Below are 72089 nucleotides of genomic sequence, written 5' to 3' on the forward strand. Positions count from 1 at the left end.
AGGCCTTGGACACTTGAAAAGGGTTCATCTAATGCATACAAACATGCGTAGAGCTTGGCATTGAAGGCTTTGATCATTGGCATTAGGTTTGGACTAATATACATCAGTTTCATGACTGTTATAACTATCCACAGGCAGTGTTACATTAGCATTTGATGTTTATACTTGGTTGGCACTAGTTGTTGATGCCATTTGGTACCCAATTGATGCCCAAATGTCAGGGGAATGCTATGCATATGTTATGGGAATGATTTGGAGCTGATTTTGGCCTTGTTTTATCTAAGTTTAGTAGTGATTTTACTACTGTAATACACCAAGGTTGAAGCTTATTTGGTCACTTTATGCTTTTCTTGTTGGTCATAGATGCTTCTCGAGTGATTCATATGACTACACGAATGTATACGGAGGTTCGTACATGTCTTGTTTACTCCGGAATGCCTTTTGAGCTTCAATTGAGCTCAATCTTGGTTGGCATTTGATTGACATTGGTCTACAAGGGCATGCTTTGTGATAGTCATTATGCCTATGGTCTATGCTTGACCCTTCGGTACATGCTTTGAAGCATATGTCAGAAACGCATGCTCCTTACATTCTCTGTGTTTGATTGCCACTTGGAGCTTCAATTGGGCTTTCATTTGCATACTTTGGAGCTCTTGGACTTGGGTTGTCAAAGATTTCACATTGATTGTTACATGATGTATTGGATGTTATAGGTGATGCTTGACCAATCCCTTGCTCTAGATGCTCCATTGATATATGGTCTTGGCTCCATGATGTCTTATGTATTCACATGCTATCTTTGAGCTTGGTTGCTTCATTGACATCGATCTTTCTACCATGAGCTTTATGTTATCTATGGATATTGTAGAGCTTGTGGATTATGCAATCGAGGTTCTTGAGTATATGAGACTGGGATCTCTTACATGTCTATGCTCTTGATAGATACTTGTTTGCATTGGATGCTTTTGGACTGATTTGATCTATCTTCTCTTTGAGCATACACCGACCTTTGTCAGGTCCTGTCAATTAGGCTAGCTTAGCTTACTCTCTGAGTTCTTTATGTCAGGGGTTGTATCCTCCTACTGACATCGATTGCTCTGACACATTTGGGTGTTTGGCACATGTTTCTTTGGTACTACAGTATTTGTTACTTTGGATCACTGTGTGTTGTACACTAAGAAAGCTCCTGATACTGATTTTGGTACTCTATGTGGATGACATGCTTTTAGTAGGAAAAGCTCATGATGAGCTAGATGCTTTTAAGGCTTAGCTCAAGAAGAGCTTTGAGATAAAAGATCTAGGACATGCATCTCATATACTTGATATGTGCATTATGCGTGACAAGTCTCATGGACTACTCTATCTATCACAAAAGTAATATATCCATAAACTCCTTGAGCACTTTCGTATGCAGGATGTGAAGCCTATTGGCTGTCCATTGGCTTCTCGTGTGAAGGTACCACATGTCGATTGTCGGCAGACAGATAAGCAGAGGGTCGAGACGGCCAAGATTTCCTATGCATCCGTAGTAGGCAGTCTTATGTATGCCATGATAGCCACCCGTCCAAATATTGTATTTGCAATTAGTGTTGTGGCACATTATATGGCTATACCTGACAAGAGGCATTGGGATGACGTGAAGGATATCATGAGGTACTACATGAAGGGCACTACTGATACGTACATATGTTATGGCAACCAAGATATAGGAGTCGTGGGATACACTGACTCTGACTATACAGAACATGCAAATAGTAGGAAGTCCACTTCTGGCTATGCGTTCACTTTTGCTGGAGGTGCTCTTTCATGGAACTCTAGGGTATATAAATACACAGTTCTTTCCCCTAAAAAGACTGAGTATGTTACTACCACTAAGGCTTGCAAGGAGTCCATTTGTTTGGGTCGTTTGTGTCACAACTCTATAAGAGACATCTGATAAAATTGGAACGATACAGAGAAGATTAGCATGGCCCCTGCGCAAGGATGACACGCACAAATTGAGAAAATAAATGAAGTTTCTTATCGACTTGAGCTTCCTACTCATTGGAAAATACACAATGCTTTTCATGTAAGTTTGCTAAAACCTTACATAGGACCAAAACCAGAGGAACCCATTACTGAAGATCCCCCAGAAGTTGAAGAAACAGAGCAACTCTTGGAACCTGAAAAGATTTTGTTTCTCAAGGATCGAACCACGAGAAGTGGCCTTGTGACACGAAAATTCTTACTAAAATTCAAGAATCTACCCACAACAGATGCACAGTGGGTAGATGAAAAATTCATGAAGGATTACCCAAATATTCTACAGCAATATCAAGAAGCTTTTCAGCTGAGGACAGCTGAATAAAAGCCAGAGGGCTGTCACAACTCTATAGAAACAGAATTTGTATCCTTTTTCATTAATTTGTCTATATAATGATTTATTAAATTTATTTCCTTTGCACTAATTAGATATAAAGAAAAGTGCATTGGAGCTGGCCACTGATGAGTGGTCACAGGTTATGGTGGACCCACGCGGTGGGTTAGAGAAAAGATAGTTCACACTTCCACCTATATGACCCGATTGGGCGCCTGTGACTAGAACTCACGCATATCAGGGTTAGACTCGCACACAGAAAGGATTGATGCCTTGAAGTGTGGGCTAGATCCACCAGAACAGACAGTTACAACCAACAAGATGGCATGATCATGAAATGCTTGTATAATGTGCATGTGTGGGCTGAAAGCTTGAAATGCACATTTCTTTGCATAAGAAAGTCACATGAAGATTCGGATACCATTTTTGCGATGTACACGGAAAAAGCTTTCATATGACACCCATATTGGGGGGGTCCCTAAATTTTAGGAGATCCCTAAATTTTAGGAGGTTCCTAAAATTTAGGAGAATCGAATTAGCCTAAAAATGCTAGTCCTAAAAAATAGGGATATCATTCTAAAAATAGTAAGTTCTGTACTCTGACTGTGCTTACTAAATTTGGTTGTTTCTATTCTTGACAGTATTCAACCCAAAAAGGAAGGCCATAGAGAAGAGACAAGTGTCAAGACACTTGTCACACAAGTTTCCAAGTGTCCCACCACTTGTCACATCTCATGACATGTGGCTGGACACTTGTCTTGTGCTACTCCACTTTCCCCTTTTGTACTAGCTCTCCCCTCTCCTATAAATAAGAGCTCGTTTTTCTTCATTCATCATCATTTTTCTTTGCTGTAAACTCATGTACAGCACCCACAGATAGCCAGAAACTGGCCCCATCCATCCCCATCATTATCCCCCACTTCTCCATTATCAAATTCCTCCATATTCCCTCTTCTATCACTGTTTTTTTTTACAAGACAGCAAGCCTGTAAATTCATTACAGCACCTCCTTCTCGAGCTTTTTCTTCCATTTTAGCAACAAGAAGCAAGCCCTATCCATGTACTGCTGATCAACGATGGAGAAAGGCTGAATTCCCCTTTTTCTTCTCTCATACTGTAAAGAAATCAGTTTTTATCATTACATAATAGATAATGCATGTGTGTTTGTACATCTTTGCATGATCTTGTGAGAGTGAGAATTACTTCTCACTCTCAGGTTGATTGTAACTGAGCTCTTCCCTAAGGGACTTGGGTTGAGCAGAAATACATTCCTTCGGGGGGGGGGGGGGGGGGTTGCCCATCTTCAACCCTCAATCTTGTCTCCATTACTTTTACATTTTCATGGCTGTAATTTTGTGAGTAATTTTCATTTTCAGCTTTAAGTGTTCATTCTCTTTTATATTAAGTCTCGAAAACAAGCGAATATCATAATTGTTAAGCATACTACGTTGTTCGGGGCGTTTACAGTGGTATCAGAGCTTTGGCTTGGTCCTCACCCCCAACACTGGTAGTGCTTACAACTATAAGTTTGTTTGTTTTCAGCCCTTGCATTGAGTGCTTGAGCATATTTTTTTTCTTTAGTCTCAATGGATCAATCGAGTGCTATCTTTCAAGCCATTCAAAGTCTTAGAGAGGAGAATCAGCAAATTCGTGAGCAACTTCTCAAACTAGAAAAAGTTGAGAATCCCAAAGAATTCAAGGAAAGAAGCCCATCTACTTCAAGAAGACAAAGCCATACCAATGAAAAAGGATACAAATTCTGTTTCTATAGAGTTGTGACAGTTTGATTGATGACCTTGGTATTGCAGATGCTATCCCTACACTGCATTTGAATTCTATGAGTGCTATCTACTTAGCCAAGAATCCAATCTTCCATGCGAAGACGAAACACATTGCGATGAGGTATCACTTCATTCGTGAGGTCATTGAGGACACGACTATTGACCTTGTCAAGATCCCAACTGTCTAAAATCTTGTAGACTTGCTCACGAAAAGCCTCTCTATAGAGCATTTTGCCTTCCTTAGGAGATTGATAGGATAAGATGACATCTTTACTTATCTTGTTGTATCTATATATATATATGTTGTACTGTCTTTTCTTTTCTTTTATTTTTTTCTTTTCACTCCTCACTGCTGAGGTAAATTCACATTTAAGTGGGAGGCTGTTAAGGATAAAGGTGCATTTGCCTAGCTACCCTTATATTACTACATTGCAGACAACGAGTGTCCATCATTGTTACTTCATTCCTTATTCTTTTAGTGACATTTAAATAAAGAAAAAGCCATCACGCATTGTGACTGCTGGAGTTCCCGCACACACACACACACACACACACTCTCTCTCTCTCTCTCTCTCTCTCTCTCTCTCTCTCTCTCTCTCTCTCTCTCTCTCTCTCTCTCTCTCTCTCTCTCTCTCTCTCTCTCTCTCTCCACCATAGCTCTTACTCCCACTAGTGCTTACACTTCAAGGCTCACCTCCCTTCAAAAAGTGGCTTTTATAGCATGGGAGAAAAGAAACCAAAAAGCTTTCTAAAGCTTGTGGAGGTAGAAAAAGAAAGCAATGAAGAGTGTCAAGATGGTGGAAAAAGTAGGTGATGAAGATAGTGCCAATATGGACTATAAAGGCAATAATAACTAAAAGGATTGTAGAGGGAGGTGATTAAGGTGACAAAGAGGGGATCATGGAGCTATTGCAATGTCATGAAGGAGATGATTACAATGCAACTAGGAGGGGAGAAATGGAAGTGAAGTGGTTGTTGAAGGCCAAGATTGGAGTGTGTGTGTGTGCTTAAAGGTGGTGTCTTTGTGTTATTGGTGTCAAATGGTTTGAAGTTGTGAAGGCCATCTATTATTGGTGTTTGAAGGTTTGAAGCTATGAAGGCTATGTGTACTTGTGCCAAAGTCACTACAACTACTAGCATGCTCATGGAAGTGTGAAAGTAGAGCTTGTGAAGTTGAGTCCTTGCAAGTTGGAAGTGTCTCAAAGGTGAGACCTTCCCCAAGGTAATTTGAGGGTTTCCTATTGCCCACTTTGCTTGGAGTTGCATAATATTATGGTATTGATACTCTTGGTATGCAAGTCTTCAATAGAGAGCTTGATTTTTTTGGATGAAGGCTATAAGTATGAAGATGCTCTTATGTCAAATGTGAAGAGCTACTTTGTATTCATTATTCTCTATAAGAAGTCTTTGACAAAGAGTTTTTCTCTTGGAGTGGTAGAAATTAAATCTACTAAAGAACATGGGCATGCCCTCATATATCTTATTTCACTCATAGTTGTCATAAAAGTTGTGGTGTTGTATCTTGTTTGGGTGCTATAAGAGGCTATGGTTGTATCAATGATATTTCTATGTCCAAGCATTGTCCCTTATTTTTGTTCTTTTGTTTTGTGGTGTGTGGTGTTTTCAATGGCTCTAGAGTTTTTATTCGATGCTTGCGTGTTGGGTGGTGCTCCATACTATTTTCCTTTTCAAGATCACGTATTTTTTATGCCTCCAACCGAGGATCTTTCTAGCAAAAAGATGGCCATAGAGTTTAAGATGTCCTTGGAAGAGGATCTTGTGCAATATGTCCAAAACTTTGAAGCGGCATGTGTAATGGGTGGATTACATGAAGAGAAGTGGCTGAAGATATTTTGTGGCATGATTCACGAGTATCTAGAGAATGGTTAACTCTATATGGATGAACAATCTACTAGGTAACTACCAATGGAGGTGGACCATGAGGATGCTAAGATGGCTTTAATTCAAAGATTCACCAAGGCAAAAGATGCAAGTGTATTCTAGAGGGAGATATTGTTTATGTATTCAAGTTCACTCTTCAAAAGATAGGACATGAAGCATATGTGTGGTCTAGTTTATGAAGAGATGTCAACCCTTGGTGCAAATCACACTTACAATGTCAAAAGATGGGAAAAAGAGATTTAGAGTATGAGCTTAAGAGCTCTATCTTGCTCATGATGCTTTTGCGAAGGGGGATATATGTGTTGTTGAATCACAACTAGGAAGAAAATATACATACAACAATGGACTACCTCTCAAGATGGACAAAAGCTAGAGCAACTACCAGTATCATAAAGAAGTAATTAGGAAACTTCATCTACCAGGTTATATATTGTAAGTTTGGATTACTCCTAGAGATCTTATCATATGGACCTTGTTTTTTAGGAGACTCAATAGACTTTCTATGTAAGAGTATGAAGATAAGTTGCAAGTATAGCACTCCATGGCATCCTTAATGCAATGGTATGAATAATGGATTCAACGAGAAACTCATGACTATCTTAACGAAGATGACTATGGAAAAGAAGAAGCCTTGGGATTTGGAGCTACCAAGTGGTTTGTGGGATTCCCTGACAATGGTAAAGAGTAGTTCTTAAGTTTCCGCCATTCAAGATGGTCTTTAGAAAAATAAGCTTTTTTACCAATTGAAGTATAAATTCCTTGACTGAAGCTATTGATGAAGATGTATGATGGAACAAAGGAACTTATGAAGGAGATTGTGGCAGTTACACGAATATAGTTTAATAGAAATCTAGCCCTAGACTATTATGAAAATGTATAAGAAAAATACAATAAGAAGATGAACCACGAACATATGTAAAGGGATAAAAGAAAGAGCATTTTGGTGATGAGTGGTAACAAATTGAATCATGGCTTTAAAATAAGTTCCAAGTAAGGTGGAAAGGACCGTTCAAAGTTTTGTAGAAGCATACCAGTAGAACTTATTAGTCTACACACTTGGATAGGAAATTGCACAAGAGAGTAAACGAGTACAAGTTGAAGAAGTATGAATATTGAATTTCAACTTTGGTGAAACACAATTGAACAAAGAAAGAAGAAAATGCAAATGCATATTCTTCTGTTAAGGAGAATGCTTTTACTAGGATTTTAATGGATTGTGAGACCACACTAGTGAATTTATGATTGACACAGGTATGGCCCATCATAGATGAGAAAAGGAAACAGATTAGGAAGATCTCTTGGCATTCTTACCACACTAAAATATTGATCTTAGGGTTATGGTAGAGGGATGACTCCTCTATTATAGGAATTTGAAAAGTGGATTTCCCTAATATTTAGCAAAAATGACAGTCTCAAGTGACATTGTCTAGCTTGAGATCATCATTTCCTACTTTTGTATACTTTTGTAGCATTGTATATACTCACCTATGATAGTGTTGCACTAAGCATCGTCAATACTAGCGGTCAAGCTTGTGTTGATAGTGCTCCAACCTTAAAGAAGTCCATGAGTGTTCCTGGCCTCCTATCTTGCGCACCCATGGCCATAGTTGCAAATCTCCATAAGTTACAATCCCAAGTATCATTCACCAAGGAGTCATAACTTGATATACAAAACCACCTCTTAAAAATGTAATGATAAATAGTCTCATGTCTTAGTATTTGCATATTTAGTATTGCCCTATCCACATCTCTAAAATATATTATCCTCGTGTCTCTCCAAAGTATCTTTGTACTCAATTTAGAGCTTGGTTTAAGGAGATCCACACTTGACCTATGTCACAAAGATGAAGGTTGTAAAAGTTTATTTTTGTGATGTGATATTGTTAATGAGATGCATGTCTTCTCCTAGCCTATCTTGGACGTTTTTTATCCTAATGAGTTAAACCCTAAAGCTATATCTAAATATTGGGCCCCTAGTCAAATGCACTATGCCTCTAAGCCATCCTAGCTTTTGATTAATCTATGAGCCTCGCACATGCACCTCTACACCATTACTCTATGGCAAATCCCTAAGCTTATCAATAGACCACGTCGTGATCTTGCTCATGTTGCATCTCTCTTACTTTTTGCACCTCTTCAAAATCCATTGGATAAGATTAGACACTCCCTCTATTTGAGGTGAGCTATTTCTATCATCGTTTTTCCTTCCTTATGCTTAATGTCATGGATTCATTCACCCATGATCCAAACGAGGCTTAGTTAGTTATATCTATGACCTTCATGTGTGTGAACACTTACCAATGTGTGTTGGCCTATAAACACACCTCTGTGTGTGAACATCCTAAGGCTATATTATGATGATCCCCTATGCCTTGTACTTTCATACAAAAGACTAGTGCCTCAATCTTTATGCATTGGTGCATGTGCAAGAGCTCTCTCTCTCTCTCTCTCTCTCTCTCTCTCTCTCTCTCTCTCTCTCTCTCTCTCTCTCTCCGCCCATGGAGCTTCACCTACCTTAGCTATTCCTATCGCATTAGCCTATAGCTCACATCATGAGTAAGATGCATATAAATGCATCCAAACTTGTATTGAAATGTTGATAGTGCATACATCTAGAACTTACGGCTCCCTAACTATATACCATTTTATACAAACCACCATCATGTTCTCTACATATGCAAAGTCGATTCCTCTAGTATGAATGAATGTAACCACTTGGAAGAGGGCCTATACCACCATGGGAAAACAACTAGCTCCACTCCTATGAATTTATGTGGTGCTAATTTTATGTTGCACAACAATCATCATATCTAGTGGCCTCTTCAATCTCTACCAATTACTCTAGCAGTTAAAAATGTGTGTGTGTGTGTGTGTGTGTGTGTGAATTTTTGTTCAAAGCACCTTACAAGCAGTTGATTATTATTTCTTTGGTAAATATAACCTCAATCATCACATTGTTTCTCATGTACCATAATGATGCCGTGATGTGCACCAATGTAAATTAGAGAGGGATTTAACAACACTGGTTGTACACCATCGCGATAGGGCACCAAATTTTAATCAAGCATGGAAAGCCTTGACAACAAGGAACTTGACATTCCAAACACAACCCACGCTTTAGATCGGAAGCCCCTGCACTCATAGTTGTAGTCTTGCACATCAGATTGGCCAGCTAGACAAGGCCTAGGATACACATCAAGACCATTATTTGGGGCACCTGGGTGAAAGGACATACAGCCAGATTGTACAATTTAAGATACGTCTTTAAGTTTCAATATGCTTACCATTGAGGATGGCCAGATTCTAGTATCTGTGATCCTTTAGCAAGTGGTCCTAAACATGTTTCCATTTGAGAACACATGGACAGGTTTGGACTGCATCAGAGCATCCTGCTTAGTTAAGATAACATTAGCTCTTAATCTGAGTTTGGACTGGCTCTTAATCTGAATCCACTGAGACTTAAGCCTGGGACAGATTTCATCCTCTGAAAGACAAAGAAACCACATGTTAAAGGTTACTATATACAAGAAACAAACCGGCAGATTTGTACAATTTGAAAAGATAAACTTAAAAACAAAAGGAACTCCAGTTCTCACCTGATGTATTACAAAGATCAATAAACGAGTATTGCAGGTTTTGATGCTTGGGCATGTGAATGTATGTGCTCCGCATTGAATCAGCTTCACCGCCAGCCTAAAAGCTTGCATGCTCGATAAGAGTATTTTTAAAAAAGATTCCATAATTCACAGTGGCCCATTATTTCAATCATCAAAAGAACTATGGAGTGCAGGGCTGACGTCAAGAAACAACAGCACCATGTTTGATAATAAAATAGACCATATATGCTTGAAGGCACAGCATTAACGATACATAGGTCAACAGATTTCAATACAGCCAAAGTTGTTACTCTCGAATCAATATACATTTGTACAATTCATCCATCCTAAACCTCAACTTTGAAAATTATCTTGCCCCAGGCTCCCTTTGAACAGAAAATTTGGAGAAAGCCAAAGTACTTGAACCTGACTGTTTCATCCACTTCGTAGTTTTTGGTGAAATTTGCCAAATGTGGCACAGTAATCCTTTCAATGTTGGGATTCTTGTTCTAAGCCAAGCTTTGTGCCTTCATTTGCATCCGAATTGTAGAAAAGAGTATGGCTTTGATCAGCAATCAAGTTTGCATCAAATTGCCTCCCATTGTTCTGATTTAACAAAAGTGAAAAGTAAGGGCAGAGAAAAGCCCCTTAGATGGCACACATCAACCACAAACACAAGAAATAAAACTCCTCCCTACTCATCTTCCTTTGTCAAACACTAGCCCATTACCTTATTCTCAGGTCTCAAGACATTTACATTCCACAATTTTATCAAACATTGCATCCCACTGACCTGGAGACTCTCTTTGTAGAATTCATGCTTTACAGGTGCAATGAGAGCAGTAATACAAATGTTGAGCTAAAACACACTTTACAGCTGACTAGCATCTTTAAACAACCCCAAAACACGCTTAATTAATGAAAAAACGCAAAATTGGTGTGCAATTCAAGAGAGTTTCAATGGTCCCCTAAAACCCTAATTTTTGGAGCACCCTTCAACATCTATAAATAGACAAGCTGCCCACCATTCAGCCTAATCCCTTTTTGTGCAGGTTCTCATTCTTCTTGTGCAGATTTCAGCCAACAATTTTCATCCACGTGGTGGCCCTACCCTTGCAACGGCTGCCATACCTTCCTCAGCTCCTCCGGTGTGCGGCATCTTCATCTCACTACTGCCACCCACTGTCTAGCGCCCTCTCTATTGTTGCATTTTACTACAGCGTTCTACTGCTACCTTTTGCAGCCTTGCCCACATCATTAAGCATCATCGTCTACAATCACCTTAGTCTCCTCATACTCTAGTGATCAGTGTTTGGTGTTTCTCTCACTCCGCCACTGGACCAGTGGTCACAACACTTGGAATCCATCTCTGATGGATGTCACTCTCCAACACTCCATTGCTCAGCCCTTGGACATTCCATACACTTTTACATTCATTTGCATTCATTCACTTCAGAGTTTCTTGTCTCTGTATTTGAGTTTTGAGTTTTGAGTTTTGAGTTTCGCGGTGGCTTTTTATGTTTAGGGTTTGAGTTTTGCTTGTCACTATTTGAGTCTTGTGTTTCAGTCATGGTCGTACATGCTGTGTTTCCTCAATGCAAACCCTAGCATATCTTCACATGGTTTAAGAGCCGGCGCTCTAAAGAGTATCCTACGGTGATTGAGGAGACTAGTTTTTGTATGAGACTCACGCATGACTCGATTCCAACTCATAATGTCTCAAGCACCTTCTTTTGGGGATCCTATAATGCCCTATCAGTCTTCTCTATCATTGAAGGCTCTGAGAAGGTATTATGGTCTCGAGGAAGGGGTAGACCCACCTTCAACTTTACCATCTTCTTCACGTTTTGGTCACCTTACAAAGGAAGAGTTTAGAGAATACTTGCGCAACTCGTACAATTTGTTTTACACCCCTCCAACGAGTGCTACTACTCCGTTTGGACCGATTGGTGAGACTGGCCATCACTTCGGTCTAAGAGGGACCACGACATTCAGTACGTCTCACGATCCATCTCCTTCATCACAGCCAAGCCTTGTGTCAAGTTCGTATAACCCTTTTGAGTCATATAAGCCAAAACCCTCTTCTATTTTTTCTTTTGCTCGTTTTAACAGGTCAAATTTCACCACTTGGTCAAACTTCATGCAACAAGTGCTTGAATCTCAGGGACTTTGGGACCTTGTCGTTGAAACTGAGCCTATGTTGGCGGACCCTCGATTAGCTCACCTTGATCACATCCGTGACTCCATCAATGGAGAGCCCACAATGCCACAACCAATGTTGTGTTAATGCAAGGGTTGCTTCCTTAGTTCCACTCTCAATCACAACATTTTCCCCTCGCATCTAAGTGTTGGAGTCATCTCATTGACCACTATGCATCTCAAGATCGCACTCAACGTATCAATCTCGATTTTGAGCTTCAAGAGTTTTCCATTAAGGGGATGATCCGAAAGTCAAGTTGGCCGAGTATCACTATATTACAAGCCGAGTTTGCCACTACTGGCCCCCCAAAGTCAAATGGCAATCAGGTCATGTTCTTCTTGAATAAGTTGCTCAATAAATATTTCAATTTTATCCAACATATTATCTCACTACCTAGATTGCCAACCTTCTACGAGTTTGAATGTCAATTCTTGCATTACCCAAGGCTACATGATCAAGTCCAAAAGAAGTACTCCACACACATCCATTCAAAGGGAAAACCAGTAGTCGCAAGAACTCACAAGATGCAAAAGCAAGCCAAAACAAGGGTGACACCCCTTTCTCTAACGCAACCAAAGAAATATAACTCCTTTGGCAACAAATTCCTAAGAAAATTAGGTTTTACACACACTGCCAAAGATCAAGCCATGGCTATATGATCAAGTCCAAAAGAAGTACTCCACACACATCCATTCAGAGGGAAAACCATTAGTCGCAAGAACTCACAAGATGCAAAAACAAGGGTGACACCCCTTTCTCTGACACAACCGAAGAAATATAACTCCTTTGGCAACAAATTCCTAAGAAAATTAGGTTTTGCACACACTGCCAAATGTCAAGCCATGTGGACGAGCAATGTCGTATCAAGGCCCAAGGTCTTCCTCCTAGAAAACCATCGCAGACTGTTGTGATTGCCTCCACTGCGACTGGCCAGTCCAATGGGGCTATGCCTCTCACTGTTGCACCATCTACTCATCTCTCCCAACAGCTACTAGATATGTGGCATGCGGACTGTCTCATCAACCTATCTCCTTTACTACTGAAGGATTGACTGATTAGTCTGCTAGTGGCTCACCTATTGCACTTTACGCATCCATTCCTAGAATATCTACTATACCTTCTAGCACCACTTCCCAACCTCATTGTATGCGATGATAGCCACACACTTAGCCTTTCCCGTTTTAGACTTTTGCTGCGTACTTACATAATCATTGCATTGCACTTAGCTTTGCTTTCTTTTATTTTATTTTTAGTTTTTTTTTTTTTAGCATCTCACTACTCGCATCTATGCTTGCAGATTTTGATCTCTTTTGCAAGGTTTTGTATTTTGGTGTAAGGCTAATATGCAAGCTTACACTAGTTATTCCTAAGCTGAAGACAAGAGATGTGCACCGTTCCTTTCATGGTTCCATCTACTTAGAGTTTTGCTCTTCTACCAACATGGAGGCTTCCCCTCCTGCGGCGGATCATGCAACATCACTCTTATTGCTATCATGGCGGTGTCTTGTATCCTTGCTCTTTCAATAGGGATGCTTTATTCTCTTCATCCACATGGTTCTCGGCACCATACAAAGACCGACATCTTCAGGCTCCTCTTCCTTCTTCGACATCGACATCCAGGTTGAGAGGGGGTTCCTACCCTTCTTGGTATTCTACAAGTTTTGGCACTTGTCTACGACATGGGCCTTCCTTCGTGTTGTACCTTCCCCTATGTATTGCATGATTTCATTATCTTTATACTAGGGCGCTTGGGCAAGTGAACATTATCCCATGAGGGACACTATCCAAGAGGCACTTGCTGCATGAGCATTCTTCAACATGTAGCATACTATGCATCCCATCGTGCAGAGCACCACTAGACGGATCCTAAGTTGTTTCCATTAACAGATTATACCACCATCCTTCTTCACATGATACTTCTTCACCTTTCCCTCGTCATCAACATCCTTGAGTGGTTGGACAAGCTTGTACTGTCTTGTAATGTGTTGGGTGTACCATCCCTACTCCCGTCTTCTAGATCACTGTTACTTACTTGGTCACCACCTTGAAATTATCTTTCCGTAACCCAAAAAAAAAAAAAAGTTCAATGTGGTTCCATCCACCTTAGTAGAGCTTGGGAGGCCACTGGACAGCTGATGAGTACCCTTTGTTCGATGCCTTGTCCTCTCTAGGGTGACTACTTGGACTCCCTTACCATCGCCTCTATAATCTTGGTAGGCCATTGGGCAACCGACACACTGTCAGAGTGCAGAGATGCGGAAGCGTGGGACCAAGACTGAGAGAGAGTGAACGCAGAGAGAAGAGAGAGAGAGAGAAAAAGACAGTGGAAGATGAAGATCTGCTGTATAAAGTGTGTTGTATACAAAGATATGCAGATATGTACACGGACGCAGTGCGTGGGACTGCGTGTCTCCACCTCGACGATGCAACCTGCTGTCCACCTCGAAGTACGATGCAGTCTGCACGAATCTCCAGCCTGTAATCTGCAAACAGAACTGTGGAAGACTGTGCAGAATATCGGCTATAAATAGCCAGAAATAATGCGCCCAAAAAAACAGGTCGGCTGCATTAAATGCAGCCGACTGATCAGTCCGACTGGCAGTCCGACTGGACTGCCACGTGTCAGTCCGACCAGACCAGACTCTGATAATCGCTAACACCCCCTCTCAGAGCTTGGGCGGGGCAAAAGCCTGAGGGATCTGGCATGTCTCCGAAGTAGAGCATGGGGAAGCGCCTTCGTAAACAAATCTGCAAGATTGTCCTCCGTCTTGCAGTACTCCATAGCTATGGTCTCATCCAGAAGCTTCTCCCTGATGAAGTGGTACTGGATCTCGATGTGCTTCGTCCGGGCATGGAAAACAGGATTCCGTGCCCAGGCAATGCAACTCTCATTGTCGCATTGCAACAAAGTAGGACGAGTCTGGGGGCAGCCAAGCTCCTCCAACAATCTCCGAAGCCACACAGCCTCACATGTGGTGGAAGACACGGCCTGATACTCTGCCTCAGTAGACGAAAGGGCTACCGTGGGCTACCTCTTGCTACTCCATGAGATAACAGCTGCGCCCAAGGTAAAACAGTAGCATGTAGTAGACTGCCTGTGGTCCACATCACCAGCCCAATCCGAGTCGCTCCAACCTGCAAGTACAAGATCTGAACCACCTGTGTCTGCTGGATAATGAATCCCTAAGTCATATGTCCCCCTCAAATACCCAAGTATCCTCTGGGCAGCCTGCCAATGCACCGTCTGAGGTTCACTCATGAACCCCGCCAAGAGACCAACAGCAAAACAAAGATCAACACGAGTGTTGAGGAGCCAAAACAATGATCCAATCAACTGACGGTAGCGGGAAGCATCCGCCAAGGGAGAATCGGAATGTGAAGTGGCCTTCTAGTGCGGATCCATAGGAGTAGAAAGGGTCCGACAATCCTCCATCGCAAAAGAAACCAAGAGCTCCTGTACATATCTCTGCTGAGAGATAAAAATCCCCCTCTAAGACTGATAAATCTCATGGCCCAAGAAGAAGTGGAGTAGACCCAAGTCCGTCATCTTGAACGCTTGATGTAAAGCTGCCTTCGTCTCTTTGACCTTCTGTGCATGATCACATATGACAATCAAATCGTCAACATACAACACAAAAAGCACACAACCTGCCTCGGAAGTGTGTACATAAAGCTGCGGATCGACCTGGGAGCGCCGATATCCCAACTGTGACTGAAGGAACGAGTCAATCTTCTCGTTCCATGCATGCGGAGCCTGCTTGAGGCCATACAAGGCCTTCTTCAACCTGTAGACTTGCCCGTCTGAAGATCCAAAGCCAGGAGGCTGCTCGACATAGATCTCCTCCTTCAAATCACTATTGAGGAAGGCGGACTTCACATCCAACTGGTAGACAGGCCATCTCCTATGGCCAGCCAAGGCAAGAACAGCTCGAATAGTCGCCATACGAGCAGTGGGGGCAAAAGTATCATGGCAATCAATCCCGGGGCGTTATGCAAAACCTTTAGCAACAAGGCGAGCCTTGTGCTTGTCCAAAGAACCATCGCTAAGGTACTTGGTCTTGAAGACCCATTTGACGCCAATCACCTTCTTATTTGAGGGGCGAGGCACGAGATACCAAGTGTCATTCCCTCCATCTCGGCTTCCATAGCTTTCTTCCATGGTGCGGACTGTAAAGCCTCCTTCACGGAGGTGGGCTCTCGATCCTGCGTAACACGGGTCATCAAACAATAATTAGAGCAAACAAGCTCCATAGAATGTGCTTGGTGCCTTCGTGACCGCCGCGGACCATCCTGCGGTCCCCACTCCTCAGGGACCCCCTCGATCCCTGAATCTCGGAGTGTGTCACGGGCCCAACGAGCAGGAGGCCGGGACCTCTCCTCGTCACTCTCCATCAGCTGAAGACTCTGGGATATCCACCGGTGGTAACTCCTCGGGGGTAACCGGTGGAAAAGTAGACTCGGTATCGAAAACAGAATCAGAATCAAAAGGCGCTGGCTCCAAAGGAACTGTCTCAGGAGCCCAACTCTCCCCTGGATCTCCAAGAACGGGATACTCCTCACCCGCTGCTATGGCCGGAACCTCCACGAACCACACATCTCGACTGGTGTACACATCCCGCTTGACGGGATCATACAAACGATAGCCTTGGGACTGAGAGCTGTAGCCAACAAACACCTGTCTTCGGGAAGCCGCTTCAAATTTATCACGACGAGTCTTGAAAATGTGAACATAGGCATCACACCCAAAAACCCTGAAATAAGAAACATCGGGCTTAGTCCCAAAGTAAGCCTCAAAAGGTGTCATCCCATCAACGGCCGAAGTGGGGGATCGGTTGAGGATGTGGATTGCAGTAGCCACAGCCTCGGCCCACAGAAACTGAGGTGTCTGTCGGTGCTCCATCATGGTGCGTGCCATCTCGATCAGACTTCGGTTCTTCCGTTCAAGAATGTCATTTTCTTGAGGAGTGTTGGTATTAGCAAACTCCTGGTGAATGCCTTTATCTGCACAAAAACGAGCAAACTCATTAGAAACAAATTCACCACCCTTGTCAGATCGCAAGGTCTTCAATCGCCGATCCGATCGGTTCTCCTCAAAGAGAAGCCAATCCTTGAAGTAGAAGAAAGCCTCCGACTTCAACACCAAGAAATAGGCCCAAGTCATCCTGCTGTAGTCATCTACGATCAACATGAAGTACGAGCTCCCTTTCAAGGACTCGTTCCTCATAGGGCTACAAAGATCCGTAGATACAAGCTCCATCGGTGAAGTAGACCGCCGCAAAGCTTTGTTGAGAATCGCATCCCTATGCTGCTTCCCACGAATGCAGGAGACGCATGGCTTCTGGCTCACCACTATATCCGGCAACCCTCGAACAAGCTGTCCACATGACACCCTCCGAAGATAATCATAGTTGAGGTGACCAAACCGAGCATGCCATAGCTCTGACTGTGTCTGAGAGATAAGAAGAAGAGTAGGGAGAGAGGTAGAAGACGTCAATTTGTAGATGCTGTTCTCCTCATATCCTGATGAGAAAACCTTCCTTGACCCACGATCAAGGACTCGCACCGAATCACTGTCAAACTCCACCAAAAGTCCAAGTGAACAAATCTTATGAACCGAAAGTAGATGATACTCTAAACCTGGCGCATGCAACACCTTTGAGGTATGGGTACCACCACGTCCATCTGGAATAAGCTGCATTTCACCCCGTCCTGCTATAGACACCGAAGAGCTATCTCCGATGAGAATCTGCCCACACGAAGGTCGCAACTGGGCAACACCAATTGAGGAAGGAGTCATGTGCCGAGAGGCACCATTGTCAACGATCCACTCTCGAGCCTGGGAAGCTGTCATCGCAGCATCAGAAGCCTTCGGTGTAGAGTCCTCAATGACTACTAGATGAAGAAACGCAGCTGATGAGGGTTCAGCCACCGCTCCAGAATCCTTCGTGTCCTTCTTGTTGGTGTCCTTCTTGTCTTTATTGGAGCAATCCTTTTTCCAATAGCCGATCTTACCACAAATATGACATGTGGATTCTTTTTCCTTGTCCTTCTTTGACTTGTTGTCCTCCTTCTTCTTCTTTTGGTCCTTCCCCTTCTTCTGAGAGGCTTGACCTGTCAAAGCTTCCGACTTGGAAGCATGTTGTCCCTTCAGTTGTTCCTCTTGGTCCAAGACCATAGGAACCAACTCTTCCCACCGAAGAGTAGACTCACGCCCCGAAGTAATAAGGGCGGAGTAAAAAGCACCGAATCGTGGCGGCAAAACTGGGACAAGAGTGTGATCGCCATGTCTTCGGAGGAAATCAGCTTCCCCGCATTCTGAACCTACATCTGAAGCTGTCTAAGCTTATTGATGTGCTCCCGCAACGAAGAAGACTTGTTCACGGACAAGGTCCGCATCTACACCTCCAAAGAAACCTGCTCCATAAGGATCATCCAATTATACATCTCGTCAAGCTCCAGCCATATCTCCCGAGCCACCGTCAAGTGCTCGATGTGGGCTATCACGGCTATAGTACTAGACAGAAAAAAAAAAGAACGAATCCGGGCATTCAGTTTGTCCCAATGAGACTGAGCCTTGGCCAACTCCGCACAAGCATCAGAAGAGAGTTTGGACCCATCTCTCATCGAAGGCTGGTCGATCTCCTCCTATACAAGCTCCACCAAATCGTAAGACTCAAGGATGGCCAACATCATCACGTGCCAGATGCAGTAATTATCGCCATCGAGCTTTTGATCTGCGAGAAGAGCCGGTAAGACAGGCACCTTCCGATCCATGATCGTCTGGAACTCCAAGTCAATCTCTGTAGGCATCTTCACCTGTAATGCCTTCACAAACGCAAAAGCAGCCCCCTCTGACTGCTAAAACCCAGCCTGCTAGGGCTCTTTCTTCCGCGTCCCGAACCTTCTTCACCCGCCGGAGGCGATGAAAAACTGCACTTGAAAGCTGAAAACTCAGCCTTCTTCCTCTTCAAACAACAGCAAACAGCAGCAAATTCACCAACTAGACTCCTTTCCCGCGCGCCCACACTCGCTTCAGCCTTGTTCCAATGCGCAGCCCTCTCGCTCGCCCTCGAACACTGGAAACGCAGCCTTATGTCGTGATGGAATCTCCTCTTCAGGTAGGTTCTTCACTCAGTCAGCCCTTCTTCACTGCTCTGATACCATGTCAGAGTGCAGCGATGCGGAAGCGTGGGACCAAGACTGAGAGAGAGAGTGAACATAGAGAGAAGAGAGAGAGAAAGAGACAGTGGAAGATGAAGATATGCTGTATAAAGTGTGCTGTATACAAAGATATGCAGATATGTACACGAACGCAGTGCGCGGGACTGCGTGTCTCCACCTCGGCGATGCAACCTGCTGTCCACCTCGAAGTACGCTGCAGTCTGCACGAATCTCCAGCCTGTAATCTGCAAACAGAACTGTGGAAGACTGTGCAGAATATCGGCTATAAATAGTCAGAAATAATGCGCCCAAAAAAACAAGTCGGCTGCATTAACATTAAATGCAGCCGACTGATCAGTCCGACTGGCTTGCCACGTGTCAGTCCGACCAGACCAACTCTGATAATCGCTAACACATACACCCTTTGTCTGATATCCTAGCTGCTTTGGGATAGGACACCTTGGGATAAACATTGCAAGCCCTCCCTTTTAGGCTTAGTTTTGGGCTTGAGAGGGGGTGTTGAGCTAAAACATACTTTACAACTAATTAGCATTTTTAAACAACCCAAAAACACGCTTAATTAATAAAAGACACAAATTTGATATGCGATTCAAGAGAGTTTCAATTGTCCCTGAAACCAACCTTCCTTCTCGGATAGGGTGGTTTAACCTGATTAAGCACTTAATTACAGCAATTAGCAAATGAACATAAACTGAAATGCTCACTTTACCTTCATAAGCTTGGACAGTGGACACCCTGTTGGCCCCAAAACTGGCGCCCCTTTCGGTATTCCTTTAATTTCAATTGCTGATGGATAAATTACAAGCCGAGATTTCACAATCTCCTTGGCTACTGTTCCAATAATCAGCAAAGCATTCGGGCAAATTGACCCTTGATTTTCACCCAGGACTTGCTCTAATGGAACCCCAACTGGTCAAATGCTGCCCCAAATTCACAATAGATGGGCTGGCATCTGAAATCCTCACAATTCCATGAATTTCCGGTGCTGATTTCAGTGTACAATGCCTTTGACTGATGGCACGGGTCCCAAGGTGGCTGCTAAACCCTAATTATTGTTGTAATTTAGGATCTACAGCAGTAAACTCTCTGCTGTCCACCAAATTTGGTTGTACTCTGCTACCCATGGCTGAGAATCGCTAAGAATACTTGAGCATAGACTGGAGGAGATGAGAGAATGCTGTAGAAAGAGAGAAAATCAGCTGAAATGTATCTTTTGATTCGTAGCTCTGATGACAAATCTAATGGCACCAACAGCTTCAAAAGGGGGGTAAAATACCAGCTTAGCTATCAAGCCCTCCTCTCCTACCGCCGCCTCTCTTGAGGCAGAAGAGAAAAGCTGCCCCCTGTCCTGTCGCGGCACGCGATCAGTCATTGTCGCCTCTCAAAGCCAAATCTAATCACCTTCTCTCCCTCCACCAAGCTTCGAATGGCTGCCATTCAACTTCCACCACCCTCCAACAGCCTTCTCCCTAGTTGCATGGGAAAGTTTTGCCAAGTGGCAACCTTCCTAATACATTTTCAGCCATTAAACTAATTTTTCAAAATTAATTAGTTTTGAAAATTAATTTCAGGCCTTTTGACCTTGCCCAAAATTAAACATGCCCATCTGGAATGAAATTGGCTAGGCCATTTGCAACTTGGAGTGGCTCCCAACCTCTGTTGACCCTTAGACTAGCATTAATTAATTAATTAATGCTAGTCCCTAGTGTCACCACTAACACTTAATGGCCAAACAATTGTCCTAGGGTCCAACCTGGCACCAACTAACCACCAAAACCCAGTTGGCATAACTTAACACAACTTTTGCCTTTAACACCCACTGCATCCTCGGGGTCCTTGGCCCGTTCCCATGAAATAACTGCCATGTGCATCACATGTGCTAAACTGTGAGAGTGCGCAACGGAAGAAGAACACGAACACGGAGGAGAGGAGAGAGAAAGCAGAGAATGAAGGAAGAAAGTCTGCACTGACTGAGATGAATGCTGAATACACTGAAATGGACAGAGCAGTCCCTGCACGCAGCCCGGAGCGTCAGTGAGGGCACCAGGACAAACTGAAAGCAATGGCAGCACCAATGCCGGAGACGGAGACGACGGAGGCAGAGCTGAACCTGCAGAGCACAATGCTGGAATGACTGGGGGGGCTGCTATATATAGCCCCCAGGCCAGAAAACTGGCCGACCTGCCTGGCCAGATTTGGCCGACCAGCCAGATCTGGCCGACTTTGGCCAGATCTGGCCGACCTGCCCAGAAAATGGGCCGACTGCAGAAAAACAGCCCAGTTTGGGCTGTATGACACCCGGTGGCTGCTGACTGACAAAGATAGCCACGAAATGAACTGACAGAGCTCCTCTGTCTCCTGTCAGACTCTAACAGGAGCTCACAACCAGGAGATGACAGACTGAGAATGATAAATAGCAGGCTAACAAACAACCTTGCACATTTGATTAGTAACTTAATCAAATGTTACTAGCAAGATTAAAGCATCTCAAAATTTCACGTCCCCGTGACAGTCCCTCAAAACCCTAAATTTTTTGGGCACCCTTCAATATCTATAAATAGATGGGCTGTCCACCATTCAACCATTCAATGGTCCCTCAAAACCCTAATTTTTTTGGGCATCCTTCAACATCTATAAATAGACGGGTTGTCCACCATTCAACCTCATCCTTTGGTGCAGGTTTCTCATTCTATTGTGCAGATTTCAGCCATCAGCCACCTACCATCTACTGTCCAACCATCATTGACTGCAGCCCATCACTATCCAACCCTATGCAGCCTGTTTTCAGCCATTGCCCTATTATTTGGAGGTCTCCATCTGTTGCATCACCATAGCACCTAATTAGCTTGAGTTTTCAACATCTGGTGCCACGCAACAAGCTATTGCCATCTCTCTCCCAATGGGCGACTACTGCAATATTTGTATTTTTGCTGTCCAATAGACCGTCTACATCAGCAAACACCTCTCTTGTTGCCACCTTAGTTCCCTGGCACTCTAGTGATCAGCATTTGGTGTTTCCTGCACTTCAACACTCTAACTAGTGGTCATAGCACTTGGACTTTGTCTTGGGTGGACGTCACTCTCCGATACTGCATTGCTCTGCCCTCAAGCATTCTATACACTCTTACATTTATTTATAGCATACATTCACTTCAAAGTTCCTTCTCTTTGTGTTTGAGTTTTGAGCTTTTGCATTTTGCATTTTGCGTTTAGGGTTTGAGTTTTGCTTGTCTCTATCTAAGTCTTTGTGTTTCAATCTTGGTCGTACATGTGTTTCCTTAGTGCAAACCCTAGCATATATTCACAATCCATGGTCCTACTCTAATGGTCCTTGTTGTAAGGACTATGATGAGTCTTTATCATTGTATTGTATCAAATAACCCATGATCTAAGAGAGAGAGCATATCAGTCAACTTTGATGGTCCTTGTTGTATGGACTATGATGAGTCTTTATCATTGTATCGTATTAGATCACCCATGATCTAAGAGAGGATGTTACCATATTAGTCAGCTCATGAGTGAGTCTGTGTTTGTATTGTGGGTTGGACACATATTATTGCGTTTTTTTTGTGTGTGCCTTTTTATGAGCTTTTTAGTTAGCCAACCTATTACTTTATTATTATTTTATTTGCTCATCAACTTGATCCAAATATTGGCATATTTTGTGCCTATCTATTCAACGGCTCCCTCCTCCTCAATCATTCATCACTTGCAAACTTCCAAAGTAGGTCTTGTTGGAGAGAGCGCCAATGCCAATGTCCACACAGTTAGTGATTCATTGTTATACGCGAGTGACAATTTCATGTCTTGGTATATGGATTTCATTTTCCATGCATATCTCTGAGTTCTCTCTTTGCAGTGTTCTTTTGTTTCTCTTTTCATGCACTTTCGTTTCTCGCGTTGTACAATCTATTACAGCAGGTTTCTATGCTTCTATCGTTACACCCACTTCTTACACAGTGTATCCTTAAGATGGATAGCAGTGGAAATTTCAGCATTTGAGAAGTTAAAAGAAAAGTTGATTTCACATCTAGTGCTTGTATTGTCAGATCTCAAGGAGTTAATATAGGGGTGGTTTTGATATAGGATGGACATGTCATTGCCTACAAGAGTCATGTTCTCCGTAGTATAGAAAAAAATATGCAAGTCTATGAGAAAGAGTTGCTTGTTGTAATTCATGTATTATCTACATAGAAACGCTACCTTTTAGTGGAAAGATTTTTCCATAGAAACAAATCATCACACGCTATGATATTTTATTATGTTGACTAAGTTATCTAAGAAGTGTATGATATAGGCAAACCTCCTTTTTGTTTCACTTTCAGAATGCGAACACAAATGGTAAGGAAAATGTGATGGTTGATGCACTATCAAGAAAGCCCTAGCTTATCACATTGAGTTGGATGTCATGAAAGAGTAGTATATTGCTGATTCCGAATTTGGCAATGTTGATGATCAGCTTTGCAATGGCCAAAGACATGAGCATTAAGTGCTTTGTGATGGCTTTCTTATGATGCATGGGTGATCATGTGTCACAAAGCAGTTGAAGCCGAAAGTGATGATTGAAAGGCGTGCTCCTCCATATGCAGGGCATAGTAAAATTAATGCAATAATCAAAGCAGTGAAATTTTTCTTTTATTGGCCAGCTTTGAGACATAATACAAAGGAGTTTGTGCACAAATACACTATATGCCAAAAGGTAAGGGATGGTAGGCAAAGGTTCCAAGGTTGTTGCACTATTTGCCTATTCTTGACACGCCTTGGTAGAGCATTACAACATATTTCATATTTGATCTTCGGAGAGTACCTACCAAAATGATGGGATATGGATTATCATATGTAGGTTCAACAAGCAAGCTCACTTTATACGTGTTCGCAAGAAGATCAAGGCTGATCATATGTTTTATGCAGCATATATTTAAGTATCACAAAATGCCAAAGTTGATCATTAGTAATCAAGATCACCATATGACTAGTTTGTTTTGGAAGGGACTGTTTAAAAACATGGTACCCCTCTCCAATTTTAATCATCCTTCCATCCACAAACTCAAAGGAAGCAAACTCTACAATGTTGGAACTTTTGAGTTACTATGTTTCAAAGCACAAAACACAATGGAAATAGTTCTTGTTCTTGTTAGAGTTTGCCTATAATAATATAGATTTGTTGGTAAGGCTCGATAGAAAGAAAAATTTCACCTATCTTGCACACAAGGGATAAGATCTTTGAGGCCAATAAGTATGTTGAGAGCATGGATGTGGCTTATCAAAAGGTCAAACACGCACTTCAAGATCTCAAGAGAAGTAAAAGAGGACAGTTGATCACCATAAACATGCCTTAGATTTCCAAAGGGTGATTGGGCATTGTTGCATTTTGGAAAGGCAAGGCTAAAAAATATGAAAGGCAAAGAGCATTTGTATTCCAAGCTGAATATATGTTACTATGAGCCCTTCCAAGTGTTGGAAAAGTTAAATGATGTTGCATATAAGCCCAAATTTCCTCCACATTGAAAGACACTTAATATCTTTCATATAAGCTTATTAAGACCTTTTAATGGGGATGAGCCAAAGGATGCATCTGCTGAAATTCAACCAAAGGATTGAGAAGCTAGATGAGATTTTGATACCTAAGCAAATCATGGCACATAAGGAAATAGGGCAAGTGACAGCAAATCACACACATGGTAGGACAAGTGCAGCAGGTTTTCTTCTTCATCTCAATGAGAGGCGGCAATAGAAGAGGAGGGCTCACTAGATACACTAGGGTTTTGAAACCCTTTTAAAGTTGTTGGCGCCATCAAAGTTACTACTCAAAAGATTCTCTCTCCTACTAATTCTCTCTCTCCTTCCAGCAGATCTGAAACAATCCAGCACTGTTTTGCTGCAATTAAACCTGATTACTGATGTAATTAGGGCTTCTCAACCACCTCATGAAGTACACCCATAGATTGAAGCCTAGTGATCGGAGAAGCTACTGTAATTTCAGAAATTCACAGCAGATCTGAAAGGGATTGCTCATCTACAATTTGACTGGTCTGCATGCAAGTGTTCTCAGCCCAACTTGTCCCCAAATGTACCCAAAATCAAGGAGCAATTTGAGTCTTAATTCTGTTGGTCATTTGTGAATCCCATAGTACAAAAATTTGTAGAGAGATTAGTCAGAATCTCCATGTACTACAGATTTGGTGAAATACAAGTTATAGAAATACCGCAAGGGACGCCAATTTTGGGGCAAATCGAGTGTTGGCTGTCTCCAATCTAAGTGCTAGAGTATTTATTTTAATGTTATCAATTTATTGCTTGCTGTAATTGCTGGATAATCAGGTTAATCACCACCCTATCCAAGAAAGAAGGCTAGTTTCAAAGGGTCCAACCTGTCACCGGCATACAAATGCACTATTACAATTTGGGTGTATGAGATGGTGCATGGGTAGTGTTAGATAAAGGCCAAGCCAATGAAATGGATTGGCCATAGAAATGATTATTTTCCTTTAAGTTAATCAAAGGTGAAGTGTACACCTTTAAATGCACATTTAACCATTTATGTTTCCAAGGGCTTATAGATTTCAAACACACATGGAAACATTTGATGTTTCAAAGGGGTTGGACATTTTAAATGCCACATTGAATATTGGGCCCCATTTAATGTTAGTTTAGTGTAGGAAGAGCCAAAAGCCTATTCAGTTTGAATTTTCATGCAGAGGCCCTAGTGAAAATGGAAATTTGCCAAGTTTCAAGTTTGGGTCAGTTCTCGGCTGCATGCAAGTGTATTTACCATTTTGGGCTCTTTCTCACCATTCTTGTGTGTTTTGAGAGTTTTAGCAGCAAGACGAGATGCATCCTTGTTGGTTTTTGCGGTGAACAACAAGATGAGACTGATCCTACAATCGTGCAAGCTTGAGTGTATTCTAGATACATTTGATCTCTCGGACTTCATCACTTTCCCTACTTGCCCTCCCTTAGTGGATCCAATGATTGGATCTATATTGGATTCAGCAACCTTATGGAACCAACTCAATTCCTAAGCCTAGTTGTTCCATTTCGTGAGCTCCCACAATTTTGTAATCATCCATGTCTGTCGCAGCCATTATGCCTCCTCACTTTCCTTACTTCTCCCTCAATGGATCCAATTATTGAATCTACATTGGATTCAGTAACCCTTATGGGACAAGCTCAATTCCTAAGCCCAGTCATTCCTTTTCATGGGCTACCATGATTTTGTACTCGTTCATGTTTACCACATCCATTATGCCTCAAAGGTCTCAACCCAATTGTGTTCCCTTTACCACATCAAGACATTCATCCACAAGATCACTCTCGAGAGGAAGTTACAACACATTTTTGTCACAGATTCACTAATCATGAAGCGTCACATCATCAAGATGGAGATCTGAGATACGCTTGCATCCCTAGGTAAATATGACACATCGGAAGACCTAGTTGTGACTCTATTGTCACATCTCCCATTATTGAAATATGATTGTTTTATACCAATCTTCTCGAAAAACAGGTGGAACAAAAAGGATTGCAAGAGTTCGAGACACCATATAATGGAGGAGTTAGTCCCCATGGTTCTTCAACAAGATGCGTGTCATTGAGACGGACGTGAACAAAAGAGCAAGATCCAAGCTATGCCTTTGCAACAGGAACATCATTAGGGAAACGTCAAAAGAAGAAAAAGAAGAAGAAGAAAGGAAAGAAGGCTAAACTTGAGTCATTTTTGTTAGCCCAAATGTACGACAAACCATAGAATAATAATGATAGAACTCACAAGTGAAGAGTAACTCAAAAGACAATGAACATGAAAAAAGAATGAGTACAATTCTCAATACAATAAATATACTATGCAGAGTAAATATAAAACCTTGAACTCCCATGTCTTTGAAGGATCTATGACACGAGTGCACAACGGAAGAGAAACATGTGTGGTGTTTGATGAGCAGTGGAGGTTCAATGCTAGGCAATGGCAGGTACAGAGAGAGAGTAAGAGAATAAGAGAGTGAGCAGCAATAGTAGAGAGTGATACACGATGTGTGGGTACGAAAAGATGTACCACTCTTTAGGTTTTTTATAGTTATACGTAAATGACTAAAGCACAAGTGCAAGGGTGTGTTCACACCTAAGCACATATGAAAGGCACAGTGGCCCTTTATTCCCAACAACCTCCCACCTAAAGGTGGCGTATGTAATGAGGACATGTATTTTGAAACCTCACTTAACATAAGGATTAATTTTTAAGCACATGGTTAAGTAAATGTTGCACATGTAAGGTGTATCTGGGGATAGAGTAAATTTACAAGCCCAAGACCCGAGGAAATCACGGGATGTCTAAGGCAAAAGTTACTATAAGTTATGTTGCATAGGTACTTGGTGGTGTTTGGTGCTAGTTGACATAGCAGCTAGAAACGTCAGAAACTTTTAGAAACGAAACGTTAAAAACGTGTTTCGTAAGTTTCTTTCAAGAGGGGGTAAAATAAGAAACGCGGGTTTTTTTATATAGGGATTTTTAATAGTTTTGACTAGGGAAAGAGGTTCTAAACCTCTATAGAACTCTCTCTTAAACAAAGAATGGCCAATTGAGCTTGAGTGATATAGAGTCAATTGAGAATAATATGTTACATATCCATGATCCATTATTAACTTGTCACTTATATCAAAGTTAGTCTTTGGACAAGCTATACTATAGTTTAGAACTCAAACATTATGATTCATACATATCATACAAAGAAATTTAAAATTAACATGTAAATAACCTATCTACAACATGGACCGAGTCAAGTTGCAACATCATGATTCTCATTTCAACACAATTTGACAAAATGTCAAATTTGAGAATGAATCATAATATATCATAAATAATCATAAATGAGACTAAAGTCCTATAATATTCAACTCTCAAGATAAGAATAGATACTAGATTAACAAAGTCCAATAACTAAACAAAATTTAAAAAAAAAACATTCTCTCGTCCAAAATCTTCAACCCTCACGAGTCATTACATATCATTATCATCATGTTTAACATTACCCAATAGTTTTTGTCAAAAAAACAATGTTTTGGGTTTTAACTCACCCCCCAAAAAAGGAGAAAAAAAAGCACCCGCGTTTTTTGCTCTCAAAAACGTTTCATAAGTTTCAAATTCAAAGAAACGCATTTCTTAGCTGCTATGCTAGTTGTTGGTCTAGGTCATTCATTTGGCCATAAGTATCAATTGGGGACACTAGAAAAGTGACATTTAATGGTACCTAACACCAACTTGATGGTCAAAGATGACACAGACACTTGGGAATGGAAGTTGCCTACTAACCAATTTAGATATTGGCCAGTCATTATTTTTCTGGGCATCAAAATAATTATTAGATTAATTTTTAGTATTTAAAGATTGAAAATTAATCTTTAATTATGGATAATATTGAAAAAACCATATGCGAAGGCTGCCACTTGTCAAAAATGCCCATGCAAAACTGAAAAACGTCTTTAGAGGCTAAAGAGAGACATATTGGTACATTCATCCTGCAAGAGAGAGGAGGAGATGATGCCGGTCTGATCTGCAGCCATTGGAGGACCTTCTAAGGTATCCAAGGTTAGGAGAAGACCAATCAATAGTAGGCGACAGCATCTACATGCTGTTGAGACAGAGCAACAACAGTAAATGACTAGTTTTCTTAAGTTCTTCGCGAAGAAAGTGAAGGGGAGAGTATGCAATGGAGTGCAAGATCAAGACGTGAGCTGCAGAGCAGAGCTAAGAGTTAGAGGGAGTGAACGCAGAGATAGGTGTATCAGTTCGTGATGGTACACAAAGAATAAAAGAATGTATTTATATGTTAGGATACAAGGTACAATAAGGGTGTATTCACACCCGTAAGACTATTTACACAAAGACGAAGGGACTTTACACCCAACAACCTCCCACTTAAAGGCCTAATGTGGTACCTTTGAGCTAACCAACTCCCACTAAACGAATGCAATGCTCATGCTGAGCCTTTGCAAGACACTTATTGAGAACATCTGCAGGGTTATCTTAGGTTTTGACCTTAGTCAGTGTGACAAGACCATCATCCAAGACCTGTCGTATAAAGTGGTACCGAACATCTATGTGTTTGGTACGTGCATGAAACATGGCATTCTTAGCCAGACATACGCACTCTCGCTATCATAACCAAGCATTGGAGTACGTGAAGAAAGACCAAAATCCTTGACCAAACGGCCAAGCCAAATAGCTTTCTTAGAAGCTTCTGTGGCTGAAATATATTCAACCTCTGTAATACTCGGTGCCACAATTTTCTGCAATCTCGAACACCAAGAGATAGCTCCACCAACCATAGTAAAAACCATATCCACTGGTAGATTTTCTAGTGTCAAGATCTCCTACCATGTCTGAATCACAAAATCCCTGCAACTCTAGTGTACTCTTTCCATAGCATATATACTTTTCTTGTGTACCTTTCAAGTATCTGAAGATATATTTCACTGCTTCCCAATGTGGCTTGCAAGGGTTAGACATAAATCTACTGACAACTCCCACTACATGAGCAATGTCAGGGCAAGTTGCAACCATGGCATACATCAAAGATCCACAAGCTGATGCATAAGGTATACCTTTCACGGTACTAGCAACTGCATCATCCTTAGGGCAATCAGTTTTGCTAAGCTTTGTATGTGGTGGTAAAGGCACACCACGAGGCTTAGCATCAGCCATATTAAACATGTCAAGTACTTTGCTGATGTACTTGTCCTATGAGAAAAACAACAAATGATGCCCTCTATCTCTTTTAATGCGCATGCCCAAAATGTATTCAGCTGGCCCCAAATCTTTCATGGAGAAGGCTGAACTTAGCTACCTTTTAAGAGCATTCAAAGTATTATTATGCTGTCCTGCAATCATCATGTCATTCACATATAAAACTAACACAATAAGGCTTCCATCATCAACCTTTTTAGCGTATAAGCAGTGATCTGCATGGCTGCGTTTAAATCCATGGCTGAGCATAAAGATATCAAATTTTTTGTACCATTGTCTAGGGGCTTGTTTCAGCCCATATAAGCTGCATTTCAACTTACAAACCAAATGCTCTTTTCCTAGAATAACAAATCCTTCTAGCTACTTCATGTACAGCTCTTCATCCAAGTCACCATGAAGAAAAGCAATCTTCACATCCATCTGATCCAACTCTAAATCCAAGGATGCAATGAGAGCAAACAAAACACAGAGCGTAGTCATCTTCACCACTGGTGAAAAGACTTCTTGGAAGTCTATGCCTTCCTTCTGTGTATAGCCCTTAGCAATGAGCCGTGCCTTGTACTTGGGATTCCCATCAATACATTTCACTTTGTAAACCCATTTATTAGGAATAGCTTTCCTATCCTTGAACAAAGATATAAGCTCCCATGTGTTATTTGCATATAGAGACTTCATCTCTTCCTACATAGCAAGCTCCCACTTTCTCTTGTTTTCACATGACTATGCCTCTTTAAATGTCAGAGGCTCACCCTCATCAGTCAATAGAATGTAATCCAAAGATGGCTGAAACCTCTATGGCTGCCTTCTGACACATGTAGACCTTCTTACCCAATGATCTGTATTATCAGGCAATGGGCCTACATCCTGAGGAATGTGCACGCCATCACCAAGTGGCTGATTTTCAGCATTTTCTTGCTGCTGTAATCTGTTTTCAGCATGTTCTTCTTGCTGTCCTATTTCATCTTGTGCATCTATTTGCTGTCCATGATCTTCTAGATATAGCACAATAGGTTGTTGCTCATTTTCAACATCAAAAGGGACAAAATTTTCAGCTAATGGCTGCTAAATGGCTGGCTGCTCATGTTGAAATTTGACCTCCTTTTTGTCAAGATCACCATGTGTAGCATTTTTCGGTAACTTTGCTTCATTATATACTACGTCTCGGCTGCATACTATCTTCCTGCCCTAAGAAAGTCAAACTCTATAACCCATCTCTCCCTCATCTCCATATCCCATGAAGATGCCTTTGATGGATTTCATGTTTAGTTTGGCCCTTTGTTCTACAGGTACATGCACAAAGACATCACAACCAAAGACACCTAAATAGTCATATGAAGCAGGTTTGCCAGATCAAACCTCTTCAGGAATGCAATTTTCCAATGCACGATTGGGAGAGCGATTGCATACGTGAACTGCAGTTTTAAGAGCCTCTCCCCAAAACTGCTGTAAGAGATTAGCTATGGACAGCATGCATTTGACCCTCTCACAAAGTGTGCGATTAAATCTTTTAGCCACGCCATTTGATGCAGGATTATAAGGGGCTATCAACTCCCTCTTAATGCCATGCATCTCACAAAACTTGTTAAATTCATTTGAGACATACTCACCCCCATTATTTGTTATTATAGTTTTCAACTTAAGCCATTTTTGTGTGGTAACAAAAGCATGAAACTTTTTAAAAGCATCCAACACTTCCTTTTTGCACTTAAGTACATACACCCACGACTTTCTATTGAAATCATCAATGAAAATAACAAAGGAGTGTGCACCCCCATATGAATTAACAGGCATAGTGCACAAATCAGAGTGTACTAAGTCAAGAGCATTAGACTTCTTAATGACACTAGAGTAATAAGGAGACTTCACTTGTTTTCCATATAAAAAATCATTACAAAATTCGAGACCAAAGCCTTTTACATCAAATCTCCCTAAAGAGGAGAGAACCTTAAGGCCTTTCTGGCTCATATGACCAAGTCTTTTGTACCAAAGCTCCATCTGTGAATGGACTTCAGCCACAGCCAAGAACTTGCCAAGTAATGCTTTACAATGCAAGTAATATAAAGTCCCCCTTTTGCTACCTTTAACAATCAGCATAGAGCCCTTATGGACCTTCCAAGATCCACCACCAAAGGTAGTAAAATACCCTTTCGCATCAAGCTACCCAACTGATAGTAGACTTTTCTTTATGCCAGGTACAAATCTGACATCTTGCAAAATCAGCTCTTGGCCATTTTCAAGAGCCCAAGTGAATGGTGCCAACACCCTCTATCTCACATGCATAGTTATTACCCAAGTAAACCTTGTCTAGGCAACCTACAATATATTCAAAAAATGACTCCAAAGAGGAGGTAGCATGAAAAGAGGCACCGTTGTCCACTATCCATGATTGTGACAGCCCATCATGAGCTGAAAATAAAGCATCAATCACCTCCTTTTTGGTGATGTGCATATCACCTGCTACTGCCATAATGTCTGTATCATTACATAAGGCTACAACAAGTATCTCTTCAATGTCAGAAAGCTCTCCAATCACCACACTAGATGCAACATTTTCCTTTGCAACTTCTTTTGAGGAAGAGCTATCATCATCTTTCTTATCATTCTTCTTTTTCTTACCCTATTGTTTCTTTCTTTCTTACTCTTTCTTGAAGTACCAGCAATCGAGCTTTTTATGCCCACACTAATAGCAGATGACATCCAGCTGTTTGCCCTTGCTTTTGCTTCTGCTTTTCCCTTTACTGGCTACATTACCCCTCTTTTCAAACCTGCCTCTCACATGGTAAGCTGAGCCACTGCTTTTACCACTAGACTTTCTTCTAATTTCTTCATTAAGGAGTGAACCTCTCACACCATCAAAAATCAAAGCAAGATTGTTGCTAAGTGACACAACCAAAGATTCCCAACTGTCAGGCAAAGTCATCCGTAAGAAAATAGCTTTCAATTTATCATCGAAAGCCACCAAACCAAAGTCTTGCAACTTACTCAAAACCCCACTAAAAGCACTCAAATTCTCAAATGCTAGCTTAGACTCATCCAACTCCATATTCACAAGTTTATGCATAAGATGCACTTGATTCACAGGAGTTGTATTTTCATAAGTGTCCTTAAGCTTTTTCCATATAGCATAACCTATATCAAGATGCTTGATGTTTGTAAGTACATCATCAAACACTGCCATCTTAATATATGCAATGGCCTTCTTATTAAGTCTAGCCCAATCCACATCTGTCATAGCTGCAGGCTTAGTCTCCAAGAGAGTATCTTCACAGTCCTTGAGAAACAAAATGCCTTGCATCCTATCCTTCCACAAGTCAAAGCCACTGCCATCAAACCTCTTGATTTCAAAGAGGCATTTAGTGTCACTATTGCTAGAAGCATTTGCGGCCATTTTTCAGCAATAAACCAAAAATTCAATGCTGCAATTTATGACAGCAAAAATGAGCTGAATATTCAGCTGTTTTCAGCCCAATTTTCAAGCAAATAATAGCAAGATTCAGTCCAAGTACATGTACATCAGTAGAACGAATGACTTTCAGCAGTATGACTGCAATTTCAGCATACATTAAATGGATACATCAATGCCAGGTAACTCCCACTTCAGCAATATCACCAAAAATACATCTGCACCAAACCCAGATCTGCAAATGATCACTAAGACTGCTGCAACATGAATAATCAGCAATACATCAACTCAATGGGAGATATCCAACATGTGTACTGCATACGTGTGTGCTCGTATCATCTTCTGATACCCAAAACACCAAGAAATCTCTGCAATTTCTCCAAAATCGCACAAGCAGGAGATAAGAATGCTCAAATCACTTTGCTTATAACCACAAGATTGCTTCAGCAATATTCCCAAAGTGCATTTCACGCATTAACTTTGCCAAAATCCACAGATTTCAGCAAAAGCCCCAAAATTTCATTGACCAATCGACCCTGATTGCATTAATACATCTTCCCAAAAGCATAAAACGGGCAAAATTAGTAAAATTTCACAAAATTTTGCAAAAGCCCCAAATTTCTCAGGTCCAATTGTGCACCAATGTTAGCCAATCTGACACAGCTGAACAAAATTTCACCAATACAACAAAAGCCCCAAATTTTATGAGTCCAATGTTGAGAAATTTCACTCAAATCAGTAAAATTTCAGTAAATTTGGCAAAATCCCCAATTCAAATGTGCACAATGTCTGCAATTTCTAACTCAGATGCCTCCCAAATTTCTGGGCATAAATATGCACAAATCTGAATTTTGTACTTACGCACGCAAGCCCCCATCAAGCCAAGGGAAAATTCAAGGAGAATTTTGAAGTGAAAAAAAAAATTTGTGGTCTTTAAAAAAAATTACGTGACGCAAGTCCGTCGACCTACCAGTCACATCCTGTCCTTCAGCCTGTCAGTTCACACCTTGCGCCCGTCTATAGTCACGCAGGCTGCGCCCCGTCGGCAATCGTGCATCGCATGCTACCGTCTAGTCGTCTATCGACTATCGCAAAGCTAGTCATGCAGGTTACAGGTTGCGCCCGTCAACAATCACGTGTCGCCTGCTACTGTCCAATCGTCTGTCCTTCGCCCGCGCTGGTCGTCAGCTGCTCACTCGACTTGGAGCACCACAGTGCCTGTCTCCCTGATCTTCGTCGCATGCAATTCCTATGCACTGGTCGATTACAAAAGCGCGCGTCAGTCAGCAGTCCCATCGATTGCCCCACGTCTGCCCTTGACCTCGGGAACTGTGCACTCTATCCTCTGATACCAATTTGAAGGGGAGAGTGCACAATGGAGTGCGAGATCAAGGCTTGAGCTGCAGAGCTAAGCTGAGAATTAGAGGGAACGAACACAGAGATAGGTGTACTAGTTCGTGATGATACACAAAGAATAAAAGTATGTATTTATATGTTAGGGTACAAGGTACAATAAGGGTGTGTTCACACCCGTAAGACTATTTACATGGAGACGAAGGGGCTTTACATCCAACAAAAAGTTTGAAATTTCTCTCTCCTCAGCATTCTCTCTCATCTCCCAACCTTGCTCTAAAGATTACAACATTGAGATAACCAAAGGCTGAGAAATTTCAAATTTCTCTGCTGTAAACCCTAATCTACAACAAGAATTAGGATTTAGGAGCATCCTCGAGAAGCGTGTCAAAAATTGAAAGCTCCAAGACTTGGATTCAACAGGGTTGAAGCTTTTTTCAAACAAATTCAAGTAGAGGGACCAGCAAATCAATGAATTTGGGGCATTTTCCATCTCCATCAAAGCAAGTGAAGACCAGTTGACTACCCGAATCAAAGGGCAAATCAAATTGAAGACTTTCTGGTCATTTTGGACTATAAGGGAAACTAGAATACCAAAGGGGATTGGAAGAATCCCATTGCACATTAACTTTTCTTCAATTAAGTTAAAGAAATACCAAAAGGGGTGCCAATTTTGGGACCAATAGAATGTCCATTGACAAAGATTGTAAGTTAATTTGCATTTTCTCAGTTTTGTAATAAATGTTGCTGTTGTAACTAGGTTGTAATCAAGAAATTACCACACATCCAAGAAAGGAAGGTTGGTTTCAGCATACCTAAAGGTTGAGAAAAAAATTAGCTAAGTCTAAGTATGTACAAAGCTAAAATACATCCACGAAAGGAAGGTTGATTTCAGTATACCTAAAGGTTGAGAAAAGAATTAGCTAAGTCTAAGTATGTACAAAGCTAAAATACATATACTATCCAACTCCCATCATTTGTCGCAGCAATGAGCAAACCGCTCTGCTAGAAGTCCCTTCATGAGCAAATCTACAGGATTATCTTCTGTATGTACTTTGACAAGCTCATGCCATCATTTGTTGCAGCAATGAGCAAACCGCTCTGCTAGAAGTCCCTTCGTGAGCAGATCTGCACGATTATCATCTATATGTACTTTGATAAGCTCATGCTTTTGTTGTGCAGTATATCCCTGATAAAGTGATACTTTACCTGTATGTGCTTCATCTTTGCATAAAAGACGAGATTTTGCGCTAGCATGATAGCACTCTAACTATCACAGTGGAGGACAGGAGTCTCAATAATGCTAAGCTCTCCCACCACGTGTGAAAGCCATAAAGCCTCCTTGTATGCCTCGGTGGCAGCCACATACTCTGCCTCTATTGGAGACAATGCAACATACTTCTGTAGCCTAAAGATCCGAGAAATTGCTCCCCCTGTGAAACTGAATACATACCCTAAGGTAGACTTCTTGCAATCAACATAACCAACATAGTCTATATCCATAACGCCAACAACAAATACTTTCTGCTTTCCAAAGCAAATGCACACATCCTTTGTGCCCTTAAGATATCTCATGATACCATACCTTTCATTGCTAACCACTCCCACCGCAAATGCTATATCAAGACGTATAGCAACCATAGCATACATCAAGCTACCCACAACTGAATAATATGGAATCCTAGCCATTTCAACCTTTTCATCATCAGATGTAGGGCTGTCCTTTGCACTAAGTTTCACATATGAAGGTAATGGTACACCAATTGCTTTCCCCCTCTCCATATTAAAACGTTGCAAAATCTTGGATACATACTCTTGATGTAACAGATAAAAAAGGCCTTTCAATTTGTCTTTGAGTATACGCATGCTAAGAATATGATTGGCTTCACCAAGATCCTTCATATCAAAGCTGCTATGTAGGTCCTGCTTCAATGTGTCTAACACATGAGCATCCCTACCACCAATCAGCATGTCATCCACATACAAAATCAATATAATAAGCCTGCCATATGTTGCCTTCTTGGTATACAAGCAATGATCCACTTGACTTCTTTGAAAACCTTGAGATTACATGAATGTATGAAACTTATGATATCATTCAACGGTGCCTGTTTCAGCCCATACAAGCTTTTGTTGAGTTTACATGTCATCTTTTCTTGCCCCTTAGCCACAAAACCTTCTGGTTGTTACATACATACATACATACATACATGCATGTATGTATGTATGTATGTATGTATGTAACAACTAGAAGGTATATGTATGTATGTATGTAACAACCAGAAGGTTTTGTGGCTAAGGGGCAAGAAAAGATGATATGTAATATATATATATATATATATATCCTCATCACCATGTAAGAAAGCAATCTTTACATCCATCTATATGAGCTCCATATCCTCACATGCAACCAAACCCAATATAGTTCATAAAGTAGTCATTTTGACTATAGAAGAAAAGATCTCATCAAAGTCAATCCCGTGTTTTTGCTTGTACCCTTTGGCAACCAACCGTGCTTTATACTTTTGCGAGAAACTAGAGGCAACCTTCATTTTGTAAACCCATTTGCATGGTAGGATTTTCTGCCCCTTAGGCAAATGCACCAAATCCCAAGTACCATTTTTCTTTAGAGATTCCATCTCTGATAGCATAGCTTTATGCCATTTCTTGCTGTCCTTTCTATCCATTGCTTCCTTGAAGCATGACAGTTTACCACAATCTGTCAACATGACATAATCAGCAACATAATTCGCACCAGAAACAAGCCTATCTTGCTGTTTGGTATTTTTGGTCAATCACAAATCCAATGATCAGTGTTTCTTGGCTATTCAACCTGCAAATTTACATCAACAGCTTGCTATTCCAAAGGTTCAGTATGGTATAATACTTGTTCCGACTGTTCCAAAGACATATTTTCTTGTTGAAACTTTGGTATATCATGGCCAATTTCTTGCTAATCAATTTCAACATCATTCCCTGCATTTATAGAGTCATTTACAACAGGTATTTGCTGCTGTACGGTGGGCCCTCTTTGCTATCCTACTACAAGTATTTCTTCCCAAAACACAACCCTTTTCACTTTTGTCTTTTCGAACTATTTATGCATGCGATCCCCCCGAAAGATTACATCATTGCTGCATACAATTTTCCTTTTTTCGGAATCCCATAACTTATACCCCATTTCTCCCTTGTCACCATATCCTAGGAAAATGCATTTACAGGACTCTGGCTCCAATTTGTTGCGTTGTTCTTTGCGTATATGCATAAATGCCTCGCAACCAAACACTCTCGAGTGTATATACAAAGGTGGCTTGCCCGACCACACTTCTTGAGGAACTCTCCCCTCCAAAGACCTGTTTGGTGACCGATTTACCAAGTGTGCAACTGTCATAACAACTTCTACCCAAAATCCATGAGGTAATGCAGTATGAGACAGCATGGTACGGACCTTCTCCTGAATAGTCCTATTCATATACTTTGCAACACATTTTGGGTCGGATTATAAGGAGCAATAAGCTCCCTTTTTATCCCTTTGCTGTCACAAAAAGCCTAAAAGGCTTTAGAGACATATTCCCCACCATTGTCAGAGCGAAGATACTTTCCATCTTGCTGCTTATATTTTCAGCAAGTGCCAAGAATTTTTTAAACTTATCCAAGGCCTCGTCTTTACGACCAATCTAATAAACCCATACTTTGCGTGTGGCATCAACAAAGGTGATAAAATATTTCTTTCCCCCTAAAGACAACCCTGGCATCTGACATACATCTAAATGTACCAACTCTAAGGTTGAAGATTTTAGTGAAAGAGACTTTTTATATGATGCTTGAGCATGCTTGCCATAAATACAATGATCACGATGGTCAAAATCAACATACCTCAAAAACGACAAATAACCCAAATGAGAAAGCGCTTTCATTCCATGTTTACTCGTATCTCCCAACCAACTATGCCACAAAGACACACTTGGCTGCTCGATTATGGCAACAACATGATTTCGCACACTAGATACATACAATGGATACAGACTATCACTTTTAGAGCCTTTAGCAACAATTCTAGAGTCCTTATATATTTTCCATTTGTTGTTTCCAAAAGTGGTATGATAGCCTTCATCATCTAAATGCCATGTGCTTATTAAGCTCTTCTTGAGCTAGGGTACATGCCTCACATTATGCAAAGTGAACACTGAACCATGCTGAATGCCAACTGCGCACTACCAATCTCTACAATGTCACATGCATAATTGTCCCCCAAGTAGATAACACCATGTCTACCACCAATGTAGTTAGAGAGCCACTCGTGGTGTAGTGTTACATGGAATGATGCACCTGAATCAAGAATCCAGATATACATATCATCATCAAAATCTGCAATCAATGACTATGCACTAAAAGAAGAAGCAAAGAGTACATCACTGCCGCTATCTCTCTTGTGACTAACTACATTGACTTCCTCTATCTTCACATTGCTCTCATTTGTATGTTGATTGTCCTTTTTGTTATCATCAGTGTTGTTTTTGCCTTTGCTCTTTTCTTTCTTCCACTTAAAGCAATCCCACTTGAAATGCCATTTTTTGCCCCAATGATGGCACTCCACATTTTTTCCACGAGACTTGTTGCATACTTTGTTGTTAGAGTTCCCCTTCTACTGGAATCTACCTCTAGTATGCAGTGCATTGGAAGACTTATTTGCTGAAATATTTTGCCTATTGAGCTCTTCCATGAGTAAAGAGCTCTCCACATCTGAATATAACAGCATAGCATTCGAGTTACTCATCGTTGTCCTAAAAGTGTCCCAACTTTCAGGCAAGGTACATAGCAAATTGTTGCCTTGAACTCCTCATTAATGTGAAATTCCAAGGCAATCAACTAGCTAAAGATAGAGTTAAACTCATTCAAATGTGCAGACATGGCTGTACCTTCATATGAAGGTCCATCAATTTTTTCAACCAATAAACCTTGTTGGTTGTATTTTTTTGAGCATACGACTCCTCAAGTCTTTGCCACATCATAGGTAGATTTCAATTTCTTGATGTTGAAAAGCAAAGTGTCTAACATTGCAAGCTCTATGGTAGAGCGTGCAAGCTCATCTAAATCATCCCACTCCTCTTGATCCATGGTTGCTAGTTTTACTCCTTTTGTTTTGATGGGTTTCACCTATTTCTTCTACAGCAAGACATTATAGCACTGCTTCTGCCGTATAGCAAAGTTGTGTGCACCCTCAAGCTTTTTAATGTGCAAAAGATTGCTGCTATCACTACTACCAGCCATGATTTACAGCTCAAAGGTGACACAAAGGTCAAAAATGTAAGCCTGAATGTCACACAAATGACCACAATACAAAGAAGTACCAACCAGCAATGAAAATTTAAGTAATTGCAGAAATTTCAGATCCGCAAATTAATTTTCAAAGGTACAAAATGTTGTGCTACAGCACACCACAAGAAATTGCAGCCGTATCACGGGCTAATATATCAGTTACATGAGAAAGCCCCAAATTTTAGCTGCAATTCCTGCTCCAAAATGCATCCACGGACACCAATTTGACTCTCACGGTCAAAAGCTTGCAAAAGAAGAAGAGAATAATCTGCCCCAGCCAAACAGTGGCTAATAAATAGCCAAAATATGCCAAAACTGGCCGACAAGCAACTAGCTAACTGCTGCCAGCTGGCCAACTGCATTTAATGCAGTTGGCTGCCATCTGGGCAGTAAGGATGATGGCATTGCGGCTGCTGGGCAGAATCGCTGCAATCTGAAGCTGATCAATGTCAAACAGGGCTGATCCAGGGGATGAACTGCACACAAAACTGAATGACAAACACAGTCAGCTCCTCTCTCTCCATCAAATTCTGACGGAACTCACAACCAAGAGCTAACAGATTGACAGAATAAAATAGCAAGCTAACAACCCCTCTCAAATCATGGAAGTGAGTGTTTGAAGACCCAACAACCTGGTGTGATGAAGCATAGAAGCGTTGGTGCGCGGTTCGAGAGAATTCAGTGGTCCCCCAAAACCCTAATTTTTTGGGACACCCTTCAACATCTATAAATAGACAGGCTGCCCACCATTCTACCTTATCCTTTTCTGCAGGTTTCTCACTCTACCATGCAGATTTCAACCATCGGCCACCTACCATCTGCTGTCCTGCCATCACTGACTACAGCCCATGACTATCCAGCCCTAGCCGGCCTGTTTTCAGCCATCGCCATGCTGTTTGGAGGTCTCCATCTGCTGCATCATCATGGCACCTGATCAACCTGTGTTTTCAGCATCTAATGCCAGGCAACAAGCTACAGCCATGTCTCCTACCAGGCAACTACTGTAGTACCTACGTTTTTGTTGTCCAGTAGACCGTCTGCATCAGCAAACGCCTCTCCTATTGTCACCTACGTTCCCTAACACTTTGGTGATCAGCATTTGGTGTTTCCCGCACTCCAACACTCCAACTAGTGGTCACAGCACTTCGGATCCATCTCCGATGGATGTCTCTCTCCGATACTGCATTACTCTACCCTTAGGCATTCTGTACACTCTTACGTTCGTCTATAGCATTCGTTCACTTCAAAGTTTTTTCTCTCTATGTTTATCTTTGTGTTTGAGTTTTGAGTTTTTGCGTTTTGTGTTTAGGATTTGAGTTTTGCTTGTCTCTGTCTAAGTCTTCGTGTTTCAATCTTGATCGTACATGTTGTTTTTCCTCAATGCAAACCCTAGCATATCTTCACATGGTATTAGAGCCAATGCTCTTCTAAAAAGTATCTTGCAGTGATTGCGGAGGCTAGCCTTTGTGTAAGACTCGCACTTGACTCGATTTTGACTCATAATGTCTCAAGCAACTTCTTCGAATTCTATGAAGCTCTATCAAACTTCTCCATCATTAGAGGCTTTGAGAAGGCATTATGGTTTCGAGGAGGAGGTAGACACACCTTCACCTTTACCATCTTCTTCTTCTCTTTTTGGTTATATTATAGATGAAGAGTTTGATTACTTGCGCATCACGTATAGTTCGGTTTACACTCCTCCAACGAGTGCTACTACTTCATCTGGACCGATTGGTGAGACTGGCCATCTCTAATATTGGAGGGACCATGACATTCGATGCGTCTTGCGATCCATCTCCTTTATCTCAACCAGGCCTTATGTCATGTTCATATAACCCTTTTGAGTCATATGAGCCAAAACCCTCTCTTGTTTCTCCTTTTGGCGTACAGGAACTGGATGGTTTTCAGTATGTTAACTTTAATAGAGGCTCTTGAAGCAGATACCCTTCATCAGGTATGTCTCTACCATTTTTTCATTTAAGCAAGTAAACCACACTTCTCAACTCCCTTCCATCCCTCCACTATCTTCTCACATTCTGATCTACTCACATCTTCATTCCAAAATCTTGGATTACATTCCACTTCTGCTCAAAGCACACTAAGGGTTGGATCTTCCATCTCCGCTCCTAACACCTTCTCATTCTCCCTTCCACCATCTACCTACCCTCCAGTCACTCCACCTCTTCGTGCATCATTAGAGGGAACACCACTCTTTAACATTATACCTCCCACATACCCCCACTTCACCACATCCTTCCACTCTGGGACAAGTGTAATGGGCATCCCTCTCACTACCCTCGGACACTCACAAACCCCCGACACAACCTTTCAAATGCAAGCATATCCATCCTCTATATATGGATTGTCGTCCCACATCCCTTGGGCCTCTCCTACGTAAGGATTTCCATCCTTTGCTTCCCACACCCCTATCTCTCCACCATGGGCTTCTCAGGTGGTTACCATGCCCCCATGGGCTTCTCAAGTGGTTACCATGCCCCCCCCCCCCAGTTCACCCATTCCCACATTTGGATCCGCTATGCACACTTATCGTATACATGGTGGGCACTCTAGCATTCCTTCCCAAGTGTACTCCACTCCTCCACCTTATCCCCCCTATTCACCCTACCCCCACATCTCCTAGAACTACCACTCCTGTTGCAACGGCCAAGAATGCCTTCACGGATAAGACTCGTTTTAACATGTCGAATTTCACAACTTGGCCAAACTTCATGCAACAAGTACTTGAATCTCACGGACTTTGGAACCTCGTCATTGATACCAATGGGCCCTCCATTAGCTCATCCTAATCACATTCGTTGGAGAGCCTACAATGCCACAGCCAATGTTGAGTTAATGCAAGGGTTGCTTCTTGAGTTCCACTCTAAATTACAGCATTTTCCCCTCACATCTGAGTGTTGGATATGCGGCATGAGGTCGCACTCAATGTATCAATCTCAATTTTGAGCTTCAAGAGTTTTCCATTAAGGAAGGGAATGATCTAAAAGTCAAGTTGGCCAAAGTTAGATGACAACCAAGTCACGTTCTTCTTGAAAAAGTTACCTAACAAATACATGATCAAGTCCACAATAAGTCCTCCACACCCATCCATTCAGAGGGGCTAGGGTTGGTTGTCTCTTCTTCAGGAGGGAAAACCACCAATGGCAAAAACTCGCAAGATGCAAAGGCAAGCCAAAACAAGAGTGACACCACTTCCTCCAATAAAACCAAAGAAGCATGACCTTTAGCAAAACCAATTTCTAAGAAAAATAGGTTTTGCATATACTACCAAAGGTCGGGCCATGTGGACGAGGAGTATTGTACCAAGGCCCAAGGTCTTCCTCCTAGAAAACCACCACAAATTGTTGCAACTGCCTCCACTCCAGCTGGCCAATCCAATGGGGCTACACCTCCCGCTGCTGCATCATATGCTCCATCTACCCTAGTGGCTACTAGATATGTGACACACAGACAGTCTCAGCAACCTATCTCCTTTACTACTCTTAACAGATTGGTTGATTGGTTTGCTAGTGACTCACCTATTGCACTTTACGCATCCATTTCTAGGGCATCCACTATACCTTCTAGGACCACTTCCTCACCTTGCCATATGCGATGGTGACCAAACACTTAACCTTTCTCTTTTAAGACTTCTGCTACATACTTCCATACTCATTGCATGGCACTTAGCTTTGTTTTCTTTTATTTTATTTTCAATTTTATTTTTTGGAGCATCTTACTATTCACATCGGTACTTACAAATTTTTAAATCTCTTTTGTAGGGTCTTGTATTTCAATGTAAAGCTAACATGCAGGCTTGCACCAGTCCTTCCTCGGCTAGAGACAGGAGATGCGTGTCGTTCCTTTCATGGTTCCATCTACTTGGAGTTTCGCTCTTCTACCAGCATGGAGGCTTACCCTCTCGAGGCTGATCATGCAGCATCTCTTTGGATGCTATCATGGCGGTGACTTCTATCCTTGCTCTTCCAGTAGGAATGCTTCATCATCTTCATCCACATAGTTCTTGGCACCACATGAAGACCGACATTCTCCGGCTCCTCTTCCTTCTTCAACATCAACATCCAGGTTGAGAGGGGGTTTCTACCCTTCTTGGTATTCTACAAGTTTCAACACTTATCTTCAACATCAGCCTTCCCCTCCTATTGTACCTTCCCCTATGCATTGCATGATTTCATCATCTTTGTACTAGGGCACGGGCAAGTGAACAATTTCCCCAGGAGGAACATTATCCAAGTGGCACCTACTACATGAGCATTCTTCAACATGTAGCATACTATGCATCTCATTGTGCAAAGCACCACTAGACGGATCCTAAGTTGTTTCCATCGATGGCTTACACCACCATCTTTCTTCGCATGATACTTCTTCACCTTTTCCTTGTCATTGACATCCTCAAGTGATTGGGTAAGCTTGTACTGTTTTGTGATATGTTGGGTGTACCATCCCTACTCTCGTCTTCTAGGTCACTGTTACTTAATCGACCACCACCCCGAAAATTGACTTTTCACCCAAAAAAAACAAAAAAGTTTAATGTGATTCCATCCGCCTTTGTAGGGCTTGGTAGGCCACTAGGCAGCCAACAAGCACCCATTGTCTACTACTCTATTCTCTCTGGGGTGACTACTCGGACTCCCTTGGTAAAATAACCATCGCTTCGATAGTCTTGGTAGGCCACTGGGCAGCAGATGTGCACCCTTTGTCCGATGCCCTGGCTGCTTTGGGGTGGGATACCTTGGGGTAAACATCGTCGGCCTTTCCTAATAGGCTCAGTTCTGGGCCTAAGAGGGGGAATTGAGCTAAAACACGCTTTACAACTTATTAGCATTTTTAAACAATCTCGAAGTATGCTTAATTAATGAAAAACCCAAATTTGGTGCGCAGTTCGAGAGAGTTTCAATGGTCCCCCAAAACCCCAAGTTTTTGAGGCACCCTTCAACATCTATAAATAGACCGGCTGCCCACCATTCAATCTCATCCTTTTGTGCAGGTTTCTCACTCTATCGTACAGATTTCAACTATCAACCACCTACCATTTGTTGTCCAACCATCATTGACTGCAGCCCATAACTATCTAACCCTAGGTAACCTGTTTTCAACTATCGTGTACTGTTTGGAAGTCTCCATCTATTGCATCATCATACGACATGATCAACCTGCGTTTTCAGTATCCGGTGCCAAGTGACAGGCTACTACTATTTCTACTAGGCGACTACTGCAATACCCGCGTTTTTGCTACCCAATAGGCCATCTACATCAGCAAATACCTCTCCTGATGTTGCCTTAGTTCCCTAACACTCTACAGTCTTGGTATTTCCCACACTCAAACAATCCAACTGGTAGTCACAACACTTGGGATCTGTCTTCGATGGACGTCACTCTCCGATACCGCATTGCTCTACCCTTGGGCATTCTATACACTCTTACATTCATTTATAGCATTCATTCACTTCAGAGTTTCTTCTCCCTGCATTTATCTCTGTGTTTGAGTTTTGAGTTTTCGTATTTTGTGTTTTGCATTCTACGTATAGGGTTTGAGTTTTGCTTGTCTTTATTTGAGTCTATGTAACCAGCCTTCCTCCTCGAATAGGGTGATAAATAACCTAATTAAGCACTATTTGCAGCAATTAACAAATTCACAAAACTGAAATGCATGCTTTACAATATAATCTTGGACATTGGACACCCTGTTGGCCCCAAAACTAGCACACCTTTCGGTATTTATTTAACTTAATTGAAGAAGAAGTTGATGTACAATGGGATTCTCCCAATCCCTTTCGGTATTCCAACTCCCCTTGTCTAAAATGACCAGCAAGTCTTCAATCTAATTTGCCCCTTGATTCGGGCAATCAATTGGCCTTCATCCGCTTTGATGGAGATGGAAAATGCCCCAAATTCAATGATTTGCTAGTCCCTCCACTTGAATAGGCTAAAAACAACTTCAGCCCTCTTAAATCCAAGTCTTGGAGCTTCCAATTTCTAGCGTGCTTCCCAAGGCTACTGCTAAACCCTAATTTCTGCTGCATGTTAGGATTTATAGCAAAGAAATCTGAAATTTATCAACCTTTGGTGATCTCAAGGCTGTGATCTTCCAAGTAAGACTGTAGTAAGGCTAGGAGATATGAGAGAATGCTAAGGAGAGAGAATATTCAAACTTTCTTCGCAAAGAACTAAAGAAAATCTATCATTTACTACTGCTGCCTTGTCTCAACAGCTTGTAGATGTAAAGATCTGAAGAAAATCAGTCATTTCCTACTGCTACCCTGTCTCAACAGCCTATAGATGCTATCACTTGCTGTTGATTAGTCTTCTCTTGCCCCTAGCTGCCTCAAAAGGTCCTCCAATGGCTACAAATCAGACCAGCAGCATCTCCTCCCTCTCTCTTGCAAGCTAAATACACTAAAAATGGCTCTCTCCAATCTCTAAAGACGTTTTTCAAACTTGCATGGGCATTTTTGACAAGTAACAGCCTTTCCAAATGGTTTTTCCAGCATTATCCATAATTAAATATTAATTTTCAATCTTTAAATACTGAAAATTAATCTAATAATTATTTTAGTGCCCTGAAAAATAATCTGACTGACCAATAATTAAATTGGCTAGGCAACTTCCATTCCAAAGTGTCTCTGCGCCATCTTTGACCATCAGATTGGCGTTAGGTACCATTAAACGCCACTTCCCTAGTGTCATCAACTGACACTTATGGCCAAATGAATAACCTAGGCCAACAACTAGCACCAAATACCACCAAGTACCTGTGCAGCATAACTTATAGCAACTTTTGCCTTTGCCATCTTGTGATTTTCTCGAGTCCAAGGCTCGTAAATTTACTCTAACCCCAATTATACCTCACATGTGCAACATTTACTTAATCATGTGATTAAAAATTAATCCACATATTAAGTGAGGTTTCAAAAATACAGGTCCTCATGATACTTTGTGTTTCAGTCTTGGTCATACATGCTTTGTGAGTCACTCCCTATGATAATCAAGTCATCCACATACAAGATGACTAAAACATATCTGTCACCCACAACCTTGTAATAAAGGTTGGAGCCATGATCTTAGCGATGGAAGCCACTCTATGAGGAAGATTGATCAATCCTCTAATGCTAAGCCTGAGGAGCTTGCTTCAAGCCATAGAGGGCCTTCTACAATCAATAGACATGATCCTCCTTCCCCTACACAAAAAAACCAAGAGGCTATGAAACATATATCTCCTTCTCTAGAATGTCGTTCAAAAAGTCAAACTTGATGTCCATCTGAAGACAAGCCAACGATGATGGGTTGCAAAAGCCAAGATAGCTCAAATAGTAGACATCCAAGCCATAGATGTGAAAGTTTCTGAATAATTCAACCCTGCCCTCCATGTAAATCCCTTGGCAACAAGCCTAGGTTTGTGCTTATTCAAGAATCCATCAGCCAAGTACTTGGCCTTAAAGACCCAATTCACACCAATCACCTTCCACTTTCATGGATGCAGAACCAACTCCCAAGTCTAATTTCGCTCGATAGAATCGAGCTTCTCTTGCATAGCACGATGCCATATATCCTATACAAAAGCCTCATCAACTATAGTAGGGTCATGATCCTGAAGAATTTGAGACATAAAAAAGAGTGAACTGTCCTTCTGGGCCCATATCCTAGCTAATCTATATGGGCCTAAAGAGATCATAGAAAAGTGAAGAACACCTAAATCCTCCCTGAGCCGTCAATACCACCAAGGAATGGTAATAGGTTCATCCTACTCCAAGGGAGACCGAGAGGTCTCTAGTACCTATAGTGCACCTGTCTGGGAAAAAAAACCCCCCCCCACTGGGTAAAAGTACAACCCCCTCATCAGAGAAGGCTCCTCCTCAGACGGCTCAAGTCCGCTGAAAGACACTTGAGGAGATGGAAAAGGAGTAGAGTCCTCAATGAAGAAGGAATAGAAGGAGCCATCAAGCATGGAAGAGGAGCCAGAGGGGGAGGGAGGGGAGGGAGGGGAGGGAGGGGAGGGAGTCTAAGAAGAACGGGTGTCCAAGGGTTAAATCGCTACCTAGAAGGAGGGGGTGGAGATAATGGGATGTGTGCAGTGATTTGGGCCCGGGGGGGAGGGGGGACAGGGGGATGGTGTGGGTCAATCAATGATGAAGAACCACCTGCACAAGAAGCACCATCAATGGGATCATCAAAGGCTAAAGCTTCATCAAAGCCAATCTTTCGTATCGAAGGGTTGTAAAGTCTATAGCCCTTCATTGTCGGGTTGTAAGTCACGAAGACCGAAGTCAATAGTTTACCATCTTGTTTCTTCTTGTCTACATGGACATAAGCATCACACCCAAAGATGCAAAAGTGGGACACAAAAGGCTTCTTTCCAAAGAAAGTTTCATATGGAGTCATGTCCAATAATGTGCAAGTCAAAGATCAGTTGCGGATATGTATTGTTGTAGCAACTACCTCACTCCAAAGGGGGCAAGGAAGACTATGATGCTCCAACATCAATCAAATTATCTCAAGCGTGGTCTGATTGGCATGGTCCATCATACCATCCTCTAATGGTGAGTTCGGATGCGAATACTCCATCCAAATGCCATGATCCCTACAAAACTTAGAAAAACCATTACAACAAAACTTGCCGCCATAGTCAACTCATACACCTAGAACCTTGAAAGACATTTACATTTCAACAAACACCTTTCACTCGCAGAAATTGAAGTATGCCTCACTCTTATACACCAAGAAGTACATGTTAGCAGATTAGTCAGTTCAAGTGTGTGGCTGTGCTACAGAGGCTATGGCCTTTTTTTGTAGTATTTTTTCTAGCATTTTTTGGTGCCCTTTTTAGGGCTGGGGAGCATTTAATGCTGGCTGACTACATTTATTGCTCCCCCCATTTTATGCCTATATATTGCTAGGGCTCCTCCTCCTCTGGTGTACTTCAGCCATCATTTGTGGATTCTTCTAGGGAGAGAGGAGACGGTACTAGGGTGCCCACGTAGCCAATGACTCACTGTTGTATGTTGCTGTCTTGTGTTCGATATGGATTCCGTTTCCCGAGCATACATCTGAGTTCTCATCTGTATTTGTGTTCACTCATTCCTTCTTTCTCTTGTCTTGTGTTTCAGCTGTTTATTTCAGCATGTTGTTTATGCTTCCATTGCTGCACCACTTCTAACATGGTTTCAGATTTCAGGTTGTGCACACCTTGTGCTATGTTTTATTGCTGCTTTCAGGACTGATTTACCCCTCTGCTGCCCTAGCAACTGCTGTCAACCTGATTGCGACCAGATTTTGGCTTCCATACTTTGCGTTTTGATCAGCATCTACATCGCTTGCCTATCCAACACCTCCTGCTGCCTGTGTTTTCATCATCAGGCTGCTGGCGACAGTTCCCTACACCTGTTTATGCAGTGTGCGGCTTGTGTTTTGCTGTTTTCAGCACTATTTTGGGCTAGGCGACTGGCAGAACAGGCCGTTTTTGCTGTTTCTGGCAGTTTTGAACTAATTGTTTGACTTTGTGCAGCAGATTTTGGCTTAGTTTCATCAGATTTTGGGTTATATTGCATGTGAACTCTTATTTTTTTGTGTTTTTGGTTGTGTTTTGGCTGTGTTCCCTCTCTAAATACCTTCTTTTCTCTACTTCTTTTCTCAATCCTCTCCAAATGGCTCCTCCTTGTACATCCCCTGATGATACGCTCCATGGAGGTTCAGGTGAGGCTCTTGCAGCTTCAGAGAGGGGTTCCAAGTTGATGAAGTTGAAGGCCCAATGTTACCACTGTGGAAAGAACAGTCATTTAAGGAAGGACTGCAAAGAGTTAGTGGCTTCCAGGAAGAAAAAGGAGCAGAAGACAAAGTGGGATGCAAACTCCTCCGACAAGTCATCATATGCCTCAGATTTCGATTCCAATCCTCCAGCCAAGGCGCAATCCAAGGCACGGAAGGGATCCTCTTCTTCGAATCGTGGAAAGGGCTTGGTGGCCCCTTCTTGAACTACTTGCTAGTGGTGGTGATGCGGTCATCCCTCACGACTCTCCAGTGCCAGAGACGGAGTGTGAGAGGGTGGTGAGATGGGACAGCCGTGCCTCAAATATATGTCTATACAGATGCACAAGATCCAGAGAGGGACATCCCTAACACATCGTCCGATGTGTTCTGGCATGTACAAATCCTGGAGCTAGGATTGACATCCAGGTTCATGATGGGCTGGTTACTTGACAGAGAGCAAGAGGCTTTCGTCTGGAGCCCACATGAAGGGACACTTTGGCAGTTGTGGCCGACAGCGGGGATTCCATGGTCACATGTTCAGAGACATGTTTGGCAGATTGGTATGTCCTGAGTGACATAGGTGACATAACACAGAGAGCTGCTATGATTCTTCTCTATTTCCAGGTGGTGTTGTTATGATTGACATCGATGTTAGATACTCTCCGAGGCATCTTGGTGGTGGGCTGGCCACTCACTGCTTGGATATCCATGGTTCTTCTAGTGATTCTATGTTGTATAGTTTATTATTACCCATCATTGTACTATTGTATTGTATCAGATCACCGCTGATCTGAGAGAGGGTGTTAGTAGATTAGTCAGCTCTCAAGTGTAAGTCTGTGCTACTGCAGAGGATGTGGCCTTTTTTTCTAGTATTTTTTCTAGCATTTTTTGGTGCCCTTTTTAGGGCTGGGGAGCATTTAATGCTGGCCGACTACATTTATTGCTCCCCCCATTTTATGCCTATATATTGTTGGGGCTCCTCCTCTGGTGTACTTCAGCCATCATTTGTGGATTCTTCTGGGGAGAAAGGAGCCGATGCCAAGGTGCCCACACAACCAGTGACCCACTATTGTATGCTACTGTCTCATGTTCAATATGGATTCCGTTTCCCGAGCATACATCTGAGTTCTCATCTGTATTTGTGTTCATTCTTTCTTTCTTTCTCGTCTTGTGTTTCAGTAATTTATTTCAGCATGTTGTTTATGCTTCCATTGCTGCACCACTTATAACTGTACAACCACGTATAATTGTTGAAATCATCAAGAATCAGCATCAAATACTTGGCCCTCCCAAGGGAGGCCGTGCCCATATGTCTGCATAAGTTGGTGTGAACCAACTCGAGCAGTGTAGTAGCCCTCCATGAAGCAACCTATGGACAAGGCTGCTTATGTTGCTTGCCTTGTAAGCAACTAGCACATAATGTGCAAACAGGAGGAAAATTAGGGAGACCCTCCACTAAGTTCTTCCAAGAATCCTTTTGTATGGCATCAAAGTGGAGGTGCTCATAATGGGTATGAAAAAGGAGCCTGAGAAGTTCGTGTAGCAAGGGCTATGCGCTCATAAAGCCCACTCTCCAAAGTACATGTCCAAACAATAGAACCTATAGAAGAGTCCTCAACAATCACAACATCCTAAGACCTGGATAAAGACCACTTGGGTATCTAGCTGCGTCAAACCATGGACAAAAATAAGGTTAAAGCCTAAATCTGGAATATAAAGGACTTTGGCTCTACTAAGGCCTGACAATTGGGCAGAAGGGGAATGATCCCCACCAATGGTGACCAAACCCCCTCTGGAATGGAGATCCTAAAGCCAATCCTCACGGTAAGCCATATAACAAGTGGCCCCACTGTCAACGAGCCATAGCTTCTCCTCAGTGGAAGAAGTAAAAGCGATATCCTCCACCTTAAATAGATCCACAAAAACAGACTCCGTGGTAGAGGGGCTAGCCTTCAATCCTTCGAACCATCCTTTGGCTTTAAACGGAGGTACTTCTACCGACACTTCTCCTCAAGATTAGTGGCAGTCCCACAATGTGGGCATTTGGGCTTACACTTTTTCTCATCCTTCTTCTCATCCTATTTCTTATTATTATTCGTCTTCTTGTTTCCCCCTAATGTACCTATAGTAAAAGCTTTAGTAGAGCTAAATCCGTTGGCTCCTATCTCTATAAGATGCTCGTCATGCTCCAAGACAAGCGGGGCTAACTCCTCCCAAAGAAGAGTCTCACGTACTCTCAATGTCAAAAGGCTAGTGTAGAACACATCGTACTCAAGAGATGGCAATTGGGTAAGAAGGACCATGGCCATATCCTCTTAAGATATCGTCTATCCGAAGCATGCAAGCTCATCCCCCATATCCTCCATTTTGAAGATGTGGTCCTTCGTGGAAGAAAAGTCGTCAACCAAGAGTATGCAAAGTTTCTTCTCCAAGGTGATACTTGGGCAATTTGGAGTAGCACTACCACAGTCGGAAGGGGCTAAGGTTAGTTGACGAATGCGGATTGGATTCAGCTTTGGTGTGGGTAGAAGACCCTTAGCTAGGAATGAGGTGATTTTGGGTGTGGGTCTAAGACCCTTTGCCTTTGAGCAACAATTATCATCTACATGACCTAGTTTGAAGCATAATGTACAAAACCTATTCTTTTTAGGCAAGAAGTGCTAGGAGGGTTTTTGTGAGGGTGTGAGTGTATCGCTCCTTTTTCCTTCAAAAAAGGAGACTTATTATCGGCATCATAACACGGTCCATGATTAGGGTTAATCGAGGATAGTAGAATTAGGCCTAAATGTAGAATGATTCCTTTCCACTCCTTGTTTCCTTCAAAGAAGAAGGTGACTCGTTAACACAAGATGGGGATTCATGCATTAGAGAAACCAAGGAGGGCAGTTTAATATACGAGAGGGATTCTCCACACAATAGGATCAAAGGACAGAGAGCAACACACTCACAGGTGTGTGTAAGACAGTGTTAAAGAGTGGCATTCCCACTAGTGGTGTACTAGGATGCAAAGTAGTATACTTCTGAGTGTCTAGTAATAACCTAAAACCTTGATGTGCATCAAAGACAACATGTGCTATGACTGGATAACTATGGTAGATCTAAAGTAAGGATCTAGATTGAAAGAAGAGAAATCTAAATGTGAAGTAAATGTAGAAGGGAAGAGTGAGAATTGTAAAGGTGAATGGGAAGTACCAAACTCATACTCAAATAAAATAGAGGATTAAGGATTACCCATGCAACATCTGTGAACATAGAGTTTTCTTCAAAACCATACCAATACCAATCTAGGTCTCAATGGTGACTTATAGTTGGTTCTTGCATAATAGGAGCAGTATAGACAAAATCTAACTCACACAAAAATGGATTGTACAAACCTACCACTAGGCTCGATTGTTGTAAAGAGTTTGAACTTTCATTTATGTCGTAAGTGGATAGCCTTTCCTCAACTAAGAGGTGATTAGTCTCATCAACAAAGTCTTCCAACTAAGATGCACCTTGTGAAGGAGTATGAGACGAAGTGAAACCAGCATTCCTTCTCAGATAGGGTGGTGATAACCTAAGTTAACACTAATTACAGCAAGCATAAAATTCACATAAACTGAAAATGCAAATGTTACCACCTAATCTTGGACAATGGACAACCTCTTGGCCACAAAATTGGCGCTCCTTTTTGTAATATTTCTTTATCTTACTTTGCAAATGAATGGAGTACAACTAAGATCCTCTAATCTCCTCCGCTAATCCAAGTGCCTCTTGCTATCAAAACAACTGACAAGCAAGCCTCCAAATCATTTGCCCCTTGCTTTGCTTAGAGATTGGCCTTTACCCTACTCCTTGGAAGACAAATTCAGCCCCAAATCTGATATTGGTTGGCTAGTCTCTTGAATCTCTCTGAAATTCCCTAATTTCACCTATTGAAATTCAAGTCCTAGGCCCTCAATTTTGAGCATGCATCCCAAGGCAACTATCAAAACCCTAATTTCTGGAAATTAGGGTTTACAATAGAGATTGACTTAAATATCTTCCTCGGATTACTCAAAATGATAGAAAATGCTAAAATAACTTGAGAGATTGCTAGGCGATGAGAGAGAATGCTACAAAGAGAGAAATTTCAGAGTTTCATCGCAAGAAATACTGAAAAACTGCTGCCGCCCTACTCAAACAGCCATGCAAGCTATCACCTACAAGTTAGAACCACCGAAAATATTGTCGCCCCCTTCTATCTGATGTCACCTGCACCAAAAGGTGCCTTGGGCTACTATCACCTACTCTTGGAGGGCTCCAAATTGCTGTCACTTGCTATAGGACTGGTCCCTAGTAGCTGCGAATCACATCAGCAACCTCTCCTTGCTCTCTAACAGCCTTCTCTCTCACAATGGTTGGAATACACTCCACTAGCCCCTAAAAACGTTTTTCCCACTTGCATGGGCAAGTTTTGCCAAGTGGCAACCTTCTAATCCCACTTTTCAACATTATCCAGCTTACTAAATTAATTTTTAAAATATTATTCTGAAAATTATTTTAATAATTATTCTAATGCTCAAAAAAGTAATCTCTTCAACCAAAAATTAAATTGGTTGGGCCAATTTGTCTTCCAAGTATCCCTAAGCAATTATTGATCCTTACATCGGCATTAATTAATTAATTAATACCTAGTCTCTAACATCAAAAATGATATTAGTAGCCAATAAATTAGTCTAGGCCCAAATTTGACACCGGGTACCATTTAATACCTGTCAGACATAACTTATTACAACTTTTGCCTTTGGAACCCACTGCATCCTCAAGGTCCTGGGCCTATTACCATGAAATAACTACCATGCGTATTACACGTGCTAAACAACCTTGCACATTTGACTAATATCTTAATCAAATGTTATTGGCAAGATTAAACATCTCAAAATTTCACGTCCTCATGAGCCGAAGAAGAGTTGAGCCTCAGTAAGTGATCCCTACAAGAAAGGTTAGTAAAAGGAGCATTGTCCTCCAAATCAAGACCATAATGTCTCCTTAGGGTTTCCATTGAAGGAGTAGCTAGAGGAGGCATCAAAAGATTCAAAGATAGAGTTATTTGAGCCATCATGAATTAGTTACATTTTGTTCCTAACTTCATGTACCTTGCATAAAACCAAGCTATCCACAATAGCCACTGAGTACTCTTTAAAAGAGCACCAGCTCTCATACCATGTAAAGATAAGGTAGGGTTTGCATAGAGAAAACACACAATATAAACACAGCTAAAACATAGTAACTCAACCAGTAATGTAATAAATGCAAATCCTAAACGCAAAACGCAAACACAAACAGAAGAAAGAGAACCTTCAAGTGAATGAATCGATGATATAAATGACAGAAAAAATGTACAAAATGCTCAAGGGCAAAGCTATTCCACAACCAATGACTCGAGGGAGGGGACTGAGAGAGGTGTCGATGTGTGTCATCCATCCAATGAATCTTGAGCGCAATAACCATTAATCAGAGCAGAGGCTCATGAAGAAAAGTGTTGAAAACACAAAAATGACTTGCTATTGATACAAACACAAATCAAGTCGATGCTCGAAATGGAAGAGCAACACACTAGAAACCAAAACATAGTAAGCTCTACAAATGCAAGAGCCTCCAAAAAATGTCAATTGCCTCATATCAAGTGTGAACAAACCCTCCAACCACCATTGGAAAAGAAATGCAAACGCTAGAAAATACCATGGGCTAGTGTGAACATCCCAAAAACTAATTGAAAAAGAAACGCATGCTCTAAACAGAGCTGCATCCTCCATCACATGGCATGGCTGACTGATTAAATGTTGGAGTTCCTAATGTCCTCGTCTCACTCAAACCAAGATTCACAAGTAGAAGATGATTGTACAAGATGCACATGACTGCTAACAAAAAGATGGAGTTTGCACACAATCCATTCTAGACTCATTAGATTGAAGCAAAGCATCAACCATTCTGCACACAAGTGCCATGTATAATTTCCCTCATTCTATACTTATCAATGGCAACAAGCATGAACCATTCTAAACATGAGTTTGCACACAATTGATTCTACAATCCATAGGCAATAGCGAATGTGTACTACTCTACACAAGTATACCATAAGACTGCTCTCACCATTTGCACCACCTACTAGCATGTGTTTCCCATGTCATTGTCATATCCAAAGAGTAGGTTAGACCTATCAAGCTTGGATCATCACAATCCTATGAGTGTTGCGATGATCTATGCACTAAAACCACCTCACAAGAGCAAGTTGTTGCTCTGTTACAAATAAATGCCTATGTTCACTACATATCATAGTTGCCAAGAAACCTATTTCACAAGGTGAGGAAACTCGTTTCATATCTACATGTTTCATAAACATATGAAACACCTATTTTAAACTTTCACAAATGCCATATCCTAAATGTCTTGGGAATTTTATAATCATTATTTATCATGGATCTATTTAACACATTGACATGGATACTAGCATTGATTGCTAGAGTTTTGTTTTGAGTTGTTATCCATGATGATTGCCTATATTGATAGCTTCTTTTACAACTAAAGTTGATGTTGGGGCACAAATAGTGGACCATGATGCAAGCAAATATTGATGCTATTTTGAATGCTCATTTGCATTGTATCGAATAATTAATAATGTCAATCTATGTTTTATACATCACATGAGTCATATAGTATACGTATATAAAGCTTTCATACTTTTTTTTCATCTCAAATGAAACCTGTTACTAACATTTTACGAAAGTTGTATGAAACCTATAAAACCCATTTCATACCTCCCGTTTCAAAAACCCTTGATAACTATGCTGCATGCATAAAGTAACACAAATTGTACTGGTGTAGAATCAAGGAATGTAAGGGGATGGACATCGATCTCACCTCCCAACCATAGAGCAAAATGGGCTCACCCTTGAGCTAGAGTAACATGATAGGTCACACTTGTCACAAGGAGTGGCATCGACATATTACAAGACCCCATCATCCTGATGAATACACCTAATTGCATATGGACCTAGAATTCAAGTATAGCGATCACACAACATTTGACACAATCAAGTCTCCAAGTCATCCCCTTCAGACTCCTCATTCACCCTAGACTAAGGCACATTACTCATAGTAACTAAGTGACCCAAGGTAGTAACCAATGCTATGTGGCCATTCTAGATGTTCAACCATGTAATAAGATGGAACCATCTACCTACAAGCCATTACTTGCACATGCTACACCATCAACCAAAACCAACATTGGATCCAGGAAAGACGTTCGATTTTTAAAATGGCACTGGATGTGACCTCTAGACAATGGAAAAGGATGTGACTTGGCAAAGCAACAAGTGACTCAGATGGTGGCATTCACCATAGATGGACAAGAGCCACACGTCACATAAATAAGACCACAAGTAATACAAGTATCCCTATTCATCATCATAAAGGGGGGAGGAGCAAGGCTTGACCCTTTATAACTCGTGGCTATGAGTCCATTGAGACGTGAACCCTTATAACTCATGGTTATGAATCCATTGGGCTATCATTTTGAGATTAATAATCCTTATATATGATGCACCAGATCTTGCTACTCAAGCATATGAACAAGTGAGACTTATGTCCACAACTACCTCATTTTGCATGTGAGTCGAAAGATATTGTTTGCCTACAGCTTGCTCATTGTGGTTTCTCTTAGCATCCATAGTGTCTCAGCTAAAGTCCTCATCAGCAGGGAAGATTTGGCAATGCTCAGACTGCTACACTGAAAAATCTTGTCATTCTGCATGCATAAAAAATGATCCTATGGGACAGTGACCTTAAGCGAACTTGCAACACATGTTTCACTACACTGCACTACTCAAGTTGTGTCCCAAAGGACTGCAATGCTGCAAGTTGAAGTAGCCAGGCAAGCTTCCATGAAACCAAAAAGTGCTTTGTGCAGAATTGAGAAAATCTACCTGAAATGGAAGGATGCTTGTGACTAATCAAAATAAGCAAAACTTGAAACGTGGAGGTACTGACCTCCTTAAGAGAATATGACTGGTCCAGTGGACTAAATAAAGATGAATAATAAGCAGGGTTGTAGATAGAGCCACCAAGGACTTCATCACTTAGTGAAGATTGAAGAGCTGTAACATGTGGGCTGGAAACTGGACTGGGGTAGCCAAAGGTGCTTAGTCCTCCCTCTAGCTCAAGAGGCTGATAAACACCTGCTGAACCCGAGTTTAGACCTAGTCTGTACATTTGTAGCCACAAAAAGGCTGACAGAAACCGCACAATAAATCCTGCTATTTGCATCCACAGCACTAGTTGGAGAGAGAAGGCAGTAAACTTTCCACCATCCACAGGGAGAGAAATTTGTCTGCACAAAAAGAAAGGGTTACAGAAACACTGAACAATTCCATTTCAATAATCAGAAATAAGCGCGCAGAAACAAGCATTTCAAAAACTCTCTCATTTCAAAATCACAAAGAGCTAGTTTGGGAGTTGTACCTGATTTCAACTGAAAATAGGATAAACCAAACAATGTCGAGCAGAAGTGCACAAAACAGTAAAACTGCATATGTCCTTCCTAGTGTTTGGCTTCCACTTTCGATTGCAACTAAAGCAAAAAGGGCAATCACCAGATTGGCCAGTAACAATCCTGTGTAGGAGGCACCCAATGAGCCAATCAAGGCACACCCTACCTAAACAATGGGATCAACATTAGTGCCTTGCTGCAACCAAATAACAGAATACCTTTTGTTTAATTCTTCTTTGTAGCATATTTGACTCTCTCTCTCTCTCTCTCTCTCTCTCTCTCTCTCTCTCTCTCTCTCTCTCTCTCTGCGTGCATGCACACGTGTGTATGTGTGTGTGTGTGTGTGTGTGTGTGTGTGTGTGTTGAGGAAGTGCACAGGCATCACGCATGTGACATGCGTGCATATGTACATGTCCTTTAACTCCAACGGTTGCAGAACTCATGTATCAAAAGTCTGCACATGCATCTTCTAGCTGCTCTTAATGTAGATAGCTGCCAAACTTCAAACAAACACTGCGCATCTTGTAACCCAGGGGCCCTCAACATATGGATTTGGATAAATGACATGGCGGATGCTTATGTGCAGACACTTTCACATTAAGCAATTCCAGTATCACATCAGTCAGATATCAAGATAGTTGTTCTTTCATCCGAGGAGAAACTCCATATGAAAAAGATGAAAAGAATCGAGCAATGCCTAGCGGAAGGCTGATCCTTCAGATAATCAAGACGATGAATGCACCTGAAAATAAAGAAGCACGATCGCTGCAACTTGCAGGCGATCGTAAGCGCGGCACCATTCCCTGATTTTGGCAGTGGCGACGGGGCACAACATGGTCTGTGAGATTCTCTGAGTGGCGTATTGGATCAAGAGGCGAGCTATCTTAGCTCTGGCCAACTGGAGCGAGGTTCCCTTCATCCTGCATCATGGCCGCTGCGGACACAAGGGACCGCCGTTGTCAGTCTCTGCGACGCATAGGTTGGAGTCTATTGGCTCGACTAGTCACTACGTACATCGGGTACCATTCTACCCATAAGTATTAAGTTCTTTAAGTGTAGATAGCTACTCTTATGTACTCTGCGGATTCTAAACACTTCATCACACCCCATAACTTATAAGGAGAGGCCTCAGGCTACCATTGTGTGAGTATCAAAATCGCTCACCTTGCATGCTTAGCATTGCCCATTATGACATATGCTATTACAATGGTACAATGACAAGGGGAGGTAAGTAGCTATAATGACATATGCTATTACAATGGTGCAATGACCAAGGGATTCATCTTGGTTAAGTAGCCATTTGGACTGTCCAATAGGAAGGTTGGATGTTAACATCCATGGAGGGTGAATCTTCTCTCTCCAAATCTTGGGTTTTTTATTAGAAAAAAGTATAGTAGGGGATTTAAAGGAGTGAATAAATAGTGCACAAATTTTGAGTTTCTCTGATCTCATACTTCCCCCTCCTTTATTAGTGAATTTTCAATTTTTTTTTCTCTCTCACAAAATTAGTTTTGCCCAAAAATTGAGGGGCTGATTACTCTCCCTTTCTTCTCCATTCTGGTGAATTTTCATTACAATTGAAGCTCTGTCGAGAGGATAATGATGGTTTTGATCTCTCACTTTACCTCTGCAATTTCTTCTCCATATAGATTTTGAGAAAAATACATGTGCTAGTCTCTCTCCACATTTTGTCTTTTATGTTGTTTCTTCGATAAGTTTTTATGTCTTTTTTGAATCTGAATGTTTTCTTCTTGCAGATATCATTTTGGACTTGAGATATAGGTACTTCTCTCTCTCTCTCTCTCTCTCTCTCTCTCTCTCTCTCTCTCTCTCTCTCTCTCTCTCTCTCTCTCTCTCTCTCTCTCTCTCTCTCTCTCTCTCTCTGTGTGTGTCTTATGGTTTTCTTCCTGGCTTTTTTTTTGTAGAGCTTAAAGTTATTTTTAACTCGTGCTATTGTCTTCTAACAAAGATCACTTTGGCCAAGACTGCATAAGTACACACAAACACACACACACACACACACACACACACACTCTCTCTCTCTCTCTCTCTCTCTCTCTCTCTCTCTCTCTCTCTCTCTCTCTCTCTCTCTCTCTCTCCTTTGTCTTTGTATTTTTTACCAGGTACTATTTTTTAGTAGAGATTTATGTCTATTCTAACTCTTGGTGTTATCTTCTTGTAGAGATTAATTTGGACAAGTTTGAGATGCTCACGCGCGCGCGCGCGCGTGTGTGTGTGTGTGTGTGTGTGTGTGTGTGTGTGTGTGTGTGTGTGTGTGTGTGTGTGTGTGTGTGTGTGTGTGTGTGTGTGTGTGTGTGTGTGTGTGTGTGTGTGTGTGTGTGTTCTCTTTTTTGTTATTTGTACAATAGGATTTGATATCAGTTCTAATTTTACAATTGATTATTATTGTATCTTTTCTGCAAAACAACTTATAAGTAAAATTTCCCTCTTATGTGTTGCAGACATTCATATGTTTGATTATATATTTTTGGTTATAAGAAATTAGTGTTTTTTGATATCTATCATTTCTAATAGGTTTTAATTATCATAGTTGCATAATCAAGTGTTCTTGCAATGATCGATACATGGCAAATGAGAGATTCCATCTTGTTTTCTACAAATTGTTTCATAGGTAAATTTTTCCTATATTTGTGTTGCCATAGCTCATGTATCTCAATAGTTATTTTGCCAATATGTAGGTGCAATATAGGTTTTAGGTGAAACACATAACTCTCAATCTACTTTGCTATGTGGCGAGTTCTCCTTTTGTACCAAATGGATTGGGCATTTTGGAGGTTGAGGTTTAGAAAATTCTTTGAAATGTCAATCCTTTCAGCCTATTCAGATCTACATGCCACTCGACGTTGCTAGCCCTATAACTCTTGTCATCTCACTTGCTAATCAAAGGTGTCCATTCTGATCTACATGCCATTTGGATGTATCCTTATAAATATTACTACGTATTACCCATGTATTCATGAAATGTATTGAGTCAATGAGATAGATTTTATTCAATACAATGGATTCTCTTTCTAAAAAATAATCTTCTTGAGTATTTCTATGATGTTCATTTTATTTTATTTTGTGTAAACATGTTGATCAATGTGGCAATTTCAAATTCAATCTATGTTTGTGTTGATATAGATAATAATATATACTTCTGTTTCCATATGTGGGCTAATTACAAAAGGGTTGATACCTCTTAATGCCATGGTTGATTTTATGGCACAATTGTGATTGCTGATTTGTATTAAAATGATTATCATTTAGGGCTTAACATATAATTATTTATATAAATTTCCAAGGTCATAATGCTAGGGAGAAAAACAAATATTCTCTGAATGGAAGTGTGCAATAGGAAATATGTATCGAAGCATTTACAATAGAAGATATATCAAAACACTTTGTCGCTTAGCTAACTTTCCTTTCCAAATACTACTTTATCATGCACCAAACTTTATGCTTGTTATTCAAATATCGTAGATGGAGGATGCTGAAGGGTGAATGGTTGTGCCTTGACCAAGACACATGTGATAGTGCAACTTTGGATCTTAGTATCATTTGAGAGTGTTATGAGCCCCAAGTATTCCAAATGGAGGAGGACAATTGGTGCTTGAGTATAATATGTTAAGAAATCATGATATTAATGGAGAATCCACTTGCTAACATCTAGTTTCAAATAAGATGGTAAGAAGGAAGATTTGAAGCGAAGCTCAAAGTAAATTACTATTGTGTGGCCCCACATATTCTTAATATATTCCAACTCCACAAGTTGTATTATCTACTATTGTAATTTTTAAAATTTTGGCCAATAGAATACAAGTACTTTACAATACCCTATATGCAATAGAATGCAAGTACCTTGCAATAACTTGAAATATCATATGCCTGAAATCTTCTAAGTTTTTGTTATTTTCCAACTTGTCATATGCTCTACATATTATTTGGAAATAATTGAACATGTTTACACATATTCTTATTTTTTAAAAAGGTGCATGCACCCGAATGTTCACTGAGAAAGAAGAGATGCCTTTGCTAATTTTTATTTTTCGAATGTATATACATGCATTTTAAAATTAAGATTAGAAGCATACGCATTAATGCCCATTTAGGGGAAGGGGAGGAATATACCACTACTCCAAAATTAGTTGATAGATTACTTGTGTATTCTCACACTATATAGTGATTTTTTAAAAACATGTATAAATGTTTTTTTTTTCAATACAATGCATACACGCCCATGTGCCCAGGGAGGTGAGGGGAAAGAGAGAGGGGAAATCCCATATGAGATTAGCTAATGTAGTGAGTAAGTATAACATTGGCAGTATTGATACACACATTAAATTTATAAAGATGTAGTTGAAATCATACGTGAACAAGCCCTTTTTGTTTTTAAAGTTAGGGTTTTTATGATAGATGTAGTTTACTTTTGGTTTCATTGTTTCATTTCACAAATTCTCTATTCATCTCTTCACATCCAACACATCCCTCCTACATGTTGCAATGGATGCTTATGTGCACTTCGATGAGTGAATCCATGGCATATAGTTCACTAGCTAGTTTGATGATCTTTGAGGTCTTCTCAAAGGTCTTCAAGTTGGAGCATATTCTGTTAGTGCTAGATCTCAATTTCCAAGTCATGGAAGACTTTGTGAGCACCTTTGCTACTTACTCATACTTTATTGATGGATCAGACCTATCCTAGGTGCCTTTGGACCTGGCTACTTGATGCCAGGAGGCATATTTCACGGTGGATTCCGTGAGGTTTTACGGTGGATTCCGTAAACTTTGATGATTGGGGCTCATACACACAGTGGATTCTTTGTGTGAGAAGTTGATGTGGACGCCTGTCCTTTTCGGGCGTTTCATTAATTTAGTGTGTACATGGGTGATTCCATAGCGGGTGATTCCGCAAAATGCATATTAAATTAATGAAATACCCGAAAAGGACAGGCCTCCCCATCAACTTCTCGCACAAAGAATCCACTTTGTGTATGAGCCCCGGTCATCAAAGTTTACGGAATCCACCGTAAAACCTCACGAAATCCATCGTGGCATGGAATCCACTGTGAAAATAAGTAAAAGAAGTTTCAAATTCCGTACTTTCAATGGCATACGAGAAGGAAAAACTGTTCTAGCATTCATTAGTCAGTTTGACGATTATTTCCATGAGGAAACCTATGCAGAAAAAGATAAAATCAAGTGTGTCACTAATCATTTAGTAGACAAAGCATCTCTTTGGTAGACTGTAGTACGCAAGAGTATAGATTGTCCTGCTACTTGGGAGGATTTCAAGAAGAAGTTCATGCAAAATTTCCTTCCTCCACAATTTCATGAGAAAGCTATTAAGCAATGGGATCTTCTCCAGCAATGGGATCGTGAGTCTATTCCCCAGTATATAAAGCGTTTTGGAATGTATTACTCCACCTACGCATGCTTGAAGGCATACCTGAAGCGACACACAAGCGCAAGTATATGTCTGGACTCCTTGGGCATTACTACGCTGAAGTTAATATGTTCAAGCCTGCTACTCTTGAAGACGCAATTTCACTAGCTCACGACACTGAAGATAAGCTACGAGGTAGAGACAGACGTCCACAGCAATTCCAAGCCAATGGTAATTATGGATCTAAGCAATTCAATTCCAACTTTAGAAGATTTAATCCAGGTTGTTTCTCTTCATCATCTTTCCGTAAAAATTGGGCAAAACCACCTGCATTACCATCCAATGTCAATCAAAACCCTAAGCCTATTCCACAGTCAAATCCTAATGTCCCTAGACTTCCCGCCATTGCAAACAATGTAACCAAAGCCAAGCCAATAGTATGCTATAAATGCCACCAGCCTGGACATCTAGCAGCAAATTGTCATTCGAAGAAGCCACCTGCCCATATCAACTACCTTGGAGCAATGGACGAAGACGAACATGAAGATATGCCTGATTTCACTGAAGATGAGGATGACACTACTACACCGTCGGATACTTTGCCAGGTATGCCTACTCCACATTCTTTATTGACTATGAAATGTTTGGTGCATGGAAAGGAAAAGATTATTTTGCATGATGACGGTAGCACTCATGATTTTATTTCAGCAAAATTAGTAAAAGAATTGAAGTTACAGACTGTACCTACGCATTACCGCATCAAAGCTGCATTCTTAGGCACTAGGTATAATGGTACACAGGAAGTACATGACTTAGAGATTCAAATTGGTCAATACACTGAAAGAAGAAATTTCCTAGTTGTTCCATTGCAGTCGAGTGACATTATTTTAGGTATGCCTTGGTGTCATCAGCATAATCCAGATATAGATTATTCCACACATTCAATAAATATTAACTTTCAAGGAAAATCTATTACATTATATGGTATGCATGCATCTAACGTTTTTCCACTGCTTTCGCATACTCAAGCTAAACGTGCAATACGCAAGAGTAGTAAATCTTATCTCATTTGGGTGAATGAATTGCAAGTCAAAGAAAATCATATGCACCCTAGGCATAAAGAATTTCTTGCACATTTTAAGGACTGTTTTGCAAAAGACCTACCACCTGGTTTACCTCCTTCACGTCCAGAAGACCATAAGATAGATTTGATCCCTGGCACACAACCACCTTGCAAAGCACCATATAGGCATAACCAGATAGAGCAAAAAGAAATCCAAAGTCAAGTTGAGGAATTACTAAATAGAGGATTGATTAGACCTAGTAGTTCTCCATTCGGTGCACCTGTTCTGTTAGTCAAGAAAAAGAATAATACCTATCGTATGTGCATTGACTATCGAGCTTTAAATAAGATCACTGTAAAGAATAGGTATCATATTCCTAGAGTTGATGACCTTATGGACAAACTGCAAGGATCTGCTATATTTAGTAAAATTGACCTTAAGTCTGGTTATCATCAGGTGAGACTAGATAAGTCAGACATATTCAAGACTGCATTTAGGACGCAGTTTGGTCATTACAAATTTTTAGTGATGCCATTTGGATAGACTAATGCACCTGCTACGTTTAGTAGAATGATGAATCGTATATTTCTGAAATATCAATATTGTGTAATTGTCTTCTTTGATGATATTTTGGTGTTTAGTCAAAATGAGAAAGAACATTATGAGCATTTGTCATTGGTTTTCCAGCTACTTAAAGATAATCAACTGTATGCAAATCCTGAAAAGAGTGAATTCTTTAAAACGGAAATTGAGTATTTAGGTCATATTGTATCATCTAATGGAATTAAAGTTGATCCTAAGAAAATCGATGCAATATTAAATTGGCATGTGCCTAAAAACGTGCATGAGTTACGCTCATTCCTTGGTCTTGCTAGTTTCTATAGGAAGTTTGTACGTAATTTTTCATTACTTGCTTTACCACTGACTAAACTTCTGAAGAAAGGTATCGTCTATCATTGGTCCGAAAATCAACAGAAATCCTTTGACTTATTGAAACATGCATTAACCCATGCCGCTGTTCTACAGTTGCCTGATTTTAATAGACCATTCTTTCTAGTAGTGACCGATGCTAGTTGATGCCAGGAGGCATATTCCACAGTGGATTCCGTGCCATGGTGGATTCCGTGAGGTTCTACGGTGGATTCCGTAAACTTTGATGACCAGGGCTCATACACAAAGTGGATTCTTTGTGCGAGAAGTTGATGGGGACGCCTGTCCTTTTTCGGCGTTTCATTAATTTAGTGTGTACATGGGTGATTCCATAGCGGGTGATTCCGCAAAATGCATATTAAATTAATAAACGTTTATGAGTTTAGAGTGCGTACTTGTAATAAATTAAGGTTAGGATTTATTTCTAACCAGTTGATTTATTTATGTAGCTGAAGACTGCTAGGTATTCACTTTTGTCGGTTTAATTGTATTATTTTACTAACGATTGTGAATGCTTCAGTTGATGTGTAGAGATAGCAGCATGGCGGAGGAAAGCATTGGTGGATAGCAAGCATTCGATCTATGGATTATATTTTGATAGGTGCCACGCCTATATTTTGTCATGTCTATTGAGGCATCGATTATTTATTATTATTTTGTATGCGCCCATGCGCACGGTTATGTTATTTCTATTTGGACATTGTATTGGGCGTGCCAGACTCTATGGGCACCGTCCATTAGCTTTATTCCTATTTTTGTAAAAGCAAACTCAAAAGCTAAAAGCTTGATATATTTTTGTAAATTGGGCTATTATTGAGCATGAAGATGAAATATACATAAAATACATGCTTTGTGAAGCGCTCACACAAGGCATGGGGTTTTTGCACCCAATTGGTCTCTTGCTCTTGTCGTTCATACTTTTTACCTTGTAACTTGTGCAAAAAGTAGAGTTCATTGCTCTTGGGGACCTTCCGGCATTCACTACGCGAGCATACAGCGACCGATCTGCGCACCAGTGGTATCAGAGCGGAGCTGAGATCAAGAGCTTCCAATCACTACCCATCTCGTGCGAAGGCGGAGCTCCTGGAACGATCGGGCTCTACGGTCAATCTCGTCGCGAACCGTCGATACAGGCAGACTTTTGGTAACCCCTGTTTCTGTCATTAGATCGCGAAGGACTGGGCTATACAGGCGGAGGACCACTCCTTCATCTCCATCATCAAGTCGTGGACAACTAGAGAGATAAGTCATCAAATCTATATTTCTAAGCTTTAACCTTTAAAGCTTAGAGACTATACAAGAAGCTTTAAGCTTCAGAATTCAATCGTGAGGTATCGAAAGACCTCCAAAAATCTCGTGACGGTTGAAAAACGGGCCCCCCCCCACGTTTTGCGCCGTTTCTGATTGATTAAGTTCTAAGCTTAATCAATCAAGCTAAGACAAGTAAGACAAGTCATCTTTGCAAGTCACCAAACTTCAGGTCACACCACAGAAGTCAAGTTCTGCAAGTAATTTCTGATCAAGTTCTGCAAGTTCCTCAAGTCGACTAAGTTCTGCAAGTCTGCAACTCTGCAAGTCACATAAGTCTGCAACTCTGCAAGTTAGACTAGTCAACTGGAGTCAGAACTGACTTGTGCTCAAAACTCCTAGAAGGGCTGTTCCTGCGCAGAAACTCCGAACTGCAAAGTTGTTCATTGGAAGGTACTCTACCCATACGCAGGTTTGCTGAAGCATTTTCAGCATACGAAGAAGGAAAAAATCCCAGATTTTTCGAAGATTGAGAAAGTTATACCCAAAAACACATAAGCCTTATAACCCCGAACTTGAGCTACGCTCATCCCGCTAACCTGATTTTGAGTGAGAAAGGTCTTTTTAGTTTTACAGGATGACGGAACCACATATGGATGATCTTATGGCTGAAGGCGACTTACCTGAGCCTACGATGGAGCAAAAGCTGGATTTAATCATGATGAAATTGGAAGAAGAACGAAGGGCTAGGCAATCATTGCAAGCGCAACTGGCAAATTTACAAAGAGCGTCTACCACAAAGAAGAACCTCAAGCTGAAGATCTGATTCGACGTACCATCGATGCAACTCTTGAGGCTCAAACCATCCGCAAGGAATCCAAGATAAGTAAAAGAAGTTTCAAATTCTGTACTTTCAATGGCATACGAGAATGAAAAACTGTTCTAGCATTCATTAGTCAGTTTGATGACTATTTCCATGAGGAAACCTATGCAGAAAAAGATAAAATCAAGTGTGTTACTAATCATTTAGTAGACAGAGCATCTCTTTGGTGGACTGTAGTATGCAAGAGCATAGAATGTCCTGATACTTGGGAGAATTTCAAGAAGAAGTTCATGCAGAATTTTCTTCCACCACAATTTCATGAGAAATCTATTAAGCAATGGGATCTTCTCCAGCAACGGGATCGTGAGCCTATTCCTTAGTATACATAGCATTTTTGGAATGCACTACTCCAGCTACACATGCTTGAAGACGTACCAGAGGCGACACATAAGCGCAAGTATATGTCTGGACTTCTTGGGCATTACTACGCTGAAGTTAACATGTTCAAGCCTGCTATCCTTGAAGACGCCATTTCACTAGCTCATGACACTGAAGATAAGCTACGAGGTAGAGACAGACGACCATAGCAATTCCAAGCCAATGGTAACTATAGATCTAAACAATTCAATTCCAATTTTAGAAGATTTAATCCAGGTTGTTTCTCTTCATCATCTTTCCGCAAAAATTGGGCAAAACCATCTGCATTACCATCCAATGTCAATCAAAACCCTAAGTCTATTCCACAGCCAAACCCTAATGTACCTAGACTTCCCGCCATTGCAAACAATGTAACCAAAGCCAAGCCAATAGTATGCTATAAATGCCACCAGCCTGGACATCTAGCAGCAAATTGTCATTCAAAGAAGCCACCAGCCCATATCAACTACCTTGGAGCAATGGACGAAGACGAAAATGAAGATATGCTTGATTTCACTGAAGATGAGGACGACACTACTACTACTTCCGATACTTTACCAGGTATGCCTACTCCACATTCATTATTGACTATGAAATGTTTGGTGCATGGAAAGGAAAAGACTATTTTGCATGATGACGGTAGTACTCATGATTTTATTTCAGTAAAATTGGTAAAAGAATTGAAATTACAGACTGTACCTATGCATTATCGCATCAAAGCTGCATTTTTAGGCACTAGGTATAATGGTACACAGGAAGTACATGACTTAGAGATTCAAATTGGTCAATACACTGAAAGAATAAATTTCCTAGTTGTTCCATTGCAGTCGAGTGACATTATTTTAGGTATGCCTTGGTGTCATCGGCATAATCCAGATATAGATTATTCCACACATTCAATAAATATTAACTTTCAAGGAAAATCTATTACATTATATGGTATGCATGCATCTAACGTTTTTCCACTGCTTTCGCATACTCAAGCTAAACGTGCAATACGCAAGAGTAGTAAATCTTATCTCATTTGGGTGAATGAATTGCAAGTCAAAGAAAATCATATGCACCCTAGGCATAAAGAATTTCTTGCACATTTTAAGGACTGTTTTGCAAAAGACCTACCACCTGGTTTACCTCCTTCACGTCCAGAAGACCATAAGATAGATTTGATCCCTGGCACACAACCACCTTGCAAAGCACCATATAGGCATAACCAGATAGAGCAAAAAGAAATCCAGAGTCAAGTTGAGGAATTACTAAATAGAGGATTGATTAGACCTAGCAGTTCTCCATTCAGTGCACCTGTTTTGTTAGTCAAGAAAAAGAATAATACCTATCGTATGTGCATTGACTATCGAGCTTTAAATACGATCACTGTAAAGAATAGGTATCCTATTCCTAGAGTTGATGACCTTATGGACAAACTGCAAGGCTCTGCTATATTTAGTAAAATTGACCTTAAGTCTGGTTATCATCAGGTGAGACTAGATAAGTCTGACATATTCAAGACTGCATTTAGGACACAGTTTGGTCATTATGAATTTTTAGTCATGCCATTTGGATTGACTAATGCACCTGCTACGTTTAGTAGAATGATGAACCGTATATTTCTGAAATATCAATATTGTGTAATTGTTTTCTTTGATGATATTTTGGTGTTTAGTCAAAATGAGAAAGAACATTATGAGCATTTATCATTGGTTTTTCGAAAGAAAATCAACTGTATGCAAATCCTGAAAAGAGTGAATTCTTTAAAACAGAAATTGAGTATTTAGGTCATATTGTATCATCTAATGGAATTAAAGTTGATCCTAAGAAAATTGATGCAATATTGAATTGGTCTGTACCTAAAAATGTGCATGAGTTACGCTCATTCCTTGGTCTTGCTAGTTTCTATAGGAAGTTTGTACGTAATTTTTCATTACTTGCTTTACCATTAACCAAACTTCTGAAGAAAGGAATTGTTTATCATTGGTCCGAATATCAACAGAAATCCTTTGACTTACTGAAACATGCATTAACCCATGCCCCTGTTCTACAGTTGCCTGACTTTAATAGACCATTCTTTCTAGTAGTGACCGATGCTAGTGGATCAGGAATAGGAGCTATACTTATGCAAGACAATCATCCTATAGCCTATTCTAGTTGTAAGCTGAAACCCTCTGAGCTGAAATATTCCACATATGACAAAGAACTATTAGCAGTTGTACAAGCATTAAGACAGTGGAAACACTACTTAATGGGTTCAGAATTTATGATTAAGACCGATCAGCAAAGTATTAGACATTTACTTAGCCAACCCCAAACCTCTGACCGTCATATCAAATGGGCCTCCTTTATTCAAAGTTTTCATCCTATTATTCAATACCAACCTGGAAAAGAAAATGTAGTGGCTGATGCATTGAGTAGAAGACCTGCCATTCATAATATTTCTGTCATATCTTTTGATTCTTTGATTGCTATGAAAGATACATATCATCAGGATATTACTTTTCATGCTGATTGGAATAAATTAGTTCAAAATAATTTCATTCCTATTGATTCATTGTCATATAATGATGGATTTATGTTTTATGAAAAGAGATTGTGTGTTACAATTCCATTCCGATCTTTTGTTTTGAATGAAATTCATTGTCCCCCATACCAAGGTCATAGAGGTATCATATCTACCTTACGTACGTTAACTGAAGATTTTTATTGGCCACATATGGATGCTCATGTATCTAACTTTGTTTCTGAATGTTTGATTTGTCAAAGAGTTAAGAGACATCATGGTAAACAGTATGGATTACTTATGCCTTTGTCTATTCCATCTAAACCTTGGGAACAAATTTCTATGGATTTCATTACTGGTTTACCTAATACTAAATCTAACCATGATATGATTTGGACAGTGGTAGATAGATTTAGTAAACAAGCATATTTCATTCCATGTAAGAAAACTTTAACAGCATCACAAGCAGCACAATTGTTTGTGAAAACTGCTTTTACTAACCATGGATTGCCAAAAGTTATTATTTCAGATCGTGATTCTAGATTTTGTAACAACTTTTGGATTACTCTGTTTGCTAACCTAGGCACAAAGATTGATTTCTCATCTGCATTTCATCGAGAAACTAATGGACAAACATAAGCCACTAACAACACCATTCTAGATCTTTTACGTGCATATACTATCTCTAAACCACAGACATGGGACACACATTTGCATTTATTACAATTTGCATATAACAATACACCACACACATCTACAACGAAAGCACCGTTTGAAGTGATTTATGGATATAGATTATCTACACCTGTTGCATCTTTATCTAATAGAATTCAAAGTGCTGATGATATTGCTAGTATGCATAATACTATTTTTGATGAGGTTAAAGATATGATTGCCAAAGCCCAGCAATCATATACCAAACAAGCCAACAAGAAAAGACAAGTAATGAATTTCAAAGTTGATGATTATGTTTGGTTGAGAATAGAAAAACGTAGACTACAAAGTGTAGATAGACACCCAGTTGTCAAATTAGCTCCTAGATTCTATGGACCATTTAGGATCATTCATAAAATTAATCACAATGCATTCAAGTTAGAATTACCACCTCATTGGAAAATTCGCAACACATTTCACATTAGTTTATTGAGACCATTTAGAGGCCAATGACCTGTACACCCTGTTTATGAAAACCCACCTTTATTAGAGGAAGAGATTGAAATACTTGAACCAAAAGCTATCATAGACACTGACTTCATGACCACTAGAACTGGCCGAAGATATTCTAGATATCTAGTTAAATTTAAGAACCATCCTGTAGAGGAAGCACAATGGATGGACGCTAGAGACTTAAATGCTTTCCCCACTCTGTTAGCTCCACATTGAGCTAATAGCAATTGAGGTCAATTGCTATCCCACCCCGGGGGTATGATGCCAGGAGGCATATTTCACGGTGGATTCCATGAGGTTTTACGGTGGATTTCATAAACTTTGATGACCAGGGCTCATACACAAAGTGGATTCTTTGTGCGAGAAGTTGATGGGGACGCCTGTCCTTTTCGGGCGTTTCATTAATTTAGTGTGTACATGGGTGATTCCATAGCGGGTGATTCCGCAAAATGCATATTAAAT

The 72089-nt window shown here is 40.9% G+C and overlaps 1 protein-coding gene and 1 pseudogene across 4 annotated transcripts; one reads left to right on the forward strand and one right to left on the reverse strand.

Annotated features, from left to right (window-relative positions):
* Nucleotides 1-1910: 1910 nt before the first annotated feature.
* LOC148013267 (U6 spliceosomal RNA) lies at nucleotides 1911-2019 on the forward strand (annotated as a pseudogene).
* Nucleotides 2020-8964: 6945 nt separating this feature from the next.
* Nucleotides 8965-59152, reverse strand: LOC148013268 (uncharacterized). 4 transcript variants are annotated; one of them, XR_015688905.1, is made up of 5 exons: nucleotides 58844-59075; nucleotides 58074-58224; nucleotides 57603-57942; nucleotides 9636-10241; nucleotides 8965-9523 (listed from the first exon to the last, which is right to left on the reverse strand). XR_015688905.1 is itself a non-coding variant. In XM_087668292.1 (5 exons), exons 1-4 carry the CDS (start codon nucleotides 59018-59020, stop codon nucleotides 57247-57249), a joined length of 825 nt encoding a protein of 274 aa, XP_087524418.1. In that variant the 5' UTR covers nucleotides 59021-59152; the 3' UTR covers nucleotides 10120-10241; nucleotides 57212-57246. The 4 variants fall into 4 exon arrangements, 1 of the variants encoding a protein (XP_087524418.1); XR_015688904.1 differs by having other exon boundaries at nucleotides 58074-58263; XR_015688903.1 differs by having other exon boundaries at nucleotides 8968-9523; nucleotides 58074-58267; nucleotides 58844-59148.
* Nucleotides 59153-72089: the final 12937 nt, after the last annotated feature.

The sequence above is a fragment of the Lygodium microphyllum genome, chromosome 26 (genome assembly GCF_053477565.2).
Source record: "Lygodium microphyllum isolate KBCC chromosome 26, Lygodium_microphyllum_v1.1.10, whole genome shotgun sequence".
Classification (NCBI taxonomy): domain Eukaryota; kingdom Viridiplantae; phylum Streptophyta; class Polypodiopsida; order Schizaeales; family Lygodiaceae; genus Lygodium; species Lygodium microphyllum.

What these genes read in the sequence shown, in the direction of transcription:
- LOC148013268 (XM_087668292.1), bottom strand. Translation starts at nt 59,020, where the DNA reads ATGAAGGGAACCTCGCTCCAGTTGGCCAGAGCTAAGATAGCTCGCCTC. An exon ending in TCGTGCTTCTTTATTTTCAG is followed by an intron (nt 58,268 to 58,843) that starts GTGCATTCATCG and finishes CCCATTGTTTAG; the next exon opens with GTAGGGTGTGCCTTGATTGG. An exon ending in AGTCATATTCTCTTAAGGAG is followed by an intron (nt 57,361 to 57,602) that starts GTCAGTACCTCC and finishes TTATGCATGCAG; the next exon opens with AATGACAAGATTTTTCAGTG.